The following is a 72,089-nucleotide window of genomic DNA, read 5'->3' as shown; positions in this document are numbered from 1 at the left end:
CCCTCTGACGTCCTCTCCATCTAAGGGAGGCATTTGGGATTTTGGAACCCTAACGGAGGTTGTTTGGTTGATGGGTGAAAGGATGAAGGGAAAAGGTGGGTCATCATCGTCGTTGTCGTCATCGTCATCTCCTATGATGGTTAAGTGTAAATGTGAGGTACCCATTATTATGTTCATGTCGCGTAGTGTGAACCATCCGGGGAGAAGGTTTTAGAGATGCCCACACTGGAATGTAAGGAAAATGTCAATTTTGTGTTTTGTTTTGAATTTTACCCTATTTAATTGGTATTGTATTGTAGGAATCCAGTTCTTGCATATTTTTTCGATGGGTTGATGATACTGAAGCTGACAATAATGTTTTCGCAGAAGAGAGTGAGTTGATCCGGTATGTTCACAGAAATGAAGAGTTGAAGCTGAACTTGCTTCATTAATGGAGGAAGCTAAAACAAATGCAGAAGAAATAGCACATTTGAGAAAAAAAATTGTTGCACATGAAGAAGAATGTTGTGCATCCTTAGCGGAAGTTGTGCACTTGAAGAGTAAAATTTGAAGGAAAAAGAAAAATGTTGTTGTTGAAAGGGATATGGTGAAGCTATTAGGTTTTGCAGTTATAGTTCTTTGGGTGTTCATTTCTTTACTAAGTATTTTAATTGCAATTAATGTTGGCGGTCATAGAAGAAACTGAGTTGTAGCTGAATTTGTTCATTTCTTTCGGTAGTTGTATTGTTAAACTTGGTAGGCTGTAAAATTTGGTAGTTTATGATGTGTTAATGTCATCTTTTGTATTGGCTTAACAAGACAAACAAGGTTAGGTTTTAGGTAGTTTATTGGAACCAAAAAGAATTATAGGTAGTAATATGAAATGAATTTGAGCTAGTTATACGAAAATGGTTTGTTTTGTAGATGCTTTGGTTGGAATATATAAAAAAATTTAAGTATCAAAATGAAAATGTTTAATTTTACAGGTACTACAATATTAAAAAAATTAATTTGGGTAGTGAAATGAATATTTGTTAATTTGCAGTAAAATGAAGATTTTATTCATGGAGTTAATATGACAATATAAATATAACAAAAGAGATATCAATATATTCATAAGTGAGAATTGTTTGATATAAGCAACATGGTCCCAAAAGGCCTAAAGTAATAGTTAATGTGCCCATTGTTTAGAACAAATACACAAAATATGCAATAAACTATGCACATGATTCCCACATCCCACTACAAAAAGTAAAAAACGAAGCAAGCAACATTCCCACAACCCACAACAAAAAGTATTAGACATAGTCTTATTTTTGTCAATTTCTATCTTTAACTGATGTGGCTGGCTTGATCTGAGTGTCAGCAAGTCCATTTCCCAGCTCAATGTTCCTGTCAGCAGTTGTTAGTTGGCAACCTTTAAGTTTTTTGCTTGTTGGTGCCTTGCGTTTAGGAACAAGTTTCTATACTTTTTCATTTAAAGCAGTGTTGTGCCCACAGTGCCCCTATAAAAATTAAATTTGTGAAATTAATGCAGTCAATAAATAATTGATGTAGTTAGTACAAAAATAAAACAGTGAGTATCGTTGTGTGCCTATTTGTAGGTTTGGCCTGCTGATGTTGTTGAGGTCCAACAACTTTTCTTACAGACTGTTGTACACCTTTTTCCTACAAAAATAAATTACCAAATTAATCTATATGAACTGTCATGTGGTATGTTATGCATTTGTGAAAAGTTTACCTTACTAATTTGCATGATGTTCTTTTTTTATTTTGAGTCTGAACTTCAGTAGGTGCACTCAGAACAAGATTCAATTGCTCAGGATGACCTCCAACAGGTGCACCCAGAACAACATTCGACTGCTCAGACTAAACTCCAGCAAGTGTACCCTCAACAATATTGACTTCTTGAGTCTGACCTCCAACAGGTGGACCGTCACCCTCACCTGCACCTTGATTTGCACCCTGAGCTACACCTTGAGTTACACCCTCACCCTCACTCGCACCTTGATTTGCATCCTGAGCTACACCTTGAGTTGCACCCTCAACCTCACTTGCACCTTGATTTGCGCCCTGAGCAACACCTTGAGTTGCACCCTGAGCTCTACTAGGTTCCGGATTTTGTTCTTCAGGTACTACTAGAGGTAGCAATGGACACCTCCTCGAATTATGACCCGTTGCCCGACATCTGGTGCATTTATATGGAACTAGGTCTGAAATTCTGATACTGGGGACAGATGTCGTACAGGATGTCACGACATCACGCTTCAGAACATGCAGATTGTCTTTGACTGTATGAACAGATTAAGCAAGTAAATAACACAAGAGAATTGTTAACCCAGTTCGGTGCAACCTCACCTACATCTGGGGGCTACCAAGCCAGGGAGGAAATCCACTAAAATAGTGTTAGTTCAAGGTCTAACAGCCACTGTTTACAACCTTCTCACCTAACCACTACCCGTGCAATCTCTACCTAAGAGCCACTCTTAGATATGAGAACCCCGCTCACTCCCTCTCAATCACACTCCCGTGTTTACAAATAAATCAAAGACACACCAGAGATCAACTCTGAACAAAAGGGATCAACCCTACACACTAGAGATCAACTCTACACACTAGAGATCAACTCTACACACTAGAGATCAACTCTACACACACAGGTCCAACACTTGATGTTAGGATAACATCAAGGTGGCTCACAAAACACTCAAGTCCCAAAACTCACAAAGTAACTCTTCAATCCCAGACTTGGTACAGAACTCGTGCAGCCTCCATGATTATATAGCAATGTGCGTTTCTGGGTTGCAACTCCTTGTGCTGGATGAGATCTATCATTCTTCCTGAAAATCTGCACTTAAAGATCTAAAAGATACAGTTTGATCTTTTAGTTTTTATCTTTAATCTTTAATCCCTGAACGAACTCTTCTACTTTGAAATTCGAACTTTAATTATCTTTTAATTCGTTCCTAAAGATAGATCATCTAATCTCTTGCTAACTGCACAATAATCTGTTAAAGATATAACAGATTTATGTGTCCAGTATTTTCGGGCAAGATGTCAGGACATCGTATCCGACATCGTGGATCCTGCAGCTTCAATGCTTCATTTGACATTTTATCTTGACTTATGCATTGTGCAGCAACTCCAGTATTTTCGGGCAGGATGTCAGGACATTGTATCCGACATCGTGGATCCTGCAACTTCAATTCTTCATTTGACATTTTATCTTGCCTTGTGCATTGTGCAGCCCGATCTTATTCCTTGACATAACGTTGGACATCATGTGCAGCAACTCCAGCTTTCCTTCATTGTCTAAGTGCTTATGTTTTAACAAAATCTTAGCCAATCTTTTAAAACTCCGTAGAGCTAAGCACTAACAATCTCCCCCTTTGGCAAATTTTGTCTAAAACATACTTAGACACTTCCTGAGCAGGTACGAGCAGTTATGCAAGTGGGATCAGCAACTTTCATTATCAGAGTAATCAAGCACAGCGGAATTGGTAAGTTGCAAATCGTTTCCAGGATGTCAAGACATCTCTCGTGACATCAGCTTTCTGCTTCTGCTCCCCCTGTCTCCATGCTTACTGCAGCATCTTCTATCAGCTACTAGTCTTTCCAGGATGTCAAGACATCTCTTGTGACATCAGCTTTCTGCTCCCCCTGTCTTCATGCTCTTACTGCAGCATCTTCTATCAGCTTCTAGTAGCTTACATCAGTCATCCTCAGCAGCAGTCTCCCCCTCAAAAACCATATACATACAACTCCCCCTCAAAATCATGAATCATGCATACATCGTTTCCTACTGCCATACATCGTATCAATCATGCATAATACGACTATTGCATACATAGTATCCTACTGCTCAAAATCATGCATAATAGCAAGCATAATACTATTACTCCCCCTTTTTAGACAGAATTTGACAAAAGTAGAATGCATGAACTTAAGGTGCAAATATTACAGACCAATAGTAATCAAATGTTCAAAGGGACATGCCCTTATAGCTAGTAAAAAGCAAAAAATATAAAGGTCTGATGATCATGGGGTGGCTTCAGAATCATCATCATCGGATTCTGTATCCTCTGCTGCATCTTCGTCATCGGCTTCTTCTTCTTCTTCCTCAGCTTCTTCTTCTTCTTGCTCAGCTGCTTCTTCTTCCTCGGCTGCTTCACCATCATCAATGCCACTTTCTGAGAGCCTTTTGATCATCCGTTCTAGCTCCATCTTCTTCTCTGTGGTGGCTTTGATGGTTGCTTCCAGCACCTTGCATGTGTCCTTGAGTTCAGCTATCAAGGCATCCTTGGACACAGCACCTGAAGCAGCAGCTTTCCCTGATGTCGAGACAATGTCTGGGACATGTGTCCCCTCAAACAGTTTGTAGTGCAGGGATAGAGGAGATTCTCTCTTCATCACAGAGTCAGTGTAGTTTAAAATATTGGGGTGTTGACTCAACATAATGCCACACAATACAGTAGGGAAGGCAATGGGTAATTTGACAGCAAATGATTCTGAATGCTTAACAGTTTGATCAAAAATATAGTTTCCAAAATTAAATTTGGACTTGGTTCCCACAGCATACAGAAATTTACCCAAACCTGTGGCAACAGTGGAAGTATGATTGGTGGGTACCCAGTTTGCAGCGCCAATCCTATGCAGAATTGCATACTTCACACTCAGCTTCCCTGCAGAAAGCTTCCCTTTCTTTGGCCAATGCTGGACTCGTTTGGCAGTGATTTCCTTGGCAATCTGATGCTCAGAAACATCAATATCCACCATTCCTTCAGTAGGTCTGCCCAGGTACTTGTTGATCACAGCAGGGGAGAATCTAATACACTTTCCTCTGACAAACACTCTTTGATAATCATCACTTTTTCTGTTTGTTATGTCAGAGGGAATGTTGACAATGAATTCCCTGACTAGACTTTCATAGCAATCTCCCAACTTGGTGACAGTCTTCAGCAGTCCAGCAGCCTTGATGAGGTCCATGATCTCCTTGCAATCCAAGGCAGCTCTTCCCAGTTCTCTTTCCAAGGCAAGTCTCCGTTGATACACAAATTTCCACCTTTCAGCATTGCCAATGGAGTGGAATGAGATGTTGTCCAATGGTGCATCAGGGACATTTTCAGGCACCTTTTTCCCAGATTTCTTGGCCCTCTTTGATGTCGAGACATCTAGTTCGACATCATCATCAGAATCAGATGAGGAAATTTCTTTCCTCTTCTTGGAAAGGATTGCAACTTTGCTCCGTCTGGATGTGGTAGGAGTGATTGGAGTGCTTTTCTTCTGTGCCATAGTCTTGATTCGTCCAGACCTCTTGATGGGGGTTTTTCCCTTTCTGCTTTGTAATCTTTCCGCAATGCCAGGTGCCAATTTGTTGGCAATGGGTTCCTCATCAGATTCTACCTCTTCTAGGTCAATGAGGTCACCTGGAGCAGGTTCTGGTGCCTGTGGTGCAGGGGTCTCCTCTGTGGCTTGATCATCTTCCTCTGTTGATCTCTCTTTGCTGGGGGAAGAGAGTACTTCAGCATTTGGGCCGGAAGATGTTGGAACATCTTTCTCAACATCAGGCACAGAAACATTCGGGGTGGAAGATGTTGGGACATCTTCATCAGCTTCAGGAACAGAGGCGTCTTTCAAAATGCTACTCACAATACTGCGGATTTTCTTGTCCATCTCCGTGTCTACTTCCCTAGGACTTGTTGCAAGGCTAGGGTTTTCAGCAATCTTCACTCCCTGTTGTCTTCTGGGAACCAGTTTTTCAGGAACAGGGGCTTGACCAGGAATCATCTGTATGGGTTGGATATGGAATTCAGGTTGTTCCTGGATTGATGGTGCTTTGGTGGATGATGGTACAGAGGGTGAACCAGGAGCTGAAGTTTCTTTTGGTGAGGTAGCCATGGAAAAGCAGAGCGTTTGGAATGATTTCGTAAATTTCTGAGAGCTGTTGGGGAATGCAGAAAACGAGATTAACACGAAAATATAAGTTTGAATGAGGAATGTAGAGGGACGTGTGAAGCAACGGTCGAATTTGCTTTGGTTCAGTAGTGAACGTGCTATTAATGTTAAGTGATTCGTTTGGGCACGTTCAGATATCAGTAGTTGCTACAATTCCTCTAGCAGACAAATGCCCAGCTTGCCCCTCAGTTTTTCAAACTGTTTTGCATCCAATGCCTTTGTGAAAATATCTGCTATTTGTTCCTCAGTGTCAACATGCTCCAGTGTGATAACTTTATCATCAACAAGCTCTCTAATATAGTGATGTCTGATGTCAATGTGCTTGGTTCTGCTGTGTTGCACAGGATTTTTAGTAATATTAATAGCACTCAAGTTGTCACAGTATAATGTCATGACATCTTGTTCGACATTGTACTCTTTGAGCATCTGCTTCATCCAAACTAGTTGTGAACAGCTGCTTCCTGCTGCAATATACTCTGCTTCTGCGGTAGATAGGGACACACAGTTCTGCTTCTTGCTGAACCAAGAAATAAGATTGTTGCCCAGATAGAAGCATCCACCAGAAGTGCTTTTTCTGTCATCTGCACTTCCAGCCCAATCAGCATCACAATACCCAACCAGCATTGAATCTGAACAATGACAGTACATAATCCCATAGTCACTGGTGCCATTTACATATTTCAGAATTCTCTTTACTTGAGTCAAGTGACTTATCTTAGGATTGGCTTGATATCTTGCACAAACACCTACTGCATAGGTGATGTCGGGTCTGCTAGCTGTTAAATATAGTAAGCTCCCAATCATGCTTCTGTACAGACTTTGATCAACACTGGTGCCAGCTTCATCTTTTGACAGCTTCAAGTGAGTAGGTGCAGGTGTTCTTTTATGGCTGGCATTCTCCATCCCAAACTTCTTGACAATGTTCTTTGCATACTTGCTTTGTGAGAGGAATATGGAGTCTTCCATCTGCTTCACTTGAAGTCCCAGAAAATAAGTCAGCTCTCCAACAAGACTCATCTCAAATTCAGATTGCATCTGTTGAACAAAATGTCGAAGCATCTCATTCGACATCCCTCCAAACACAATGTCATCAACATATATCTGTGCAATCATCAAGTTTTCAGCATCTTGTTTGACAAAGAGAGTCTTGTCAATTCCTCCCTTCCTATACCCTTGCTGAGTAAGGAACTCTGTTAGCCTTTCATACCAAGCTCTTGGAGCTTGCTTCAATCCATAGAGAGCCTTCTTGAGCCTGTATACATGATCTGGATGAGTAGGATCTACAAATCCCTTTGGCTGCTCCACATAGGCTTCTTCATTCAGGTATCCATTCAGAAACGCGCTCTTCACATCCATCTGGTACAGCTTGAATTTGAGGATGCAAGCTACACCAAGTAACAATCTGATGGATTCAAGTCTAGCAACAAGAGCGAAAGTTTCATCCAAGTCTACACCTTCAATCTGAGTGTAGCCTTGAGCAACAAGTCTGGCCTTGTTTCTGGTTATAACACCTTCTTCATTGGTTTTGTTCTTGAAGATCCACTTGGTGCCAATCACATTAGTTCCCTCGGGTCTCGGAACTAGCTCCCAAACTTCATTCCTTTTGAATTGCTCCAATTCTTCTTGCATAGCATTGATCCAGAACTCATCAGTCAGTGCCTCTTTCACATTCTTGGGCTCAATTTTGGAGACAAAGCATGAATTGGAGACAATCTCAATTTCCCTTGATCTTGTAGTGACTCCTCTGTTTGGATCTCCTATAATCAGCTCCTTGGGGTGCATCTTCTGGATTCTAATGGAGGGTCTCTTGTCAGGTTGGGTGATGCTTGGTTCATCTGTAGCAGAATCAGAGTTTTCTGCATTCTCTGCACTGTTAGCTGTATCTGCTACATTGTCTCCCGATGTTCTGACATCTTCTTCGACATCCTTCTTTCTTGCTGGAGTTAGATCATCAACAACCACATTGATGGATTCCATCACAGTTCTGGTTCTGGAATTGAATACTCTATATGCTCTGCTGTTTGTAGAGTATCCCAGGAATATTCCTGCATCACTCTTGGGATCCATCTTTCTCCTTTGCTCTCTATCTGCCAAAATGTAACATGGACTTCCAAAGATGTGGAAGTGCTTGACAGTTGGCTTCCTTCCTTTCCAGATTTCATACAGTGTGGTTGGAGTCCCTCTTCTCAGTGTGACTCTGTTGTGGATGTAGCATGCTGTGTTCATGGCTTCAGCCCAGAGATTATAGGGAAGTTCTTTGGCATGAAGCATGACCCTAGCAGCCTCTTGCAAAGTCCTGTTTTTCCTCTCAACTATGCCATTCTGTTGTGGTGTAATGGCTGCAGAGAACTCATGAGTGATGCCTTCAGATGTGCAGAATTCAGTGAACCTGCTGTTTTCAAACTCTCTGCCATGGTCACTCCTGATTCTCTTGATGACACAGTCTTTTTCTCTTTGAAGTCTTAGACTCAACTCCTTGAATACTTCAAAGGTGTCTGATTTTTCTCTGATAAAGTTGACCCAGGTAAATCTGGAGAAATCATCCACAACAACATAGGCATACCTTTTTCCTCCAAGGCTTTCAACTTGCATAGGCCCCATCAAGTCCATGTGAAGTAGTTCCAGCACCCTGGAAGTGGTCTGATGTTGAAGCTTCTGGTGGGACATCTTGACTTGCTTTCCAATCTGACATTCACCACAGATTCTGCCTTCTTCTATTTTCAGATTGGGAATGCCTCTAACAGCACCTTTGTCAATGATTTTCTTCATGCCTCTTAAGTGCAGATGTCCAAATCTTTGATGTCATATTCTGACTTCATCTTCTTTGGAGGATAGACATGTGGAGGAGTAACTGGTTTCTTGAGGTGTCCATAGGTAGCAGTTGTCCTTTGATCTGCTGCCCTTCATTAGAACTTCACTCTTCTCATTTGTCACCAAGCATTCTGACTTTGTGAAGTTTACATTGAATCCTTCATCACACAGCTGACTGATGCTGATCAAGTTTGCAGTCAGTCCCTTCACCAGCAGTACTTTGTCCAGACTAGGAAGTCCATCATGGACTAGCTTTCCCATTCCAGTGATCTTTCCTTTAGAGCCATCTCCAAATGTCACATAGCTAGTGGAGCAAGGTTCAATGTTCACCAGGAATTCTTTGACTCCTGTCATGTGTCTGGAACAGCCGCTGTCTAGGTACCAATCTTCCTTAGCTGATGCTCTAAGTGAAGTATGAACAACAAGACTAACAGTCTTGTGTTTTGGAACCCACATCATCTTCCTTCTGCTGCTGCTACTTTGAGTTCCATGATGTGAATGATCATGTAAATGATAGCAAAAGGGCTTTATGTGACCATACTTGCCACAGTAGTGACACCTCCAATTCTTTCTTTTGCTCCTTTTCTGCTGCGTTCCATGATGTCGAGACCGATGTTGTGACATCGTGGCTCCAGTGCTGTTTTTGGCAGGAACAAATTCTGTCATGATTGTTCTGCCAGCAGACTTAGGATTAAATCCAAGTCCTCTCTGGTTTCCAACATTCTTTCCAAGCTGTAGCACCTCATCAAGCGTATCTGAGCCTTTATTCAACATCTTTATTGATTTTGTCATGTTTTCCAGTTTAGAGTTCAGAAAACCAACTTCTCCTTTAAGCTCAGAGATCTCCTCTTCATGTGCCTCCTTTTCAGCCTCCAGATTTGCAATGACCTTCTTCAGTTGTGCTTCCTGCTGAAGAATCTTCTCACTTTTGATGCATAGTTCTCTATAGGATATAGCAAGCTCATCAAAAGTGATTTCACTATCTGTATCACTTGAATCTTCAGCAGAGTCAAATCTCCCAGTGAGTGCATTCACATCTCTGTCAGAATCACTTTCTTGTTCACTCTCTGTATCATCAGACCGACTTACAGAAAGTCCTTTCCTCTGCTTCTTGAGATGAGTGGGACATTCAGCTTTGATGTGTCCAAAGCCTTCACACCCACGGCATTGAATTCCTTTGCTGTGACTGGGCTTTTCATCTGACCTTTTCTGGTATTCACTACCTTTCCTGATGTCGAAAGGGATGTTTCGGACATGTGGTTTCTGCCTCCTGTCCATTCTGTTCATCACTTTGTTGAACTGTTTTCCAAGGAGCACAACTGCGTTAGTCAGACCTTCATCAGTATCCAGGTCATACTCATCTTCTTCTCCTTCATCATTGGACACGAAAGCCAGATTCTTGCTCTTCTTTTCAGCCCTATCCGAGAGTCCTAGCTCAAAGGTTTGAAGAGAACCAATGAGTTCATCTACTCTCATGTTGCAAATGTCTTGGGCCTCCTCTATTGCAGTGACTTTCATGTCAAATCTCTTAGGCAAGGATCTGAGGATCTTTCTCACCAGCTTTTCATCTGTCATCCTCTCTCCCAAGGCAGTGCAAGCATTGGCAATTTCAAGAATGTTCATGTGGAAGTCATGAATACACTCTTCCTCCTTCATCTTCAGATTTTCGAATTTTGTGGCCAATAGTTGCAATCTGGACATCTTCACTTTGGAGGTTCCTTCATGAGTGGTTTTCAGGATCTCCCATGCATCTTTGGCCACTGTGCATGTGTTGATCAGTCTGAAGATATTCTTGTCAACTCCATTGAATAGAGCATTCAAAGCTTTGGAGTTTCCAAGTGCCAATTCGTCTTCTTCTTTAGTCCAGTCTTCTTCTGGCTTCAATTCATTAGAGGGCTTTCCTTCTGTGTCCAGCATCTTGGGATGTTCCCAGCCTTTGATGACAGCTTTCCAGGTTCTGCTATCCAGTGATTTGAGAAAGGCCACCATTCTTGCTTTCCAGTATTCATAGTTGGTTCCATCAAGAATTGGTGGTCTGTTCACTGGTCCTCCTTCTTTCTCCATGTTCATCAGAATTTATCTCCCTAGATCTCACTCAGTGATTTCGAGTGCCTGCTCTGATACCAATTGAAATTCTGATACTGGGGACAGATGTCGTACAGGATGTCACGACATCACGCTTCAGAACATGCAGATTGTCTTTGACTGTATGAACAGATTAAGCAAGTAAATAACACAAGAGAATTGTTAACCCAGTTCGGTGCAACCTCACCTACATCTGGGGGCTACCAAGCCAGGGAGGAAATCCACTAAAATAGTGTTAGTTCAAGGTCTAACAGCCACTGTTTACAACCTTCTCACCTAACCACTACCCGTGCAATCTCTACCTAAGAGCCACTCTTAGATATGAGAACCCCGCTCACTCCCTCTCAATCACACTCCCGTGTTTACAAATAAATCAAAGACACACCAGAGATCAACTCTGAACAAAAGGGATCAACCCTACACACTAGAGATCAACTCTACACACTAGAGATCAACTCTACACACTAGAGATCAACTCTACACACACAGGTCCAACACTTGATGTTAGGATAACATCAAGGTGGCTCACAAAACACTCAAGTCCCAAAACTCACAAAGTAACTCTTCAATCCCGGACTTGGTACAGAACTCGTGCAGCCTCCATGATTATATAGCAATGTGCGTTTCTGGGCTGCAACTCCTTGTGCTGGATGAGATCTATCATTCTTTCTGAGAATCTGCACTTAAAGATCTAAAAGATACAGTTTGATCTTTTAGTTTTTATCTTTAATCTTTAATCCCTGAACGAACTCTTCTACTTTGAAATTCGAACTTTAATTATCTTTTAATTCGTTCCTAAAGATAAATCATCTAATCTCTTGCTAACTGCACAATAATCTGTTAAAGATATAACAGATTTATGTGTCCAGTATTTTCGGGCAAGATGTCAGGACATCGTATCCAACATCGTGGATCCTGCAGCTTCAATGCTTCATTTGACATTTTATCTTGACTTATGCATTGTGCAGCAACTCCAGTATTTTCGGGCAGGATGTCAGGACATTGTATCCGACATCGTGGATCCTGCAACTTCAATTCTTCATTTGACATTTTATCTTGCCTTGTGCATTGTGCAGCCCGATCTTATTCCTTGACATAACGTTGGACATCATGTGCAGCAACTCCAGCTTTCCTTCATTGTCTAAGTGCTTATGTTTTAACAAAATCTTAGCCAATCTTTTAAAACTCCGTAGAGCTAAGCACTAACAAGGTCCCTTCTTAGTCTAGTCTTGTTAGGGTCCTCATCAGGCTCTCTCTTTCTCAATTTCTTTGGTCTACTAAGACCCTTTTTGTATTTTGGTGGTCGAATGTCTTCAAACTCTGTAGGTGGCCACATATCCATACCATTGATTGATGTCACCTTATGGCCATAACAAACACCATATGTTACCCTTGAATAATAATTATTCACATAATCCACAACCTTAAAATTTTTGAATTATATGGCAACTGCATGTCTGCAAGGCATCACCTTCCAGTCCAATCTTTTTAAGGGCTTAGGCATCACCTCACATTTGAAAATTTTCAACTTGTCTCTAAAGGTTGCAAATCTATTCATAAGACACATTCTAATCCACTCACACATAGTTATGATAAGCTTATCCCTAGCTACTAGTATTGTACTGTTAAACACTCACTAAGGTTGTTCATCAAAATATCACACTTTGGATAATGTGAAAATGCTTACTTGCACCATGTTTTCCTCTCCAGGTTATACAACCAATGATATGCAGATTCATTGATGTCCTTAATCTATTGCATTTTTTTATTTCCACAAATGTTCATAAGTAGCTTTAGCAGCTCCCATCATCAGATCTTTCAGCATCACCCCACCACCAAATTGTTTCTTAAAATTGTTATAAAGATCTTTCAGCTCCCATCATCAAATCTTTCAGCTCTATCGGGGTTGGAAATTCCAGAAAAACTTGTTGTAATCCCTACAAATAAATTAACTCATAAAAATAATGAAAAAAAAAATTACAAAATAAAAGTACAATCCAAGAGTATAATTTTTTTACCTTCTGTTGATCACTAATGAACACTCATTTTTTGGTTTCAACACTACCAATATCCTCAAACAACAAAATCAGAAACCATCTCCATGTTTCCTTAGTCTTTGTTTCTACAACAACAAAAGCAATAAGCATGTACTGGTCATTGGGATCTCTACCAACAACAATCAACAGTTGTCCTCCAAACTTTGATTTCAAATGGCATCCATCAACACTAATCAAGGGTCTACAGGCTATTTTGAAAGCAGTTTTTGGACCTTCTAAGCACATATAGAAACTACCAAATCTTGGTAGCACTTCAATGGATGGTCTCTTCACTTGAATCAAACTTGAATTGTTCGGGCATCTATCCTTTAGTTCAGTAGCATATGACCAAAGCTAGGAATACTGTTGGACAAAATCACCATCAACAACCTATTTTGCTAGTTGTGTGGCCCTCCATGCCCTGGAGCATGTAATTCCAATTGAGTAGTTAGCCCTTGTGTTACCAATAATGTCCTTTATAGACATGTCAGCATATGTTGCCTTCATCTTTTTGATTAAGACTTTGGCTATCTAGGTAGACTTAGCACTTTTATTATTGAATATCCTACCACAATTGTGTTTAGGTTGTAAGGTATTAAGCCTATATGTGTCAATCTGACCTACCTTTTTAACATATACCAGATAGTCAGTGCAATGCTTACATCTTGCTCTTGTTCGTCTTTTATCATTGAAATCAAACTTGATTTCTCTACCAATTAAAACATTGTATTCTAGTATGACTTCTTTGAACTCTTTCAAAGAAGCAAACTGTTAGTCGCTATTCACGACTAAGTTTTGTATTGAATATTTGCACAAAATTAGCGCTTTACCTCTAATTTATGGTTCTTTTTGTAGGAATTGTACATATTTTCATGTTTAGTGTGATTTTATATAGTAGATACTCCCATTTTGTGAATTAATGTTGAAACCACTTCAGTTTCAGGCCAAAAGAAGAGAAGGTTCAAATAGCTGATGTTTCGATAAGCGAATGACATCCGCTAAGCGAGGCATACAACTCGCTTAGCGGGTTGGGAAACCCTAGAAGAGGATCAGTCAGAGATGTGCCCACCTAGCACGCCGTCAGCTCGCCAAACGAGTCAGTTGTCTCTTCTTGCGCTTAGCGTGCCCAGCTCGCTAAGCCAAAATTCACTTACTCTTGCTTAGCAAGCCAATCTTGCTAAGTGAGCCTTTAGAAGCTGAAACGTCCAAGGAGCCTTTAAAACACTGAAGTTGGCGTAAACAAAGGAGAGTAGAAAAATAGAGCCTGAGGAGAAGTTGAAGTGACATAAATCAAGCTGCTAAGAGAGCTTAGGTTAGAGGAGTGAGATTAGGGTTTTAGAGGTTGAAGGAGACATCCTCAACCCTTCTTTGCCATTTTCTTTCTCTAAACTCTGTTCTTCCTTGTATTGAGAGTCTATTTCTTGTAATGGAAGGCTAAGCCTCTTGGTTGGGAAGTTTTGCTGAACCCTTGATGTAATACTCTTTCACTATCTATTTAATGTTGTTTTTATGTGTTCATTGCTTCTATCTATGCTTATTTTTACATGCTTGTGACTTGATCACCCATTTGTATGTATAGGAATCGAGTGTAGTGATCTAGTTCATATTATGTTATAGACTTAATGCAACTCTTTTAGGCTGAGTTTGTTGAGGGATCAAGGATGAAGTTTAAAGAGAGTTAGGCTCATTCACTAGAGGGGTCTTGGTTTGGGTAATTTCTTAGCATAAGAACACTAGGGTAGCATTAAATAGAGAAAAATACATAACAACATCAAGGAAAATTCAGTAGAACGACCCGACGCTTTTTACTTGACTGTTTTTACTTCTCAAACTTTAGATATTCAGTTTATATTTAACTAGATTTTAGCACAAAAATTCAACCTGATATTTATCTCGCTTTTAGTCATATACAAATGTTTGCATACTGAATGTATTGTTTCTGAGTGAAACAAATTCTCTGTGGATATGATACTGGGTCTTACCATTTTAATTACTACTTGGACAAATTGGTGGACTTGCCAATCGGTCGAACACAAACTCCAATCCCAACCTCCATTTAAATTCCTTACAAAGCAACTTGGGGTTGAATCTTTCATACTTTTTCTTCAAAACGTCTTCATCTGAATCATCATTGCACAATTGTTCACTAACATAACCATCTTCAATATCATCTTTAGGCAAATTGGGTGACACCAAAAAACTGCCATTGACATTCAATAAATTATGTTCAACCCTCTTACCCCTACCAGTAGGCTTGTTTCCTCCACTAGTACCCTTGTTATCCCTATCAACAACCTTTTTACCCCAACCAGCACCCTGCTTACCCCTACCATCAGGCTTTTTACCTCCAACAACAACCTTCTTGCCATCAACATCTTTGTTCACCTACCTGAAATGTGCATCACTCCATACTTCACTTTGTAGGTTTAAGTTTTCATCTAGGTTGAAGTAATCATCAGATACTTCAACTAATTCAACACGTACACGTTGACTATTAGGTATGTCATCATTTTTATGAACATAAACACTAGCACAAGTATCATCACTTTAATCACCTTCCTCCCTCAGATTATACACCTTTTTTAAAGCCATCCTCTTTATTCGTTTATTTTTCATTCTACCAATTTCTAGAACAGGTAAATCAAAACCATCATCCAGTCCAATTGCCCTTTCCTTCTCAGACTCATCTAACTATGCATTCTTCAGTGATTCATCATTGTCGTCTTTAGAAAAATTGTCATCCACAACCACCTCATTATCACCAAAACATTCCACAAACAACACTACCTCACAACTGTTAGCAATCACATAATTAGACAGCTCTAATGCATGACTATCCATGGTCATCTCTTTATAGTCACCATCACCACCATAGCCTCACTGGTTGATCACCAAATCCAAAGTCTTCTTTTAAAATTCCAATTGCTTCAAAGAATGACCACTTGTCAGCATCTATATCAATGGCACTTACAGAATTTCTAGTCCTAACATATTGCATCACAAAATCTCATTGAAAGAAACCACCGTGATGCAATTTCAATTTGAAACTCATGCCTGCAACACATATAGAAATAATGTTTAACTCCAAATAGTTTAAGGGCATAAAGGATGTTTTAACAATGTTTTAGACACATATATATGAATGTTAATTATGCAATTTGTACTCGATTATGCTATTAATCAGACCCTCATTGAAAAGTAATCAATCCTAATCGAACTCGGTTAAACCATAAACCAACCCTACACAAAACCCAAAATCATTAGGTACTCGAACCTTCCAAAAACCCAAAAAAACCAAATGCAAATTTAAAAATTTTTGACTTCACAAAATAGGGACCATTGCAACCTGTCAGGGGAGACAAGGGGACCACTAACAAAGAAAAAGCAAATAAACAATACCATAAAACAACATTACCTGGTACAATTCGAAGATGACTCCTCTCTCGTTTTCGAAGACAACAAGGACCACTAAACAATGCCACAACACATACACGTGAACATACATGAACGAAGATGAAGATGAAGTCACGTTTGTGAAGAAAGCCACTAACAAATGGACCACTACAATGAAGTCACAAAATACATGAACTCACTACTTCGATAACACTCGTAATTAGCCATTGAAGAAAGTGAATACCATTGCCAAGAAGATGAAGTGTCGTTTGCGAGGTATGAACAATTTCCAAAACGATACAAAACTCAGTTTGAATCAAATTTCATTTTTTAAATATTTAAAAATGAAAATTAATGACACAAAAAAAGGCGCTTACGTGGTTATTGATTATGCGTGATGGCATGACACTCCGTTGGCCACATCATCAGTTAACGGATGTAACCTAACGACAAGTGATAAAATGAAACGTAAATTTTTTTCAGATATCTAAGAAAAAAAATTGAATGTTAGGTAGTTTTTTGAAAACGAACTATATTCTAGGTATGAAAAACTTAATTAAGTCTTTTTTAAAAAGTAAAAGAAAATGCTTCAACTAAAAAATGAATGAATTAAAATTGTAGATTTGAAAAAATAGAAGAACAAAAATTACATTTTAGCTATAAATTAAAATTATATTATAAATTTATATCATATGTTATTTAGCAATGTTTATTTAATTTTAAATTACATTAGAAAATAGGTAAAATTAATGGTCAATCATTGTCTCTCACCTAAGTGATCACAAACCTATTTTATAGTTTGTAAAATAAATGTCAATCGATAAGTGTTTAACATCAATTTATAGTTTGTTTCATTTTTGAAAATGATCTCTTTTAAAATAAATTGACATCAATTAATAAATTATATAACATATAAAATAAATATCAAAATGAAATTGATTGAAAACTTCAAAACTTATTAATTGTTATACAAATGGGTAATTATATCTACTTAAGACACATTTTAATCAAATTTATAAAAGTGTCATCACATGAAACTCATAGGAAACTCATAGGGTTGAGTTTCATAGATAGGATTGATGTAGTAATGTTAAAGTAATGATCTATTTAATACTAGAGTTCATATTTAATTCTCTCGAGAAGTAAAATATTTTTTTATACATTATATAATTCAAATTAATTAAGATTAAGTTAGCTTAAAATAATTAATTAACATTAATTTGATCACGAATAAAAAACATATTTTAATATAATAAAAACCTCATGATGTTATTTTATTGTCCCAAGTTTTAGTACAGTAAAAAATATAATCAAATTATTTTGTACACATATTTAATAACAATCATTGTAAAGTATACAATAATTCATAGTCTCTTGAAAAAACAAATAATTCATCATATTACCAAACTAAACTATAAAACAAAACCAAATAGAACTTATATAAGAAAATAAAATAAAAATTAAATTCATATAATAGTTAGTGTAAAAATGTAATTACAAATATTCTAAAATTGTAAAAATTAAAAATTATATTAAAAAATTTAAATAAAAATTAGTTAAAAAAGAACACAAGACATTCCCATCTTACAAACAATTGTAAAACATTATAATCCAATCCTCTACACCAAATAAAATATTCTAAATGAAATATTATGAACATACTACCCATGTCCCTCTACACATCCATTAGTGAATAAGCTCCATGAATTTGAATATTTTCGTGTTTTTGAATTCGTTCCCTATCGTTGATGATCTTGTTCCCTACGTCAAAGCTATAAAGATTTAGAGATCAAAATTAGTCGTAGAACATAGGATCACGAAACAAATCAATAACACACAATAATGTAACATCAACACCCAAACAAAGTATGTATTATCTCTAAATACAGAGAATGCAAAACAATTTCTCCTCTAATGGAAACACCAAATTTGTCCACTTCAAGATAGTTTGAAATCTGAAAATAAACTCAAAATACAAGATTACAATATAAATTAATGAGTTTAAAATGAGAAAGAAATTCAAAACGAGATAGTATAAAAATAATAATAACAGGACGATTATTCTAGACGAAGAAATGAAATAATTTCTCCATTAGCAGATTGCAGATTAAATAGAATAGCAACATCATTTGTTATTCTAACAACCACATTAGTATACTTAAAATCAAAATGACATTGGTACTATTTTTAAAAAAAATACTTCATTAATAATAAAAAATATAACTGCTATGGGTTGGATATTGAAACAAATAATCTGAACACATTCTATTTGCTGAAAAAATAAATTGTTAAAATTTTCAGGATCACTCAGTATAAATAGAAGAGAAAATCAAGAGCATTTTAAAATTTTGTTAAAAATAAAATTCGATTTGAAATTATTTCCTGAAATTACTTCATAAAAACATTAATAGTGAATGCTTTTTTAATGTAATTGAATAATTAATAAATACTAATTAATTGATAAATTGATACACTAAAAAATTAAAAAAAAAATGACCCTGATTTGGGTAGGATAAACTTTCTTTTTTAACATCTTAACACTATTTATTTTATTCGTATAACGATTTGTCTATATACTATATATACTGGATAAAAAAAATTCTGAATAAAAAATATACTGTATATAACTTTGATACTATCACCGTTAATTACTGATTGTCCATATATGTTAGTCCGTTTAATGAAAATTAATTTCATAATGAATTAATTTATAGAAATTATACTTATAAATTAGTTTAAAATTTTATTCTTTTAATTTCTTTCAATTATTTACTTTAGAAAATTTGTTTCAATTCAAATATAATAAAATAAAATTTTATATTTATCGCAAATTAATTGAATTAGTTAATAATATAAATTAATTACACATTTCTAATAAATATTTGAATTAATTATTTTTTATCCTTTAAATTCTTTGTTTCTTTAATTATTATTCTTTTAATTTCTTTCAATTATTTACTTTAGAAAATTTGTTTCAATTCAAATATAATAAAATAAAATTTTATATTTATCGCAAATTGATTGTCATTCTAAATTATCTGTTCATTCTAAATTTTAATCCACAAAAATTCTAATAAATCATTTGGAATTAACAACATGGATAATAACTAAATAAATAATATGAAAATAAATTATTATTTTAATATGTAAATAATTTAAATGGAAATTTGATATTCAGATTAAAAGTAATGGTTCATTTTAAATTTAAAATCACATTAATTAATTTAATCATCTAATTTAAAATAATTTTATATAAACCAAATTCTTGCTCTCGTATGATTATTTGATGCAAGCTAATATGTAAGTAAAAATATCATATTATATATTAATAATTAGGATAGTAGTTTAATTGAAATAATTTATATTTTACAGAAATAATTATTTAAGATAGAAACAATATATTTATGGATTTTATTTCCGTGTAATGATAACCTTTATAAAAAATCCAATAAAAAATTAAGATTCAAAATTTAAATGACCCGAACAATCTGTAACTATTTAAAACATGTTAAATGAGAAAATTCAGTTACAAAAAATATAACTATTATAACAAATATAATTATGGTCTGAAACCAAACATAATATATACGAAGCACTGCTTATTAATACATATTATCTAAACCTCTCTTCATGTGACACATGTATTCCAAAGCTCGAAAGTTTCTCTTAAATATCATGTGATTCTCCAACCTCTCAAAGGCATTCTCAAATTTATAATTATATATAGAGAGAAATTATCTTATTTATATAAATTAAAATTAACTAATATAAATGTTTTAAAATATACTCAAATAAGATCATTTAGTTACATTTTTATTGTTGTTCAATTTTAATAAAATTTAATATACACTATCTTGATAATATATAGATATAATTCAACAATTGAATTAATAAAAATCATATTCTATATTAAGTTATAAAAATGGTGTAATAATTATCAAAATTACACCACTATAATTTGATTATCTCTATATAACAGATTTATCCAAAAATAAATATATTATCAACCGAAACAAAATTGTCTCTTATAAAATATACATCTCATCTACAAAACAAAAAATAATTATTGCCCGGCGAACTTTGTGATTCGAAGAGTAGCAGGGCTAGGAGTATTATTAAATTTTATTTAAAAACACATTTTTCTTAAACTTTCTTTTATTAAAATTTGGTATTAACCATAAAAATTATTAAAAATTAATTTTAATTAAATGAAATATATTTTATAAATAATAACATTAAATAAAATAAAATTAATTAAAATTTATTTATATTTAAGTTCACTATTTATAAATTTTTTTATAATAACCATATAAGATAAGAGTTTAATTTAATGTAAAATTCTACACTATTAACAGATTAATTAATTTGGTCGAATGACCTAGACTAATAATATGAAAAAGTATAAAAAAATAAAAAAAGAGATCATAATAGAATACTCAAAATTAAAAAATTATAGAAACACACGACATAAAATTTACAGAATTATAAAACTACATAATATAAAAAATAAAAAAAAACATTTATAAGTTTGTGTTGGTTCATGTTCTATGTGCCCAAATTTGATACCTAAACTGATATCATCGGATTTATAACTTTAAAATTCAAATTAAACTGATCGTATGAACTAATTCAAAAAAAATTCTTCAATTTAGTTGGGGTCAATTCAACTTGGATTCGTGCCCACCCTACCTTTTACAGTTTTTCTTATTAATTTTCATACTACTTTCTAAGGAAATTAGTATTAAATAAAAATAAATATATTTAATGTCTTAAGAAACATAAAGCACATTTAAAACTTACCATAGAAATGGAGTAGGAGAATTAATAAGAGTTTAAAATTGTTCATAATATATACTAAAATAAAATATTTAATAAATGTAAGCTTTAGTTACTTAAACGCAGTTTTGATAAATATAATAAAATATTATAATTTATCTGAGAAATTTATTGACTTATATTCACGGGTTTGTTAAAAAGGTTGACTTATAATCTGGTGTTTTGAGCTTGAAAATAAGATAACTTTCCTTCCTAAACTATCTATTCTTAAAAGTGAATCTATTTCATGATAATAAAACCTAACACAACCCTCCACCACTCAAGCATTTTTAAAATAAATCTAATTGATAGTAATAAAGCCTAATAAAGTTAGAAACCAAACACTATTTAGAGGTGGATGTTTTTGGTCATATGTTTGAACACCATGTTAATTGATTAAATTGTTTAAAAATATAAATCATGACATAATTTGATGTGAGGTGGCCTTGTGGGGTTGGGTAAACACCTAGATTGGATGATATTTTTTTAGATGAATTGCGGTTTGGTCTTGGATTCTCATTTCTATAGAACTAAATTTTAATTTTTTTATGATTAGAAATTTAAGAGAAACAAAATATAAAAGAGATGATGAAAGTAGGCATGTCAATGAAATCCTTATATGTGGATTGTCTTGATTTTGAAGAAAAATACCTGAGCTGACCAGGTACGGATTTGGAGATTATTCGACTTTTTTAATTGGGGTGGGGGTCGGGGATGAAATGTCACTGTCCGTCCCATACACATTCTCGTATTCGTCCGATGATGAAATTATTAAAATTTTATTAATTATTTGTTATTTTTTTTTATAATTTTTACATAGTTTAAGATTATTTTCTTGATGATTTTTATAAACAAATGTGTTACAAATACAAATAGTTAAAAATAAATATCTAACAATCAATATTTTTTAAATCAGAATTTTAATATAATTTTTTACAATTTTTTTTCTTACAAATCTGAATCGAAGATGGGATGAGAACAGGATACCCGATACCCATCCTTGTCTCACCCCATTGCCATGTCTAGATGAAAGTAAATATTGAGGCATTTCCTACTAGAGACTTGGAAACAAACATATTACTACTTATAAATTGTCTACAAAGGACAACTGCTAATTTAACATGTCTTTAAACTGAAGTGGTTTAGTACTTGTCCAGTTACTGAACAAACCTTATTACATGTAACATTACAACATGAAAATAGACTACTACTACTACAGTCACACTCACACGCATCTGGTGAGTTTTCATCCCAGTGTCATCTGCTGATACTGATGGTGGCGATGCAGCAGCAGCAGGAAGACAGTTAATAGTAATACCTTTCTTCCCTTCGTGACACATGCTAGCAAAGAAGCCGGGAGGGTATTTTCCATAGAGATTAATGAAACTAAACATGATTGTGGCACAATCATTCGTTAAATCGTTTAAAACATTGGCATAAGGGCAAGCAACAACTCTTTCAATGCCGCACAGCGTTGCTTGGAGGGTACTGGGCTCCTTTGCATTTGCATGTGATTATTGTGTAGTTTAAAAACTCGAAATTCACAGGACAACCTACAGGTGCATGGTGAAATAAACATTCTCATCAAACCACTATTTTACTTTTGAGAGTCTACTATAGTTCATTTTGGAGCCATAGTTTTGCCAGAACTAATTCAATACTATGATAATTATGGAACCATTATTCTTCATTAGCCCATTACTGATGTATATGTATGTATGTGAACATAAGTAGATAGCTTGTTTCTTTCTGGATAAAAAAAAAAAACTACCATTCTGATCCTGTAAAGGACACTAAACATCAATTTGGAACTCTGAAAAATTGTGATACCCAAATTAGATTTCCAAAGATTAGATCAGTTAAATCAATTTTGACCATTTAATTTATGTCACTTTTAAACTTTTGTAGTACTAATTTGCTTTCATAAACCTTCAGTGGACCAAATTGATATCAAGTATATATTTGAAAATTGGAATACCAAAATGGTAGTTTAGTCTTTCTTAAAGAAAAAAGATTATTTCGTGGTAAACGAATCTTCTTCGTAGTAATAATAAGCATAGCATAAAACTATGCATGTGGAAAGATTTGATCATATACATTTAGATTGTTTGTATGACTACATGTATCCTGTTCAAGTTGGCTAAAGTTATTATCAACTATAAAACTTTTTTGAAAGTATTTAATACAAGATTTGAACTAGAGACTACTTATTAAAGTGCTTACTAGTTGATGCAGAAGCTTAGTAGGTAGATATAGTTTCATAATATATATATAATATGGAGTTTTTTTTTTCTTTTTTTTTATTTAAAAAAAAAAGCTAATAATCTGGTAGATCCAAAAGCATAGGCAGAGAAAAAGAAATGAAAAGACAAAAATAGCATAACAAAAAATTACAAACTTTTTTTAGCCTGAAGAAGGTTCCGACCAGTATGCTCCGCTTGAGAATTGAAACTACTCTCTGCAACCAAATATTAACAAAGAAACTCTTGATTTTTTTTTCCCGAAATTGTAAAAAAATGATACCACAAACTCCAATTCAGATTAAGAACTTACCAGTAAGAGAAGAAGAAGAGAGAGCAATGAGGAGGAGGAGAAGAAGAAGTGAAGGAGAAAGGAAGAATCGTTGAGTGAAAGACAATGCCATGACTTGATGATAACTGGGAGAAGGTGGATAGAAAGATATTTATAGATGGAGTTTATCCAAGGGGCAAGTGGATCTCATTTTGAGATTTTAGATCACTTTTTTATGAATCCCAAAGCATTATATGTGTATCAAGATTTTGTTTCTTTTTTACTTTAATGATATATTTTAATTTAGAATCTTGAGTCACTTTTGTGAGTCCTACAATAAACTCCACTTAAATATATTTTAATAATTATTTTTAAATTAAATTTAAATAATTAATTATAAACATTTTAATTATTAAATAACTAAATATTTTGATAATTAAATTTTTTATTTATGACTTAAAGTTAAACCGACGAAAAACACATAACATACATACACAACAAAATACAAAACATTGTCATTAAGCAAGAAAAATTATATTTCATCATTGTTGCGACGGAAACGCGCCTAAATATGCTCCACCAAGTCTGTTTGAAGTTGATGATGAACTCTTCTTGTATGCATATAATGTTTTGTTTGTAGGTATGTAGCAAAGTTGGAATGAACACCACAAGATACGCTGATATTTGAAATTTCTTCGTCTACATGATCATAATCAACATCAACATTATCATTATATGTATCTCGTTCGTCTTCAACAATCATGTTATGCAATATAATGCATGTCAATATAATATTCTTCATCGCATCGATGTTCCAGTTATGTGATGGACCACATATAATTGCAAATCGAGATTTTAGCACATCAAATGCTTTCTCCACATCCTTTCTTGTCGATTCTTAACATTTTGCAAATAACTTTCTTTTTTCTCTTTGTGGCATGGGGGTGGTTTTCACAAAAATGACCAAATGAGGATAAATGTCATCTACAAGATAGTATCCCGTGTTATATGGAGTTCCATTAATTGTAAATTACACTAGATGATCGAACTCAATGGTTCCACTAATATGTGATTGGAAGGTAACATTCGATTACCAATAGTAACATTTATTTTAATTTTTTTTTTAAATTTCTTTTCTCTCAACTCACCAGCCAACATTCACCTTCACCTTCTCCTCACTTTTTTTTTTCACTTTTTCACATAGCCTCTATCGTGCACGGTAGGAACCCAGTTTGTCATCGTGCATAGTAGAAGCCCACTTTATCACATACACTTTCTCCAAGCCACACAATCCCCTCTCCTCTTCCGTTCCCTTTCCTTTCCCATTCCCTCACCCTCCACCTCCACACAGAGCACCAGCCTCCACCTCCGCGAGGCACACGACGCCACCACCCTCCCCATCCGCGGCGTGCGATGCCACCACACTCCCCTCAGTAGCGCATCACACTCCCTTCTGAATTTTTCAGTTTGTTTTCCTCTTCATCTTCTTCTCTTTTTTTTGTTCATTTCTGTTGCTTCCCTTCACAATCTATTAGGGAGAGAAACAGTAAAAAAAATTAAAATTAGAATGGTGAGGATCTTTAAAAGGTCTTGTAGAAGATTCCATCCTCCATATTGGAGATCTAGGTCTCTCTCTAGTGAAAGATTTGGACAAGACCAAATCTTAGCTCAAAATCTTCCACTAAAGATGCTCTAATAGTTCGATGATCTTACTTTTTATGGTTAGTTTCAAATTAGAGTTATCTTTCTAATTTGAGTAATGAGTAGTAATGACAAGATTCCAACAAAAAAGGAAAAAAAGGACAAAATTTGTTTGAAATAAAGAAATAGAGAGAGGGAGTCACGATCATTGGTTCAATGTGTTTGATTCAGCATTGTGTGGGGTTGAAAATTCGGTGGCCTTCAATGTGTTTGACTCCTAGGAATTTTCAACGGTGTTAGTGCATGTTTGGATATTTGTTGTAAATAGACATTAGTGACAAAATAAAGTTTATAAAAACATCTTCACCTTTCCTTTAGCGTTCAGTTTGCTATAGACCATTGGATTTGATTTTAGAATTCGTGCACATTGTTAGATCAGAAACCAAACATGCTCTAGTTGTTGAGGAAAAAAAGAGAAAATAAAAATGAACAAGTGATAAAAGAAAGAAGAAAAATAGGTGAGAAATATGATAGAAATAAAAATTGTTTCACGGGAGAGAAATAAAGTAAAATAGAAAGAAAAAAATTGAAATTAAATTTTTTAGTAGGTAAGAAAAGGAAAGAAAAACAATATTAAATAAAATATATTATTATAATAATAATTATTTTTATTTTATTTATCTTAAACCTACTAATATACAGATCAAAGAAGCACATGGAATACGGCTATCAAAGAAACAACCTAAATCAGTTATGGTTGTCTACCAAAAATCCATTTTTAGAGCCATTTTGAAACACAAGCACAAACAAAATCGATTATACCAAGTGTTTGGAAAATAATTAAAAAATGTGAATCAAGATCTTCTCTCTCCACGTCTTGCTTCACATTTACACGTCTCTGAAACACGTTTTTGGTGCAAGACGCAAATCCAAACAAACACTATGTCCTTGAACAAAATTGATTTCCTAATCAGCAAATGCACCAAAACCGTGGGTTACTATTGTCCAAAGCGAATAGTATTGTTTATTTCTACGCAAATCTTCTCATGTTTGCATGGAAATTCTAAGTCGTGGGAACCATCTTGATTTTTAGATATTTAATTTAATAATCTTTGGAGAGAGAGTACTGAGAAGTATAGTTTACTCCAAAACACAATAAATAAAAATGTGCCAAAATCAACAAGCCAAATAAGTTTGGCTGAGTTTGTTTGTGATTAACATAATACTCATAAATTGCCTACCAAAGATGATTGCAAATCTAACATGTCTTTGAACAAAAGTGGTAGCACTTGCTAGCCAGTTCACTGAGTTTTATTTGTGATAATCAGGCCAGTTTTGAGTACTTTTCAAACCTTACACGTACCAACAGGGAAAATAGAGGCAAATTAAGCTAGGGTTTCTTTTTGAAACTAATTTCCAATCAGAGTCTGTTTTGAAACATTTTGTGAAGGAGGTCTATTTTGTGTGAGCGTTTTGCCGGGGAGCATGGCGAAACACATGTTTTGCCAAGAGGAACAAAGAAATAGGTGCATAGGAACAATGTGAAATCAGGTAAATTCGCCAATGAAGATGACGAAACAGCATGTGCAGCAATCACCCACGTGGCAAAATGTGGAGTGTATTTCGCCAATTCAGATGGCGAAATACTTGTAATTAAAAAAAATTTCGCCATCTATAACAGCGAAATGGTTGTCCTTCCACCGCGGCAGCAGAGCCAAGCACTTGCAACAAACCGTCAATCACAAACGGAATACCGCTTCTTCTCTCAGTGTCGTCGAAAGGATCGAGTACGACCCTAACCGCTCCTCCAAAACTGCCCTCGTTCGCTGGATCGAAGGTGTCTATCATCGTCACCGCCACGCCGCCTCCGCCAACGCCGCTTCGCCCAAGCTCCTCCGTCTCGATCCCGCCGCTACCGACGCTAACAGCATTCGCGGCATTTTCGCTCTCAATTGGATGCTGCCGCACGCTCACGCTAGACCATCCTCCAGAGAGCTTTTTTTATCTGTGTTGGCGTCCAAGGGATCGGAATCGGAATCGATTTCTTCGCTCGGAATTCTAAGGTTTGCGGTTGCGGTGGCAAGGGCTCTGTTCTTCGCGCAGCGTGCGAGAGGGGAGGAGACAGTGTGCCATGTTCAGGTGCATTATTTTGCTAAGCTGTTTCGCCAAGCTCACTGGCGACATGCCACGTGGACGGCCAGGCAATCACTAGCTGTTTCGCCAAGCTCACTGGCCACATGCACTAGGTGTTTCGCTGATCGTGCTGATGAAATGCTTACACAAAACAGATCCTCCACACAAAATGTTTCAAAACGGACCCTTATTTAAAATTAGTTTCTAAATGAAATCCAGTGTGGTCAATTTGCCGAAAATAGACTACTGTCACACACCCAGCTGGTGACTTATCATTCCAATGTCTGTTAAAACATTTTCAAAATCCTTTACGCGTAACACAAAGGTTGGGATTTCTTAAACTTTCTGCACTATAAACTTATCTATTTTCTTTCTGTTCTCAAAACTGTCTAAAACTTGATAGAACATCTCGTCCATGCATAATTACACCTTCTTTACACTTATTTACTATGAAAGAAAACAAAAGATGTAAGAGGAAAACTATATTATATATCATATTATTATTATTATTATTAGATATAAAACAAAGTGGACTGTGTACCATCCAGATTCGTCGTGTTTCTATGTATGCTCTACCAAAACTCCGTCGCCTCATGCTTCCTTGGGTCCAATCTAGGAGTGAGGTTGCAATAAGTCTTCTCTTTGATGGAAATATCTTCTGTGGTGCCAAGGACTTCTGTTGCTAAACGTTTAGATGACTCAACAGAATAGCCTTCTTTGCTGCAAGAATAATCCTTGTTAAAAAAGTTTTCAAAAAACTACAGAGCTATGAACTCAAGTTCAACCATTGTACTTGTGCACAGAGGTGATACCACAGACCATGTTGGAAGTGGCAAGTGCTGATGGTGTAAAAATTTATTTTTTTATAATCAATTTACTGTGTAGATTGAACCAAAGTTGTTCTGAAGGTTGCCCCCCTAATCATGAACGTGGATCCACCCCTACTTGTTAGGTTACTTGGATCTTGGAAGTCTCAACATTGGTGACATAATTGAAGTATGATCTCTATCAATACAAATTGCACAAGCATTGCCAACTTAAGTTGGTACACTAATTTATTCATTTATGTAACTGTAATTTATAATGGCATATTTCAATTGCAAAAACAAATGAGTCAAGATTCATTAGGGCCTTGACTAAAATAAGGAACTAAAGAGCACAGAATCACAACCCAAACACATAGGTTGGGTAAGAGGTCAGGGGTTTAGAATAGTTTTCAGGGAGGTTTAAAAATTTGATGTGGACAAGTACCTGATAAAGAAAGAAACAGAACACAGCATGACAAGAACAATAGGAGGGGAAATGCAAAGGATAAAAGGAGAGTCAACTACTACTATAAACTTGAGATTTAATCAAAGTTTTAAGTGAAACTGGTAGCTGTAACTATGAATTCATCAGTAGAATTTGGCAGTAGCATGCTCACTTATCTAAAGATGTAGAAATGTTGTTAAAATAACAAGGGGAAAATCCTACTCTACCAGTTCATCTTCATTCAGGTAACATAATTAATGCAACCAGACATTGAATAGCCCAAAAAATTTTGAATATAGAAATTATACAAGGAACAACTTACTCGGCACTTTGATTTCTTCAAGTTCTCCAGCAATTCAGCAATCTCAAGCTGCTTCATCACTGCAGCATGTAGCACCTACAGTAAAAGTACAAAGTTTAAACACCATCCTATCAATCAGCATAATCAAAAGTTCTACATGACCAAGAACATATAGATTAGTACCCTCTTGGTCTTTTCAAGGTCAAACTCAACAGATTTAATCCTATCCATGGAATCCATAAGCATCTGCTCCTTCTCCTGAGGCATACCATCAGGTTTGTTGTTAAGTTCCTCAAAGACTTTTTCTAGTCTCTGAAGACGTTGTACACATGGAAGAATATAATCTCTTTCAGAAGCTGTTTCAACAGCTGCTGAATGGTTATTAATGTTATGTTCCATGGTAATTGGTGGGTGAACATTGTTCTGTGTTCTCCAAAATTCGAATGTTAAATAGCGGAAGAGTGTTACTAGTTTTTCCATGAAAAATGTCATCACTCTTGCAACATATAAGACATTTATTTTCTCTATTTTTTCCTTAACAATGCTGAACCAACTGTTGACATAAGTACCTAACAAAAAATGAAGTGGTGTGAGTTCAGCAGATAAGGACACTATCGAATTACTTGTCAATGAAATCAGTTAAACCTAGCATGAATGATAGCTACCATGAGTTTCCAACTTCCACATTCAAATATGACAAGGTATATCAGCAACTTCAGTTCCACATGGCATATAAATATTATTTCTTCAACAATTTCATGACAATACCTCCTGAATCTGTTCTACAAGAAATATTCCCTATATTATTAGTTTGCAATGGCTGCTCTCGATTAAGGTGAAAGTGATCACTTTCAATCACTTTCTCAACTGCTAGAGCACTATCATCACAACTGTAGTAGCCATTGAGATCTGGTGCTTTAACCTACATAAGATACAGTGTTAGGTGTGATTAAAATCTCAAGACACAACCACAGGTAATGTGCATGGAAGTAAAGACAAGAATGAGGGATCTCAAATAAATTAGATTCAAAGGTTCCAAATTGACTTCTTCATGAACTGGGGCTAAATGAGGATAAGGACAGCTCCTGTGTCTGTTGGGAGAGGAGTAATCGTTCATATCAGACCCTGATTCAGCTGTTGATGTATCACTGCATCGTTCCTGGGAGATGAGAAAAAAAGAGAGGCTAAAAGTCCATATATATAAAGTAAACACGTGAAGTTCCCAACTTTCCAATGACAAGAAGACCAAGACTTGCCTTCAGTGGGTGCATTTGAAAGGAGTCAAATGTATGTTGACCATTGGGCATTCTGGTGATTTGCCTCACAAATGTTGCCTCCTCATTATGTACCAGCTACAGATCAGAATATCCAACATTAGTTGGCCATATAATAGTTTGACAAGGCAATTCCAAGTTATATATATTTTCAGAAGCTGACACATGTAAATACTAAGAAACAAGATATACAAAGAAACATTACCTTCATGATGTCAGGATCATTCCATGGACCCTTGTTAGACCGAAGACATCCACCTTCTGCAGCACATGTACAAGAACCACCCAGAAAGTCTGGCAACTGACTGTATAGATTCATTTACAAAATCCAAATTAATCAATATATTGAATAGAAATTACAATGCAGTATGATGAAGACATAGATGTATACCTAGAGTCAATGACTTCCAGTAATTTATATAAAGACTTAGAATCAAGAATCTGGAAATTTGGGAAATGAATGTAAAGTCAGTGGCACTGCAGAAATAGATCATATGAAATATTAGCTGAAGCCTGAAGATTATATTCTTCACCTGTATCTTCGCAATGGTTTTGGAATCAAGAAACTTCTGTGTGGCAGGCCAAAGCATCTTCTTAAAGCCAGAACCAGCATTGACAATATACATTTGATGTAATGTCTGCAAATATACACTATCAAGTTTTATATAGAATGGAAGAGGGATGAAAAGATGTTAATTTGGGAAAGGATGGGACAAAAACCTCAGGATAGTAACTGCTATCTATTTTTGTCACAGCAGACAAGAGATTTGCAGCAGTACGTGAGAAATTTTTCATTCCCTGCATCACATATCAAGTGTCAGCTAAAATTTTAGTAGAAAAACTTTTCAACAACTTAAAACAAGGAAGATCCCAAAATAGAGAAACACCCAATCAGGAACAACCCCCTCAGTAAATAGATTGGATTGTAAAATATTAAAGGCAAATATCATATTTGATAAAATGCTTAAAGGATAACTACATTAATAATCTACTATAAAAAAGCAGCACAAACTATCACGCATACAAAGAGAAACAGCAACAGAAATACACCTTATATTATTAGTAAGGTACACAAATAATTTTGTGTAATACAACATACCAAGCCCTGTACATCCAATATTGTTGTTGTTGAAGAAATCTGTCTCTTTGCCGCAATGGAGCATGCTGGAAATTTCTCCTGCAGGGTCCTCTCAAACTCCTGGACGTGGTAATTCAAATATCGATCTATTGTGGTGATGTGCATTAGGCGGCTTGGATGGGCTTTCCCAAGTCTCTCAATGTAAACTGGCCTACCTTCCTTATCAACTCCATGGTACCCTTGAGGATAATACTGCAATACTTCTTCCAGCTCTCCAAATTCAAAATCCTTCAAAAACACCCAACCAAAATAAAACATGTATCCGGTGTCTTCTAGCATTGAAAATATGCTGATGCTGAAATATTCAAAGATTAAAAAAGCAAATAATTCTGTTTTATTCTATCAAGGACCAACTCTCCTAAAATCTTATGCCATTTGGAAAATGAATGGTTTTATATCTAACATGTCCCCTCATAAGAACTATTTGTGCTTGATGCATGGACAGAATTGGGGGTAGCAGATATCAAACTCAGTACCACTTGATCATAGAGACTAATATTATGTCAAAGCCCAACTCTCCTAAAAGCTTAAGCTATTAGGTGGATGTCCATCAATGGTTTTTTTATATTTAACATGCCTCACTTGAAGTGTAGACAATGCAAATTTTGTCTTGCAAAGAAATTAAGCTTATCTGTAGAAGAATTAGGCAGCAATGACAGAACTCTTGACCACTTTGCTTGGTCATAAGAGCCCTAATACCATCTCAAGGTCATTTATTGCGAAAGCTTAATCTGTGAGGTAGAGGCTAATGAATGCTTCTATATCTGACTTGTTCAAATTATATAACAAACAAATTCAATTTAGAATCTACAAAATCAGATAAACCAAGGGATTAGGTATTGTACTTTGATACACTGAAACATTCTGTGGGCTATGATATATATTATTATCTTTACCTCAAGGATGGTATCAGTTCCATATTCCTTTCGCCACGTAAGCATTTCTTCCCACATCTGAATCGTCTTCTCAATGTTAAAGTCCCTGGCTTTAAGAAACCTACCAAGAAGTAGAGAGCAACAGAGCAAGTGTGAGCCAAAAAAAGATCACTTGATATTTGGTTGTGCCATTTTGAATTGATGAAATACCTTAACAATGTATGATAGTCATCATGCCTAGGAGGTAAAGATCCCCTCTCAACAAGTTTCTGGCGCAATTCATGGACGGCAGTCTCCTCCCGTGCATCTCTTACATCTTCAATGGACACTGATGGAACCCGATAATCAATTTTCCTTTTCCCTCTTTTCTTAAGAGAATGAGTGAATCTAGACGACGCATTCATTGCCTTCTTCTTCAAGGTTCCAATTCTCGACTGCCGCCTCTCATCTTCCGAGTTCTCAATATCAGACCTCCTCTCTCTAATCTCATCATTACTACATTGCCCTTCAAATCCTTTCACACCCACATTCCATCAATAACCAATGAAATACAACATCATCAGCCAAGTAATTTACACTCACAAAGTCACACACCAATCACAACATACATAAAAAAACACTACAATATATAGCAAAGAAAAAGCTGAAAATACCTGACATTGACATTTTAGTCTCAACACAAAACCAGTGACAGTTGATCCTAATCGTTGCATCAGCAAATCAAATTCACACCAAACTCCATCATATCATAAATCACTGCTCCACACATACACAACCAAAAGTTAAAATCAAAATTAAAAAAATAAAGGAAAATAAATTACTGCTCCAATCACAAACCAAAAATTGAAATTAAAATTAGAAATTATGGGGAAAAAAATCTCTAGAAAGGAAATGCAATAAAAACACCTAATATTTCAGCGAATTGTAAGGTACATGAAATCTTAAAATTTTAAAACTAAAATTAAAAAGTAAAATGCAGAGTCATTGAATTGATGGAATCAAACAGGTGAATCTAACAAGGTGTGAGAATTGTCGTTTATGAACCTTTTTTTATTGTAGCTGTCAAACACTTGTTCATTCTGTAACCCCAATCAAAACCTACGAAAGCAAAAACCAAAACTCTCTGATTCCAAAACGACACGCCGTTTCGCGGAAGTGGAAAATTTCGGCGATTGCAGTGTGGCTGGCTGGTACGAAGCTTAACAAGTTGAGAACACAAACAAAGAGTTTTTTTTTTCTTTTTTAATTTTAATTTTGGGGTTTGGTTTTTAATGAAGTGAGAGAAGTGAAGTTGGTGATGGAAGGCGTTATACACATGAACATAATGAATAAAAAGAAAGGAGGATCGTATATTAATTAATTAATGTCATGGGTTGGATCCGTGGTTGCATTTATTAATTCTTTCTTCACCCGACACCAAACTTTACCCAAAAATATAAATGCATTCATTTCAAATTCATATTTTCTAATATCTCACAATCACATAACCACACCACAACCACCATTTCCATTTCTAACCATCGTTTTTCCATCTATTAGTAATTTTTTTATATAATCCAAAACGTAAAAACTAAAAAAAGAAACATTAGTGTATGTATATAAAGATAGAGAGAGGACATGCATATGATATGAATACATACATACCTTTTAGGTTTGGTAATGAAGAAGGAGAAGAAGAGAGGAAGAGAACGGTGTGGATCCTTCTTCTGCTCCGTCTCTACTTCTTTCTACTTTTCTTCTCTCTTTTATTTTTCTCTTTTTTACTTTCTCTTCCTTTCCTTTCGTTTCTATTTTTTTCTTCTTCATTTTCCTTTAACGCACACTCTTAATCTAATCAATTACCATCTAATAAATTACATGGGTCACCTAAATTATTATAAATTTTCTTACCGATAGTCTGATTCAATTTCTAATTAGTACTAAAAATCTAATGAAATTACTTCAAATATGTTCTTTGATTTGCTATGCAAATAAATGTTCATTTGAATCGTGCACAGATATATCAACATGACGATAAGAATAAAAAAAATGGCACCAATAATTAAATATTATCAGTTTTTATTTTTAAAATTAACTTAATAACACTACATTAATTTTTTTTAACCGTATCCTGCATTAACCTTAAACTAATGAATAATTCTTTTACAAAAAAAACTAATGAATAATTATAAAAATAGTTTAGAATTTAATTTATGTATATTAGTGTAATTTTTTTAAAGAAGCATCTAATGAAATTTTATTATTTTAATATGCCATTTTTTATTAATATAATGTGATAGGAGTGTAAATTTCTGTTGAATATTTATATAAAATATTACATATAAAATTAACTTATTAGTAATCTATTATAGTTGGTCTAATGGCGGAGAGTTTAACCTTAAGTTCTAATTCCATTACCATCATTATACAAAAAAAAAGAGAGAGAGAAGGTAAACTCATCAGTTTAAGTGATTTGTATTGCTGTAAAAAAAAGTGGTTTGTATTTAATTTATTTAATTAAATAGTTTTTTATTTGACTTATATGTATAAAAAAAATTAGTAAAAAATAATTTCATTCCATTTTTTTACACACATAATTATAAGGAGTATCTTCCATTATTCATTGAAACTCGTCTCTTTCAAGAGTTCTGAAGGCACTTTTAAAAGATCAATTATCTCCTCCTAATTAGATTTTCTCTCTATATATATGAGTTAAGATTCAAATCTCTAATCATTTGGAATTCAAGTCATCACCACTCAAACAAAAACCACGTGTTATTAGTAAATTAAATTCACCGAATTATAAGTATTCTTAACTTAAATAAAACTATTTGAAAAAATTTCGGGAACTTTTTAACAAAAGACTAAAAGTTAATTTAATGTGAGGATACCAATTCAATACGTGTAAATATAGAAAACTGTGAGTGATATTAAAGTTTTAAAAACGCATTTATCTACTTTAATTTTGAAAATATTTTTTTAACTCGATATTCTTACTTAAATTCTCTTTTAACATTTGCTCTGTGATTGATAAAAAATTACTGAAAATTATTAAATTTAGTGGGTCTCATTTGTTATAAATTATTCTATTTCTTAATTCAGAATTAAAACAAATCAAAATTCATAATTTTTAATAAATTTGAATAACCACGTAGCGAATGTCAGAAAGAAATTATCAAAATAGAGTATAATTAATATTCCTCTTTTCAAATGTATTTTGATCTGAGGTGATTTGTAAAAGTAGAACCAAAACTCAATCAATACATTAAATATAGAAAGAAAAAAAAAAGTGAACTTGAATGGCAAATGAGAAGGGAGGTTGGGTGGAAGATGAGAAAAAAATAGTAGTGATAGTGACATGCATCTCAATACTCATCTAGCAACTAGCAATAGCATAGCATGCAGCATTTGCATTTGTCACCGAAAATTCGTATTCGTGTCATGGTAAGGTATCTTTACTCGGTGCCTTTTTTATTCGAGAAATGGCCGTGTGTCCACTTTCGGTTTCTTTCTCTTACGTGTCTTATCCCACACTTCTTTTTTTTATTCTTTTTCACTTTACTTACTATCATGATATCATCATCATCCTTCATATTTATTTTCTCAACATTTTCTTTAATATTTTGAGTACAGATAAATTTGTAGAAAATTAAATAATATTTTATATGACTAAAATTTACTATAAATAAATATTTTAAATATGAAAATTATATTATAAATAAAGTTTATAATAAATAAATATTTTAAATATATAAAATATTTTTTAATTTATGATAAATAATTTACTTTGTAATTATGTTGAGGATGATAATTCGATTCAAGAATAAATGATGAATTATTTCCTAAAAATTAACTTTTCACAAATCTAACTAGTAACAAATAAAATATTTTATCCGTGAGATTTGTAATCTAAGAAATTCTACGTGAATTCTTTTATTAGAACAAATAACAATATAATTTTGAACTTGAGAAATCAGAAATTGAAAAAATATAGTAGTAGTATTAAGGTTAATATGACCAACTTGAAATTTCAGGCAATGCTTTCTACTGTCCATATGAATTCTTCCATTTCTCAGTTAGAAATAAGGAGGAAATTAGGAAATAGGAGCACCCCATGCTACTATAATAAAGACATTTAGTATCGATTAAAAAATTCATTTAATATCGGTTTTAAAATTGATGTTGTATTTAACTATGTTCAAAGTCAAATACTTTCAACATCAATTTTAAAACCGATATGATATGAAAAACATATTTTTACTTTAGTTGTTCCTAAAATCGATGTAGGAAGTATGTCAAAATTTATAAATTTATCAATTACCATATCGTTTGTGGTTTCAACCGATGTAAAAAGATTTTTTTTTAAAAAAAAATATATGGTTAGTTCTCTTTATTTCCTTTCCTCTCCCTACACCAATTGGACCCCTCCTACCTACAAATGCTTTAAATGCAGGCTTAAGTGAGGTCATTTTGTATATACAACATCCTGAACAACCAATTTTAGAGATAACAAATACACAATCAACTAGATAATGAAAAAACTTATCAAGCAAGATTGCAAAAATAACCATAATATATGAGTACTTACCCAACACTACCACAATAATGGATATACGTGGTGATAGTGTAGTAATTTTAACGAATGTATATGATGACGATTATTGAATATCCATTTTCAATAGTGAGTTTAACCTTTGAACAAGGAGTACAACGACAGGTTGACAAAAACCGTCATAATTGTATTGCTAGTACAAAGACGATTTTTATATAAGACCGTCTTTGAATAATCTTACTTATTATTCCCAAAATCACTAATTAGCTTCCTCTCAATCGCGTGTAACCTTCTTCTTTACTTACGTTCATCTTTGTCCAAGTTGTGGATTCCCTCGAAGGTTTGAATTCAATGACTCCCTCAAACCTCGCTTAGTTTTCTATTTCTGTTCGACTTTCTTTGACCCTCCTAGAATTTCTGCTTAAAAGTGTGTTTGCCTTTGTGTTTACAGTTGTGACCCTCGAACCCACTTGCACTCTCTCACTCAAGCTTTGACTGGGCCCTCTCTCTCTTGAAGCTTTGCGAAGCAATGCTGGAGTAGTTCATCTGTCAAGTCTCCGTCAAAGGTGTCTGTGTAGGTAAGAACCCTTATCTTTCAAGTGTTCGTTTTCCTTCGATGTGGGTACAATGGTTGAATCCAGTTTGTTCTCAGTCTAAAGGGTGCTTATTTGTTCTTTTCTACAACCGAGTGAAGAGATCGAGTTAAGCTTAATGGAAATGTGAGGTATCTTCCTTTCGTTAGGGCAACACCTAGTTTGTAGCAAGTCCACATCGGTGAATATAATTAACCCCAAGCAACGATAAAAAACATGTCCCTTCGGGGACATCCAATAAAATTGGAACGATACATAGAAGATTAGCATGGCCCCTGTGCAAGGATGACATGCACAAATCAAGAAATGGTCCAAATTTTTTTCCCCATGTTCCTTCTTTCAATATTTTTAGGCATGGGTTTGGTTAAGATTGATAGCCTCAAATTGAAGGTCTTCTTTGTCTAACAACAATTAAGGATAGACAATAAAATCCTTTTCTGCAGCAAAATGTAGAATGCGAATACATAAAATTTTATTATTGTTATAGCCATACGAGTAAGCATTAAAAGAGGGACATGCCATTTGGGTTGGGTTTTCAGCCCTCAGTTAGAGTTCAAGCTTTAGTTTTATTGAACATTTTTTGTGGGATTTTCTCTGCAGAGGTAGTTGAGGTATCTCTGTAGTAAGTGTTCACTTTGAAAACATATTTATTCATTGATGTAGCTCCTATGTGAAGCTTTTAGGCCTTGGATCTTCTTCATCAATGGAGTCCTTTGCTTCTTGGAGATCAATGGCAACGGAATGGAGAAGGAAGAAAGATGATTGGAGACACCACTTCAAGGAGAAGATGAGTCAAGAAGAAGCTCACCACCATAGGAAGCCATGGATAAGAGCTTGAAGGTAGGAGAAGATGAGTGAAGGGAGAGGGAGAGAAAGAGCACGATATTTTGTGCCTCAAATGAGTTCTGAACTTTGAATTATAATTCTCAAATGATAAAAGTTGAAAAAATGCACACACATGGCCTCTATTTATAGCCTAAGTGTCACACAAAATTGAAGGGAAATTTGAATTTTTATTCAAATTTCACTTGAATTTGAAATTGAATTTGTGGAGCCAAATTTTGGAGTCAAAATTTCACTAATTATGATTAGTGAATTTTAGCTATGGTTCAGCCCACTAATCCAAGATCAAGTCCAAGATTCTCCACTAAGAGTGTTTAGGTGTCATGAGACATGTAAAGCATGAAGGACATGCACAAAGTGTGACTATATGATGTGGCAATGAGGTGTAGCAAGCAAATGCTCACCTCTCCCTCTAAAATTTAATTGGATTGGGCTTCTCCCAATTCAATTAAATTTATTTCCCAACACACACATCAAATATTCACTTAATGCATATGAAATTACAAAACTATCCCTAATACAAAAACTAGTCTAGGTGCCCTAAAATACAAGGGTTGAAAAATCCTACGTTTCTAAGGTACACTACCTACATTATGGAGCCCTAAATACAAGGTCCAAAAATAATGAAACCTTAATCTAATATGTACAAAGATAAGTGGGCTTATATTTAGCCCATGGGCCCAAAATCTATCCTAAGGCTCATGAGAACCCTAGGACCTTCTCTTGCATCTCTGGTCCAATCTTCTTGGAGTCTTCTATCCAATGCCCTTGGGGGGTAGGATTGCATCATTCATTTATGTGTCTCTTCTTTTGTCAGCTAAGCTTTGGTTCATCAAATTTTTCATAGCTAATGTAACCAAAATAATTGAGAATCAGCTATAAGTTCCATTTGTAGGCAATTTTAAGCATTCCGCTACTTTGAATCTATGAATTATAGGTGAATGATCTTGGTTGAGTTATAAGATGTAGGAAAAGGCACATAGGATTGAACACTAAGATAATAACTTCTCTTGTAATACAAAAGGATGGACTTCTAGTTCCTAGTACAAAAGATTTTCTTATTGCAACAAAGAAATACTACTGAACTTGTAAATAGTCCCATTGAAATTCACATTGGTGGTGGCATCCATGTTATCACAATAGGGCTTCTCATAGTGTGCAAGCCATCCTTCCATTCCATACTACCGAATTCAGGAGAGGTTTGTTGAATCTTTGGCTTGAAGGTAATCTTACAAGACAACTTCTGGTGTTTTTCGATAAAATTCAAGGTTTTTGGCTCAACTTTCATAGAAGCACCTTTGAATGGTGAGACCATAACATGGTATTTGGAATCAGGAGGGCCAACATTGGTGATAGTTTTGTGAACAATCACAGGACTAGGAATGAAATGGGTGTTTTTAGGTAAACACTGATGATGTGGCTGGGTAGTTCAAGTCCCCTGGACTTGCAAGAGAGTGTCTACAAGATCTGTTTGAATATTTGGCAAAAACTTTTAGTTATGTTGGAGTCAGATTCTATGTGCACAGAAATTCAAAGTAGTCCTGTGGCATAATGTCATAGACCAAACTAGGGTCAAGAGCTCTAATAGGGTCAATGTGTCTTAGACCATGATCATAAGGACTGAATGGTTTAGCAATTGAGGCATCTCTGAGAGTTTTCTTGGTGTTATCAAGAACATAAGTTGTTGTCATCAAAGCAGGTTTTACAGTAGTAGGACTCCACTCAGGGTGCCTAGACTTGACCAAAGTTGCTATGCCACTCACATGAGGGCATGACATTGAGGTGCCAGAGACTATATTGAACTTCACTTTTCTGTTGTTTATTTTCAAGCTTGATGGACGAATGGCCTCACTCCAAGCAACAAGAATGTTCACCGCAGGAGCCACTAAGTTAGGCTTTAGAATTTCAAGGGTGAGAAAATTAGGCCTTCTTGATGAAAATGCTGCTACTACAGGAGATGGTTTGATTCCCAACCTTGTGCCTTTAAAAGCTAGAGTTGCAGTAGAACTTTTACTTGATAGGAGATAACTTTTGAGCTTTTTTCCTTCTTTCTCTCCTATTTCAACTACTAGAAGGAGGTGAGAATCTGCAACCAATTCTTCTCCATTGGCTTCCGTGTTTGTGAGAATCATTCCCACCCCTCCTAAACTTCTCACCACATCACCCTTTTGCACTCTAGGACTAAGGCTTCTATCACAAATTACTATCTTTCCTGACAGCACTTTAGGATCCAAGGTCCCTTCCAAGCATATAGATCTTGGATCAACCCTACTAGAATTGCTCACCATGTACACCCAAGGGTATTGTTTCTCAATTGATAGCACATTTTTCCATTTATAGAGTGAAACTCCAATCATTTTTTTGCCATTCCCAAGCCTAACATCCACTAGAAAATCCCTATCCATTGTGTTTCCTCCAACTATGGTGATCCATGGTGACACATTGGTGAGGCTGGCAGGGTCAGGTCCTGCATTTCCAGCAGAACATGAAACAAAAACACACCTCTCCATTGCTTCAAATGCAATCATTGATAAACTATCTCTGTAATAAGAGGAGACTCCACCACCCAAAGAGGTGTAAAGAACATTCACTCCATCAGCCACAACTTTATCAATAGCTGACACAATATCTGAGTTGAAGTAGCCACCAACCCAACACACTTTGTAGGCTGCAATCCTTTCACCCGGTGCCATTCCTCTGGTTATGCCATTAGCATAACCTAGAAGGTTAGCCCCATGCATAGGAGAGCCTCCAACCGTAGCTACTGCATGAGTGCCATGCCTATCTTGATCTCTTGGTGACTTATACTCTTTTTGCTCATTAATTCTACCAACTACTGCTTCATATCCATGGTAGAACACTCTTACCCCCACAACCTTTTTATTGCAGTGACTTTTTGTGAAGCTTGTTCCAATCTCACATGCACCTTCCCAATAAGCAGGTACTGGTCTCATGCCTACATCTTTGAAGCTTTCACTCTCTGGCCAAATCCCAGTGTCTAACACTCCTACTATAACATCATGGCTAGCTAGCTTCTCTGACCACATGTTAGTGCTTTTTGCTGGTTCAAGACCAAGGAATATTGGACTTCTTGTGGTGTGTAGCTCATACTTTGTATCAAGGAATATGGCCACAATACCTTTTTCAACCTTTAGCTTCGTAGCTTCTCCTTCTAGCTGCAAACCTTGAAATATTATAACATCTAGATATTTGCCTGTTAGTTTCCACACCATTTCTTTTCTTTTCTTTTTTCTCTTGATTTAATTCTACTCAATGGTTTGATAATGTTAAATTCTTTCTTTTATTTTATGCTTTATAGGTTAGATTTTCTAGGTCAATTCATGCCTTTAGTAGGAATCGATTGGTCACAGACAGGAGTTGCTCATTTATTCTTAGATATCAAGGTTTGTCCAGCTTGCGCGTGTGTTTAGGTGTTTTGAGATTACTACAACATGAAAATAGAATGTTCTGTAGTTAAATCTTGAATACATTGATTACACATGTGAATACATTGTTCTGTAGTTAAATCTTATATATAAGAATCGTCTTAGAATGTATGCTTTCTATGACGTTTCTTATAAAACAATCATCTTAGAAAACATCTATTCTAAGAAGATTCTTATAAGAACTGTCTTTTTTATATAAGAACCGTCTTAAAATGATCAATTTTTTTAAGACAGTTTTTATTGGAACCGTCGTTAATAATGTCAACTTTCAACGATGTTGGCTATAAAGATAGTTCTTAACTGTCGTTGAAAGTCATTTTTAACCGTCGTTAAATGACTTTTTTGCGGTAATGTAATAACCAAATATCCAATTTAGAGTCATAAGGTATATCAACAAGGAGCTCACGACACATGTAGCTAGGAATTCCCACAACCTAAATTAGAAGACATTATGGATGATTATTTTCAAAAAGTTACAATCATGAAGGTAAACTCAGTTCTTAGATTAAATATTTCTTACAGAGGAAGTTAGATCATCTAAAGTCAACATTTTGGCAAGTCCAAAATCACTTGATTCATCATTGATCACTCGTAAGCTAAATTTTAACCATCTATGCAACTATGCTTTATTTAAAGAAACAATAGAATGACTTACCAAGGCGCATGTCATGATTTTTTTGTCAAGAAAATATTTGAACACTGATAGAATCATGTAATTCTCATTAATATATTTTGTTTGAAGGAAATTAGATGAAAATAGGAATGTTGTCACTAAGCACAAATAAGATTTTGTAGCTAACCTTGACATAACTATGAAGAATATGGTTCACCTGCAAGTAATCAAGTGCCATAAGCATTTGAACAAGCCATTTACATAGTTTCTACAAACAGATAACTATTTTAGATTTTAAATATCCAAAATAAATGTTATCTTCTTTATTCAAAGATGAATATCCATGTCTGAAAGGGGAAAAGAGATAAAAAAATTTAAAATTTCTGCAAGGAAAAAAAATTAGGCATAACCTCCTTAGGAAACATAACACCACTAGCTTTCTTTATAGCTTTCGCCCAATGTTTCATCAATGATATATTTAAAACAATATTAACAACACAATTTATTAAAATAACCAAGTGAAAGAATATAGAACCATAGAGAGTAAACTAGTACAAAGCTGAGAAAAGAAACTTACATGTCTCCAGCCTCACAATAACCTATAACAATGCACACATAGCAACCCTAAGAAGGAAGTTAGGTTAATATGTCATCCATCAACAATCAACAATAAAGAAAAACTGTAATAATAAAAAGAAATAACCAAAGTAATTATCCAAAATAGAGAATAAACTTAAATCTTAACTAATAACAAAGTTATATTACTTAGTCTTTAGTCAAAATTATTGTGCATGTTATTCATTGAAGATACAAACTAGCCCATCATTGGTGACACCAATTTATTATCATTAAGGAAAATGAAGCCAAATGAAATAATATATTAGTATTAGCATCGCTTAAGATCAAGTCAAAGAGTCAAAACTTCTTGAAATATTTTATAGTGCAAATGTAGAGAGACTTAAAAGCAATTATCCAATAGAAGCTTATCTTGACTTCTTGAAATTAACTGAGGAGATGAAGAGAAGTAGAATTCAAGAGTCACATACCTTTTCTACCCATGAATCTTTATACTCCACAATAAATGGATTTCTTAATTTGGAGAGGATCTCCATCTAAATAGATCAAAAGAAGAAGAAAAATGAATAGTATCCTGAATCACACACCAAAATATTTCATATCGAATGTTTTGAGAAACGGAGGATTACAACCTAATTCATAGAGGTTTGAAACTTCTTTCAGCCAATTAGAAAATGAAATTCCTCTAGAATAGACACACGCAAAAAAAGTGCAGCCTAAAGGCAGGAACCGTGTAGCAAAACACAAGCACATGAAGCGAGATTGAAGAAAACAACACAAGATGTTCAGTTAGTCTTTTTTTTTAAATGCAATTAAGTGCAAACCTCCATGTGTTAGAAAAATAAAATAAAAAAAATAATAAATGAGAAGAAAATGCAAAGTCTTAAACTAAATAACAAAACAACAGTAGCATAATAACTTCAGAATATGACAAAACATGAATTAACAATGCAATATAACATACAATAAGCACAAAGAAAAATAATTTTTAAGGGAAAATTTTTAAATAGTTTGAGTTGAAACGCGCAAATGCTATCCTTAGAGAGAAAACACCCCCACTGTATAGGTAGGAAAATCTGATTGCACTCTTCTCCCAAGATACCACAACCCGCTAGTTCTGATCGCGTGCAACGAAAGGATCCCCAAAATTATGAACACTAATGTTCTTGCTCTCAAAAAAATTTAGAGAAAAAAGAAAACTATTTTTTTGCTTGTGTCACTTGGCTAAAGAAAGAGTGATATATATAGATACAACCCAAGTATAATATCTTAAAAAAAACTGCAACACCTTTTTTGAATATTAACAGACCAATTATAAAACAATCTTGTTACGTGCAATGTGCAACGTTGAAAAACCGTAGCACCTTGAATGTTAACAAACCATCAGTTATAAAACAAACAAAGATACTCCCAACGTGCAAATGCAACGTGCAGGATAAAAAAAACTTAACAAACTAAATATAGTTAGAAATAATCTCTAAGCTTAAAAAATCTTGTTACGTTAAAAATCAAAACAAAATAAAATAAATATTTTATTTTATAAAAACAAAACTTGGGTTTCGGGTTTGAGGCTTATACCTAGTGTTTATAAACTTCCACCTGAGAAAGATGTAGAGACTTAATTGTCTTGAACTACACCTTCTTTAATCGGACTTTAGTACACAACCCCTACAATATTAGTGTTCATTTAGGTTCCAATCAGTGGTTGTGCATTACACGGTCTTGCGCATGTATCTTGTTTCATGAGTGTTATGTAGAGATTAGCCCATATCTCACAGTGGTGGTCCCACCGCCACACTCACTAGGTGAATCCTCAAAGAGTGGTTTGTGACCGCCACCCCTACAATAATTGTCATTGGATCCATTAATATTTTAGACAAAAATAAATACATATATGTAAATGCCTCAACCTTAATATTGCCAAAATTTACAATACAACTCGTCATAGTAATGAGAAACAGAACAATTCCGCAAAATTTTATTTTGGTATACTTCAGTCAACAAACAATTTTGTTGTTACCCATTGAACTCCATTCATGGGATCACCAATCACACAGAGACGGGTGTCCATTGTTGTAACTAAATAATGAGCTTTAGTCTTATTTCCCTCGACAACTCAAGTACTTGTTAACGCACCAACCCTTTTGTAAGCGGATTCGCAATATTATTTTTTGACCTGGCAAAGTAAAGAGAAATAACACCATAAAAAATCAAATTTCGGATTGACTCATGTCTCACTTTTAAGTGTCTTATTTTTTCATTAAAATTTTTGCTAGTAACTTTAGATATAACAACTTGACTATCACAATGCATTGAAATTGGAAGTATAGGCTTACTTAAAAATGGAAAATCACATAATTTTTTTAAAAGAAACTCAGACTGACTAGTTGATGCAATCCTCCCTAGGAAGGGACCAGTCACTAGAGCCATGAGCAAGAGGCTCCAAGAGGATTGGGCTAGAGCTGCTGAAGAAGGCCCTAGGATTCTTACGAACCTTAGGGTAGATTTCTGAGCCCATGAGCCAAGGTTGGGTCCAATTATCTTTGTACCTATTAGATTAGGATGTCATTATATTTGGTCCTTGTATTTAGGGCTCCATAATGTAGGTTGGGTACCCTAGAAATATAGAATTTTTCAGCCCTTGTATTTTAGGGCACCTAGACTAGTTTTTGTATTAAGGGTAGTTTTATAATTTCACATGCACTAAGTGAATATTTGATGTGTGTGTTGGAAAATAAATTTAATTGAATTTGTAGAAGCCCAATCCAATTAAATTTTAGAGGTGGAGGTGAGCATTTGCTTACTACACCTCATTGTCACATCATATAGTCACACTCTGTGCATGTCCCTCATGCTTTACATGCCTCATGACACCTAAGCACACTTAGTGGAGAATCTTGGAATTGATCTTGGATTAGTGGGCTGAACCATAACTGAAATTCACTAATCATAATTAGTGAAATTTTGGCTCCAAAATTTGGCTCCACAAATTCAATTTCAAATTCAAGTGAAATTTGAATTGAGAAATTCAAATTTCCCTCCAATTTTGTGTGACACTTAGGCTATAAATAGAGGTCATGTGTGTGGATTTTTTCAACTTTGATCATTTGAAAATTAAACTTCAGATTTCATATCTCTTTTAGAGCACAAAATTTTATGCTCTTCTCTTCCTCTCCCTTTATTCATCTCCTTCTTTCTCCAAGCTCTTATTCATGACCTCCTATGGTGGTGAGCTTCTTCTAGACTCATCTTTTCCTTGAAGTGGCATCTCCTCTCTCTCTTCCTTCTCCATTCCGCTGCCATTCATCTTCCAAGAAGCAAAGGAATCCATTGATGAAGAAGATCCTAGGCCTACAAGCTCCAATGGAGCTTACATCATGTGGTATCAAGAGCATCTTCATCTAGGTGATGTTCTTTTGCTTCCTCTATCTTTCTTTTCGGTGAATTCTCTTTAATTCCTTGTTCTTCATCTTATTCTCCAAGTATATCCTCCATTGTCTTGTGGTTTGGTGTTGTTTAGAGTATATTAAAAAAAAATAAACCGATTAAATCTTAGATTTACACTTGTTCTTGCATTTCTATGGTTCAAATTTTGTAGATCTACTCTTGAATCATATTTTTGTGTTGATTTTAGGTTCTATCATTTTTCATTCATAATATTCTTGTGCTGAACCTTAGATCTAAATTTTCTTCCAAAATATTGATTAGAAAAAAAACACAAAAATCTAAGTGTAAATCACTTAATCCATGTTGTCTTAGAGTCATGTTTAGTAATAGTAATTGTCACATTATGTTATAAGTTTGTGTTGAATTTTTATTTTGTTGATTGAATTCTAGATACATTTGGTCTTGTATTCTTGTCATTCTTAGCCTATCTTTTGAATTTTGAGTCTAATTCATGCATGTTATTTAGTTCATAACATGTTTTAAATCAATTCCTAGAAATAGTCTTGTTGTTGAACCTTTTTTTTTTTTGTTTTCTAAGTTTCCTACATGATGCCTATGATGAAGTTGAGTTGTGGCTGGATTTGTGAATTAGAATAAGTCTTAAGCTCTCTTGAATTGTGTTATTCAAGATAATTTAGCATAAGCAAACACAAATTGTAACTATCCAAGCCTTAAGCAACATAAATATTACTCTTGATTTCTAGGTTGAAATCGCTGGTGCTGGCAGCTTGAACATACAAACTTGTATAAATTACTGGGAATTGGTCACTACATGTTTTAAGCTGAAATTTTTACTGAATTTTCTAAACATCTGAACCAAAATTATGAAAAAGAACCAAGTGATTTGGGTTAAAGGAAAAAATAAGAAAAATCACACAAGTTGGCTGAAAAATCAGTGTCCAGGAAAAAAAAAGTGAAAGGGAAGTGTGCTTATTGTTTTGGCTCAAAATTTGTTCTATAATTGGTGTCTATTTTATATTATTCCTAGTTCTGAAATTTAAATTGAAATTTATTGTGAAAACAAGTGCCAAAACTAGAGGTTTCTTGAGTCTTTTTACTATAGAGTCATTCTAGGTTTCTCTTTGAGTCCTAGCTTGCTTTTGTGTGCTTTTCATTGCTTTAATTGTTGAATAATCCTTGAAAATTTGTCTTGTTAAAACTCTATTGGTTTAGCTTTCATTTCATTTTTTTTGTCTTTGGTTATTGCTTGTCTCTTTGTTTCCTTGCTTGTGAGTTGCCATATAGGGAATTGGAAAGGAGTATTGGTGTCATACCTTGAAGAATTTGAGTCAAGAAGCAAGGGGCCAACCACCTTAAGAGCTATTGGACTAAGAAGCACTCCAAATTGAGTGAAACACCAAAGAGAGAATAGCCACCACAATTGAGGACTTTTTTTTTTTTGTAATTTTGTAATTGGCAATTTTCTTTACTTTCAAATTTGTAACAAAAAGGCCTTTCATTGGAAGTAAGTTGGGAGCCTCCAATAGGTCACCCTACTTCCATTTGCGTGTAATAATTTTAGGCAATTTTCCCTTAGGATAGTGAGTGTTTTGTTGGGAACCTTAAATGAGGTCATCCAAACACTCTTAGGATCCGCCTAGTTTGCATTTCTTGGACTTTAATTTCTTGCTTACTTTCATAGCTTATTTCCTTTACCCTCCATTGTCAAACTGCCTAGATAGCTTGCCTTTTACCAATTAGTTTTTACCTTATCTTTCACACCTCTTTTAGTGTTTATTTTGGCTAGTTTCAACCATAGTTTCTTTTACCTTTTGTTTTCAAACCCCCAACAAGAAAGAACCATAACTTAGGAACAAACATGAGTCTTCATTCTTCATCTAGTGTTAATGATGAGGGTTCTACTCCTAAGGACCCCTTGTATAAGATATTAGATGAGTTGAGATCCCTTAAGTTACGGAAAGAAAAACAAGAGAGAAAAGAAAAAGATAAAAAAAGAGTGGAAGAAATAAGTCAAGATGAAAGAGAGAAAATAAGAAAGGAAGAAAGAAGAAAAATAATGAAAGAAATGAAAAGAGAAAAACATGCCTCCTATAGTAGTCATGACTCTTTCAAGAGTTTAAGTGAAGAACTTAGCGACTATTATAGAGGGCGCCATAGTTCACATACTAAACATCACTCCCAAAGAAGAGAAAAGGATAGAAGGCCTCAAGAGGTTAACATTAGCCTCCCATATTTCCATGGAAAAGATAATGTTTAGGCTTACTTAGATTGGGAAATGAAGTTGAACAACTCTTTGCTTGCCATCATATTAGCGAAGAGAGAAAAGTTCCATTGGCTACCCTTAGCTTTCAAGGGTATGCCCTCTATTGGTGGACTTCCCTTGTTAGGGAATGAAGGATTCGTGGGGATCCTCCAGTAGAGTATTGGAATGATCTTAAGAGTGCCCTTAGGAAGAGGCACATTCCCTTCTACTATGAAAGGGAGCTTATGGACAAGCTCCAAAGGCTTAGACAAGGGAGTATGATTGTTGAAGAATATAGACAACAAATGGAACTACTCTTTTTAAGAGCTGGACTTAGGGAGGAGGAAAGAACAAGCATAGCTAGGTTCCTTAGTTGGCTTAATATAGAAGTGAGGGACAAGGTTGAACTCCTTCCATATAGGGACCTAGATGAGCTAGTCCAACTTTGTATAAGAGTGGAGCAACAACTTAAAAGAAAGCCTTCTTCAAAATCTTATGGCTCTCACTCTTATCCAAGGAAGGACCAAGCCCATGGAATTTTGGGGGATGCACCTTCAAAACCTAAGGAAGATAAGGGTAAGACCATAGAGAAATACACCCCTAAGACTAGTTCCCAAGAAAGGACTAGCAACATTAAATGTTTCAAATGTCTTAGGAGAGGTCACATTGTCTCTCAATGCCCCACAAAGAAAACCACGATCATGAGGGGTCAAGACATTTATAGTAGTCAAGAGGAGACTACTTCTTGCCCTTCCTCTAGTGGAAGTGAAGATGATGTAAGGGGTGAAGAGTCTAGTGAGGAAGTCTACCCCCATGAAGAAGGTGACCTCTTAATGGTTAGAAGGCTTCTTGGAGGTCAAACTTGTGATCTATCTCAATCCCAAAGAGAGAACATCTATCATACAAGATGCAAAATTTTAGATAAAACTTGTTCTCTCATTGTGGATGGTGGATCTTGTTGCAATTGTTGTAGCACAAGATTAGTTTCCAAGTTAAAACTCACTATCATTCCCCACCCAAAACCTTATAAACTTCAATGGCTCAATGAGCAAGGGGAAATGATAGTTAACCAACAAGTGAAAGTACCTTTCTCCATTGGGACATATAAGGATGAAGTTAATTATGATATAGTTCCCATGGAGGCAGGACATATTCTTTTAGGAAGGTCGTGGCAATTTGATAGGAAGATCATTTACAATGGCCTAACTAATGAGATTACCCTCACCCATCTTGGCACTAAATTTGTGTTGCATCCTCAAACACCTTCATAGGTTGTCAAAGATCAACTAACTATGAAAGATAAGAGGGATGAGGAAGAAAAACTAGAAAAACAAAAGAAAAAGAAACATAGTAAGGCCTTGTCTTCAAAGGCCAAGGGGAAGGAAAAAGAGGGAAAGGATTCCTCTATGAAGATTGTTAAGAAGAAAAATCATTTTGCAACAAAAGGTGATATTAAAAGAGCACTCCTTCTTAAGCAATCTTTCTACCTTCTCCTATCAAGGGAAACATTCCTTAGCACTGCCACAATTCCTACATTTGAGAACTTACCTCCAAAGGTCCAAGAACTCTTACATGAATTTGGTGATATATTTCCCAAAAAGATACCCCCTGGGCTACCTCCTTTAAGGGGAATAGAACACCAAATAGATTTAGTCCCAGGAGCAAGCCTTCCTAATAGGTCAGCCTATATGACTAACCCTTAGGAGACTAAGGAGATAAAGTATCAGGTTAAAGAATTGTTGAAGAAGGGTTGGGTTCAAGAGAGCCTAAGCCCATGTGTTGTGCCAGTGTTGTTGGTGCCCAAAAAGGATGGTACGTGGAGAATGTGTGCAGATTGCAGGGCCTTCAACAACATCACTATAAAGTATAGGCACCTCATTCTTAGACTTGATGATTTGCTTGATGAGTTGTATGGTGTCAATATCTTTTCAAAAATTGATCTTAAAAGTGGTTATCACCAAATCAGGATGAAAAAGGGTGATGAGTGGAAAACCGCTTTCAAGACCAAGTTTGGTTTGTATGAATGGCTAGTGATGCCTTTTGGGCTCACTAATGCACCAAGCACCTTTATGAGGCTTATGCATAATGTCTTAAGGGATTTCATAGGTAGATTTGTAGTTGTTTATTTTGATGATATTTTAGTATACAGTAGGAGCCTAGATGATCACTTAGGACATCTCAAGCAAGTTCTTTCAGTACTTAGGAAAAACACCCTCTATGCAAATATAGAGAAGTGTACCTTTTGTGTAGATAATATAGTTTTCTTAGGGTTTGTAGTTGGTAGAAATGGGGTCCAAGTGGACCTTGAGAAAATCAAGGCCATCTAAGAATGGCCCACCCCAAAAAGTGTGGGAGATATTAGGAGCTTCCATGGGTTAGCAAGCTTCTATAGAAGGTTCATTCCTAATTTCTCTACAATTGCATCACCTCTCAATGAGTGGTGAAGAAGAATGTGGCATTTACCTGGGGTAAAAAACAAGAGCAAGCCTTTGCTTTGCTCAAAGAAAAGCTTACTAAGACACTTGTTCTAACTCTTCCTAACTTTTCTAAAACTTTTGAGCTAGAATGTGATGCATCTAGAGTGGGAGTTGGAGCTGTATTGTTACAAGGTGGGCACCCTATTGCTTATTTTAGTGAAAAACTTCATAGTGCCACCCTCAACTACCCCACCTATGATAAAGAGCTTTATGCCTTAATAAGAGCCCTCCAAACTTGGGAACATTACCTTGTTTCCAAGGAATTTATCATTCATAGTGATCATCAATCACTTAAGTACATTAGAGGGCAAAGCAAGTTAAACAAAAGGCATGCAAAATGGGTAGAGTACCTAGAGCAATTTCCATATGCTATCAAATACAAAAAGGGAAAAACAAATGTGGTAGCTGATGCCCTCTCTAGGAGACACACATTGTTTTGCTCCCTAAGAGCTCAAATTTTAGGATTTGATAATACTAGGGACTTGTATGCTTTAGATGAACATTTCTCTCCCATTTACGAGAGTTATGGGAAAAAGGCCCAAGATGGATTCTATTTGGCTGAGGGGTATTTGTTCAAAGAGGGAAAGTTATGCATACCCCGGATCCATTAGGAAATTACTTGTGAAAGAGAGCCATGAGGGTGAGCTCATGGGAAACTTTGGGATAGATAAGACCCTTGTCTTACTCAAAGAAAATTTTTATTGGCCCCATATAAAGAAAGATGTCCATAAGCATTGCGCTAGGTGTGTGGCTTGTTTACAAGCCAAGTCTAGGGTGATGCCTCATGGGTTATACACACCCATACCTATCCCATCTGCACCTTGGGTAGACATTAGTATGGACTTTGTCCATGGGCTTCCTAGAACCCAAAGAGGTGTAGACTCTATCTCTGTGGTGGTGGATAGGTTTAGTAAGATGGAACACTTTATACCCTGCCACAAGGTGGATGATGCTTCCCACATCTCAAAACTCTTTTTCAGGGAAGTTGAGACTCCATGGTTTGCCTAGGACCATTGTGTCAGATAGAGATGCTAAGTTCCTTAGCCACTTCTGGAAAACCTTATGGGCTAAGCTAGGAACTAAACTTATTTTCTCTACCACTTGTCATCCACAAACTGATGGGCAAATAGAGGTAGTGAATAGGTCTGTATCCACCCTTTTAAGGGCTCTTCTGAAAGGCAACCATAAGTCTTGGGATGAGTATCTTCCTCATGTAGAATTTGCCTACAATAGGGGGGTTCATAGAACCACCAAGCAATCCTCTTTTGAGGTTGTCTATGGGTTCAATCCCCTAACATTGTAAAGAAGTTGCATGAGAGAGTTAAGAACCAAATAGAAAACCAAACAAAGGTGTATTCAACTAAAGACAATAGAGGAAGAAAATAGCTAATTCTTAATGAGGGTAATTGGGTTTGGCTCTATCTTAGAAAGGATAGATTCCTTACTAAAAGGAAATCCAAGCTTAGCCCTAGAGGGGATGGACCTTTCCAGGTTTTGGAGAGGATCAATAACAATGCCTATAGGTTGGACCTCCCAGAAGAGTATGGAGTCAACACCACTTTTAACATTTCTGATTTAATTCCTTTTGCAGGTAGAGCTGATATTGAGGAGGAGGAATTAACAGATTTGAGGTCAAATCCTCTTCAAGGGGGAGGGGATGATGCAATCCTCCCTAGGAAGGGACCAGTCACTAGAGCCATGAGCAAGAGACTCCAAGAGGATTGGGCTAGAGCTGCTGAAGAAGGCCCTAGGGTTCTTATGAACCTTAGGGTAGATTTCTGAGCCCATGGGCCAAGGTTGGGTCCAATTATCTTTGTACTTATTAGATTAGGATGTCATTATATTTGATCCTTGTATTTAGGGCTCCATAATGTAGGTAGGGTACCCTAGAAATATAGGATTTTTCAGCCCTTGTATTTTAGGGCGCTTAGACTAGTTTTTGTATTAGGAGTAGTTTTGTAATTTCACATGCACTAAGTGAATATTTGATGTGTGTGTTGGGAAATAAATTTAATTGAATTGGTAGAAGCCCAATCCAATTAAATTTTAGAGGTGGAGGTGAGCATTTGCTTACTACACCCCATTGCCACATCATATAGTCACACTTTGTGCATGACCTTCATGCTTTACATGTCTCATGACACCTAAGCACAGTTAGTGGAGAATCTTGGAATTGATCTTGGATCAGTGGGCTGAACCATAACTAAAATTCACTAATCATAATTAGTGAAATTTTGGCTCCAAAATTTGGCTCCACAAATTCAATTTCAAATTCAAGTGAAATTTGAATTGAGAAATTCAAATTTCCCTCCAATTTTGTGTGACACTTAGGCTATAAATAGAGGTCATGTGTGTGGATTTTTTCAACTTTGATCATTTGAAAATTAAACTTCAGATTTTAGAGCTCTTTTAGAGCACAAAATTTTGTGCTCTTCTCTTCCTCTCCCTTCATTCATCTCCTTCTTCCTCCAAGCTCTTATCAATGGCCTCTTATGGTGGTGAGCTTCTTCTAGACTCATCTTCTCCTTGAAGTGGCGTCTCCTCTCTCTCTTCCTTCTCCATTCCGCTGCCATTCATCTTCCAAGAAGCAAAGGAATCCATTGATGAAAAAGATCCTAGGCTTGCAAGCTCCAATGGAGCTTACATCACTAGTAATAGTATCTAAATCAATAATTTATGCTTCTAGGGTAGAATGTGAAATAATAGTTTGTTTAGAAGATTTCCATGATACTACACCACCAACTAAAGTAAAGACATAACCACTTGTCAATTTTGTTTCATCAGAATCAAAAATCCAATTTGCATCACTAAATCCCTCAATAATAGCAAGAAAAGATGTATAATGAATGTTATAATTAATGGTTCCTTTTAAGTATCTAAAAACCCTTTATGATGCAATTCAATGAGAATGATCATGATTATTAGTTTACCTTCCTAATCTACCAACTACATATGCAATGTCAGGCTTAGAGAAGTTTGTCAAATGCAACAAAGAACCAATAATTTGAGAATATTTATGAGAAGAAATTTCTTTACTCAAATTTTTTCTTTAACCTAATGGATAAGTCATAAGGCGTAGAAACAGGTTTCACATCAAAATAATTAAACTTCTTCAATATGTTTTCAACAAAATGTGATTGGGTTAAAATCATGCTATCATCTTTCTTTATAAGCTTAATACCCAAAATCACATCTACAGGACCAAGGTCTTTCATATCAAAATTACTAGACAAGAAAGACTTCACATAATTTATGAAATGCATATTACTACCAAATATCAATATGTCATCCACATAGAAAAAAAATGGCATATCCACTATCATCAAATTGTTTCACATACACACATTTATCACTATTATTGATTTGAAAACCATATGAAAGAACAACTTGATCAAAATTTTGATGTCATTGCTTTGGAGCTTGTTTCAAACCATATAAAAATTTAACAAATTTGCAAAATTTCTTTTCGTTACCTGGTTCTGCAAAACCTTCAGTTTGACTCATATAAATTTCTTCTTTTAAATCACCATTTTAAAAAATAGTTTTTACATCTATTTGATGAATTTCCAAATTAAAAACACAAGCAGGTGCAATTAAAACTCTAATAGTAGTAAATTTAGAAACAGGAGAATATGTATCAAAGAAATCTACACCTTCTACTTGTTTACAACCAATCACAACAAGTCTTACCTTAAATTTTTCTATAGATCCATCAGTTCTTAGTTTCTTCCGGAAAATCCACTTACAACCTATACTTTTACAACCAAGGGGAGATCAGTTAGAAATAAAGTTTTATTAGTTTTAAGAGAACTCACTTCATCATTAATAGCTTCTTTTCCAAAAAGGTGCATCAATAGACCTCACGACCTCGCCATAAGTTTTAGGATCATCTTCAAGTAGAAAAGAACAAAATTCAGAAGCAAAATCATTAGCTTTTTTAGATCTTTTACTCTTTCTAAGTTCAAAAACAACATCCTTATTAACATTATTACAAGATGGTAAATTAGAACAAAAAGTATCACAAACAAGTTTAGACAATTTATTTTTCAAAGGAAAAACATTTTCAAAGAAAGTGGCCTCTCTAGATTCCCTAATAGTATTAGAAATTTCTGACACTTCAAAATTAACAACCAAGAATCTATAAGTAGTATTATGCAAAGAATATCCAACAAAAACACAATCCATAGTTTTTGGTCCAATTTTTCTTTTCTTATTAATGGGGATGTTAACCTTTGCAAGATACCCCCACACTTTAAGATATTTCATATGTGGTTCTCTTTTTCTCCATAACTCATAAGGGTTTTTTCAAAAAATTTATAAGGTACACTTTTAAGAATATGACATGAAAAATATAAAGCTTCACCCCACATATTTTTTGGCAAGCCAAAACTTACAAGTATAGCATTCACCATATCAAGCAAGGTACAATTCTTTCTTTCCGCAATACCATTAGATTGAGGAGCATACGAAGGTGTCCCTTCATGAATAATATCATGCATTTCACAAAAATTACTCATATTTAAAGATGTGTATTCTCCACCTCTATAAGAACGTAGAATTTTTATTTTTCTTTCTAATTGATTTTATACTTCTGTTTTATATACTTTGAACTTATCAAACAACTCACTTTTGTGATTGACTAAATACACATATCAATATTTGGAGAAATCATCAATGAAATTAATAAAGTATCTCTTACCACCACGTGTTAATACATCATTACTATCACATACAACTATGAACCAATTCAAGTAAGTTAGTTTCTATTTCAATACATGTAGTAAAACCCTTTCTAGGTTTCTTTGCTTGTATAAATGTTTCACATTTTTGGTTTAAATCAATAGAAGCTTTGAAAATAAGATTAAGAGACATCATTTTTTTTTATAGAATTCAAATTCACATGTCCAAGCCTAGCATGCCACATTTCAGAACATTCAACATTTGCAACAAAAGAAGAAATGTTAGATGTTTTATTAATAGAAAGAGGCATAAGACTTAACTTAAACAAACCATCACAAATGTAGCCAAAAAACACCATGTCTAGTAATAACAACTCTATTGGACTCAAAACCAACCTTGTACCCTTGTTGGACTAACAAAGAAGTACTTATTAAATTTTTCCTGATATCAGAAATGTGATAGACTCCATCTAAAATAAGAGAATTCCCTGAAGATAGCTCTAGCTTCACTTGACCTTCTCCAAACACATGTGTTATACTCCCAAAACATATTTTAAATAATAGTATAATGTTGTAAAGAGACAAGTAAAATATCTATTGTTTGAGTTATGATTATTTTATTATTTTGTGTACTGTATTTTCACGTGTGTTTTTTAGCAAGGAGCTATATATATAGAGGACTGATTGGTACAACCAAGGTGTGTTTTCACAACAAAATACTTGCAGCAAGCAGGTGCTACATATAGGAATACTTGTAGCAGGCAAGGAGCTACATATATAGAGGACTGATTGGTTACCAATGTATAACAACGAAATACTTGTAGCAATAACATTAGAAAACAGAAAATAAAATTGAATAACAAACATTCTAATGTTAAAAACTTGTAACTAATAAAAGATAATTTTCTAAGATATAGGAATAGAAGTAGTGGGATACTTTTAGTTTTTCATGGAAACTAATACTAAAAACATCTTATCTTTAAAAAACATAATTGATAAAGAAAATATATTTTAATTTTAAATTTTAAATTAAAAAAAATATTTAGTATAAAATCTTGAAGATGTAGAAATTAGTATAAAATCTTGAAGGCCTTAATAAATTATGAGCTATAAAATCAGTTTGCCTCTTTACAAAACTCATCCTTTAAAGTTTGGAATCAGAGAAAGAACATCTTTATATTTATTCAAAATGACATGAAAATCTGATGAAACTTTGATGCCGCTGTAGAAACAATCGGAAGAAACTTTGCAATCAGTTTCAATAATTACATTTGAAAAACCAAGGCCTTTTATCCATACAATAGCCGAATGAAGGGCCCAAACTTCTGCCTCAGATGGAGAAGGGATTCCACTAGCAGTACAGGTCTCATCTTTGATAAAATTACCATGGTTATCTCTCAAGCACATACCTAAGCCAAAGGATTTAATATCTTCAAAAATGAAGTAGATATTTTGTATTTAGGGTTCCACTTTCTCCGTTTTGGATATATTTTGTTATTTCCAACTAGCATTAAGCTTTTGACATGTGGTTTGATTAATAACGTATTCTAGTACTAGTATATGTACTCTCGATTCAGATTCTAGCATGTAACACTATGTAGTACAATATCGTATTTCTATTTTATTAATGCATGGGCAAAAATACCAATTGGGGTTCCTTTTACAAATTATTTACCTAAAAGGATCTGTTCTGAAATTATTTACTTCGGGGATCTATTTTTTTACTACAATGCGCTTCTTCGCTGGGCGCGTTCCCTGTAATAGCGACACGTGGCATGACGTGACTAGGTGGCAGGGGAGGTGGGACAGGGTTAGGAAGTGATGGCCTGCCAGGCGCGACCAGCTGTGCTGGTCTACCACGTTTCCCTGTAAAACCCTTCCTCCTCCTTCGTTCCATTTGCACTACGAAATCGTTGAAGTGGTTTACGCTCAATTGAGTCTCACTCCTTGCTGTTGTATGTATCATTGTTGAAGTGCTTTATACCGGTTAGAAATTTTGCTCAAAACTAATAAATGTTTTTATCTTCAATATATTATAGCATTATTTAATATTTATTCTGTTGATGATAATAATGATTATATTTTGTAGGTGCATAGACAAATTGACACGGACGATAAAATGAAATAGTAATTTTGTTTATATTTTTTGTGTGATAAATAGTAATTTTTTGTAACTTAATAATTTAATATTTGGTTATAATTATGTTGTGTTTATATATGTTATATTTGTTTGTTGATGACAATAATTATTTATTGTAGTAGTTTTTATGTCCACCACATATTTAATTATTTTGTGTTGTATTTTAATATTATTATTATTATTAGTTAAGCTCATAATTATTTATGTTGTTGGTATATTTTTTTAATAGGCCAAATTTACATAGACGTTAAAAATAAATGCCGATTGTTTTGCATCATGAGTGTGAGAAGTAGTAATTTGTTCTCACATTAATTTAATTTATTTTGAGTAATTTGTTGATGTTAATTTATTTTAGGTTAATAATTTATTTTATGTTAATATATTTTTTATATTATTGTTTGTTGACGACATTAATTATTTATTGTAGGCAGCTGGACATGCTTGGCAGACCTGCACATCTGGTCGCGCCTGGCAGGCCAGTACTTCCTAACCCTGTCCCACCTCCCCTGTCACCTAGTCACGTCATGCCACGTGTCGCTATTATGGGGAACGCGTCCAACGGAGAAGCGCATTGTAGTAAAAAAAAAATAGACTCACGAAGTAAATAATTTCATAACAGACCCATTTAGATAAATAATTTGTAAAAGAAACCCCAATTGGTATTTTTGCCTTAATGCATGAGAAAATATGTTTATCAATTATATGTAGTTATTTAATTATGTTATGCAATTATTATGTATATTTATTTTATTTTTGGCATCACAATTTTTTTCCACATATTCTAATAATTTAATTGAATAACTACTTTCTTAGATTTCAATTCTATTTGTGTTTGACATTAGTTATATGAATGTTTCATTATGAGACGTTAGAACTAAACTATCTAATTATTACTTAGCTAACATAAAAAAAAAATAAAACTATTTTTAAGCTTTGTGTTTGGTTAGTAGGTAAAAAATATTTAAAGTACGAGAAATGAAAAAAATGAAACAGAGATGAATGTGAGGTTATTCGGTAGAAATGAAAGATCTGAATTAAAATAAGTTAGTTGGTAAGAAAATTAAAAATTAAAAATATTATATTTGTAAAATTTCAATTTTACCCAGAATTATTTCCAGCTACATAAACTTTTTTTTTTTAATTTAACAATATGTTGTGTGTTTTGTTTTTAAACGAAAGAGCATAATTAATTGGTTTTTCACATAATTGATTATGCTCTTCTTTACACAATCAATAACATATCTGATTATGCTAGCGACATATTCAATTTTGATTAATAAAAAAGTGGTCCTACGTTTTTGTTAAGCCAAAAAAATATTTGTATCTTAACACGAATCAAGATTTCTAATAATTTTGATTCAAAATAAATAAATAAATACAAAAGTTAAAAGTTGTGTCTTATATAATATCAAACGGTGACTCATGCATCTACGTCTATAGTTTTAGATGATAGGAGAGGTATGTCATGATTTGATACAACATTAAAAGATAGCATTTAAAACTTCATTTAATACTTTGTATTTAAGATTCATTTTGCAGAGACATTCTCCTAAGATTTGTCGAATCCTATTAAGAATAAATGAAGCTCAAGATCTTAAAGTTGTCAAACATCATCAAAAGACGCACTTTGCTATAACAGACCTACTTTGACGCAAAGGAAATGGTGTCTGCTGAATTATTCTACATGAAAGTGAATAAGAGTGGTTTTCTGGCATAAAGAAGTACGTGCATTTAATGCAATGCCCCAACGACCATAAACATCATATGCAAGCTCAAGTGAAGAAAACTATTTGTTTAGAGACAACAAATACTTGAAGATGAATGCCTATAAATAACAAAAGTTTTAAAGACATGGGTTACGAACCTGTGCGCTAACATTTAAATTTGTTTTGTGAAAATCTCTCTATATATTCTTGTATAGTTCGAAAAAGCTTTCAAAACACTTTGATAGAAAAGACTAAGTGCTTGCTTAGATTTCATATTCGTCTGTAATACAATTAAGATTTAGTCAGTGAGCAAACAAACCACAAATCTTTTTATTTGTTTAAAATTCAACAGTGGCTTGATAAGACAAAGAATATTGATTGTGTCAAGCTTGGTGTAGGGTTTGAGTTGTAGAGCTAGAAGTGGCCATGACTAATGCTTATAACTTGATGAAGTTAGTAGAACTTGGTGGTTAGCCAAGAACTGGACGTAGTCAGGTGAGATGAAGTAGTATAAATCTCTATCTTATGTGTTTTTCAAACACTTTGATAGAAAAGACTAAGTGCTTGCTTAGATTTCATATATGTCTATAAGATGATTGAGATTTAGTCAGTGAGCAAGAAAACCACAAATCTTTTTATTTAAGAGCCAAACGTGGCTTGGTAGGATAAAGAATGTTGGATTGTGTCAAGCTTTGTGTAGAGCTTGAGTTGTAGAGATAGAAGTGGCAATGACTATTGCTTATAACTTGTTGAAGTTAGTGGAACTTGGTGATTAGTCAAGAATTGGACGTAGTCGGCTAGAGATGAAGTAGTATAAATCTCTTTCTTATATATTTTCATTTCTCGTTTGCTTTAAATTGACCTAAGGTTTGAATTTGATTTTGTTTTGAAAAATCTGCTTCCACCGTCTAGACTTGCTTTTGCAAAAATTTGTTATCTATCTTACAAAGTTTTATTTCAGACGATAACTTTGTTTTCACGAAAAAGGATTTAAAAATGTCTAAAATAAAATTCAACTCCCTTTCTTGTGATATTTGCCTTTACAAATTGGTATCAGAGCTCAACCTCTCAGGGTTGAGCGCCTGATCATGTCTAGAGGAAAAGATATTGATGGTGGATAACAACAACAATGGTAAATTCATTGCTGAGAGAGCATCCCTCGAAAGGCCACTAGACTTCATAGGAGAGGACTACCCTTAATGGAAAGACATAATGGAGATGTACATCAAGTCCACTTAGAAAAAACTCTAGCTTATCATCATAAATGGTGATATTCCCCTCACCATACCAGAAGCATAATGATCAGATGCTAATCTAACCATTACGAAGTTAAATACAAACACTACTAGAAAAATTGGATTTTAAGTCGGTTCTTATGCCCATGCCACGACGGTTTTCAACCGTCGTTAATGCCAACGTTGTAAAATGTATAATCTATTTTACGACGGTTATGGGAATCGTCGTTGTAAGTTTTGAATACTACGACGGTTATAAATAACCGTCTTAGTATGTGCTAAATATTATAACGTTTCTTCTATAATCGTCTTAAAGTATACAGATAATTTTGGGATATTAAGATGGTTACGAAAACCGTCTTAGTAGGTGCGCATCGTCTACGACGTCTATTGGAAAACCGTCTTAATTGTAACAATCATAATTTACATTTTAAGACGGTTATTATGACCGTCTTTGTATGTTATGCCAATTTACGATGGTTTTTATGATCGTCTTAGATGGCATGTCAAGACTGCATACTAAGACGTTTATGGGAAACGTCTTTGTATGTTATGCCAATTTACGACGGTTATGGGAACCGTCTTTGTAGGTTTACATTATGTTGTCATTTTACGATGTTTTCGGGAACCGTCTTTGTATGTCTAATTTTTTTTATTTTCTTTGTTTTATTGATGCATTTTTTTTACATTGATCTCTGGTACCTATAAATTAAATCAGACCATGCAAATTAAATAATAGCATCAAATGAAATCTGAACAATAGCATCAAATGACATGCATCCTACATATATAAGTCCATGCAAATTGAATACCCTTTTTTGAATTAATGATCCTCTAATGTATCCAACATACAAAGTTGCAACCATAATTGTTCTAATTCTTTGATGAAACCACAGGAAAAATGTACTTGTACATAATACAAATCAAATTTAGCAACTGCTTTTCCTAAAAGATAAAAAGTAAGTTGTTCATTTCTGTCGAACTGTTGTGATGGCCTCCACGTCTAATGATGAGCCATCAGAAAACCACTACAAAATTAACATTAGATAAAATTATTAGTAACTTAACAAATATTAACCAAAGTTACAATTGTAACTCCATGCATTATGTTTACCTTGTGCCAGTCATCCTTCAAACCGGCAGTCACGATGCACCACATCCAGTGCATGACATAATATCCGCACTCAAACCCTCCAGTTTGCACATTACTCTACATATAACATTTTTAATGGTTACTTAACATTCAACACTTAAATATGTACAAACGGTTCATTACAAACAAGTACTGATTACCATGGGTTCAACCCACCGAGGTGCACCTTGATTAGACATGCCTTCAAAAGAACTGGTTATTGTCTTCATTGCACTAGTTAAAAAAAAAAGCATATATATGACAACCATTTTTGTTGTATATGTAACAACAATTACCAACTAAAGGATGCCATGATTTGTATATTTGAATAGAACCTGTTAATTGCGCCTTTGATGTTAATATCAGGCTTCTTCCTCAGAGAACAAAACCAAACGACCGTGTTTTCCCTTGGGTGGAGAACAAATAGTTGCCAATGTGCCCTGAATTGGACAATTATAATAACAGAATTGTATAACAACAAAAAAAAAAACTTAAATTCGAAGAACAATTGAACTTACTGATGCAAGTAAGCTCCTAAATACAACTGCCTTTGTGATTCCTTGACCCATGTTTCAATGTATTGTTGGCATTGTTGACGTCTTTCCTTAGCATTTTGTATAGATTGAGGCTCTAGCAAACCATATAGTGATTGATCAGCTTTGCTTCTACCGCACTCATTCATAAATCTATTTGGAAGACAAGTCATGATTATTTTAAATGTTTTAGATTTAAAAATAATGGTTATCAGGTAATCAAACATAAAGGTTGCAGGAAAATGACTTACATGGTCCACAATTGTAGTATCGCTATGTTTAAACACTTGTCACCTGATATTATTTCCGCTAGATCTGCATGTGTGATGAAAAATTTTGCCCCAATATCAGGAAGTCCCAATTGGTTCGCCTCCCACGGCACTTCCACTGGATTCTGGTACACATAAAACAATATCTTCATCAACTCTCCCAATGGATCGGATTCACCTGCAAGCTTTGCATCACTACTATGTTCAATTGGCTTCCGCACATTAAGGTCAGAATCCTAAGTGGTACAAGAAAATAAGTATTAAATTTAATCAACAACTTAACAAATATTACAAGTGTGTATTCAAATGACAATTTGGTAGGGGGATTATTATATTACTTACATAAGATAAAGGTTTCACTAGATGTATGGGCCATCCAATGAATGAGTTCATGGCGTCCCTGACATACTGAATCTCTGAAGTGGGTAACGGGACAATGGCTTCAGCATCGTATACAGTTTCAACACACACCCTTACTACATCATCTCCATAAGCAACAGTGTGTATCGTGCCACCTACTCCAAAGACCTTTCCCCCTGCCACCAGCTATGTACTGTCACCACAAACAATGTGGAAGCCCATACTACATGTATCAAATGTAGACCGCTCGTTACCAACAACATTATTGGCAACTTCAACACAACTCTCTTTCGTGCTAACACGTGCAACAAATACGTCAGGGTTAGACGGTCTTGGGGGAGCTGACTGTTGCGTATGAATTTGGGATAATTCACTCTTGATCGCATCCAACTCCATTTTCATCTTGTCCATACGGTCTTTGTTCTCGTCTTCTACCTCTTTCTTCACCTCTTGCTTTATAGTTTGTATGATTTCAACCAATCTTTCGGCGGTGATCACAGGCGATGAACTGTGGGACCCACAGGAAGCATGTCCAAAGTAGCTGGTTATGGTCACACCATGTCCATCGACACGAACACGTTCAGGATGCTCTGGACGACCAATGGCAGTGTTTAGGATGTCTTGACGACCATGTGGGACAAAAGCTCCCTGTTTAGCTTGTTCTTGTAATTCATCCTATGACATTGACAACAAATTAACTCGTTGTTATGGTTACAAATTACAATTTATAATTGTGGCATATATTCAACTTACAATTTTGTCTGCGATTTCTTGAGCTGCTGCAGATGTCATTTGTCCAAATTTGTTTGTCCAAGCCTTTTTCCACTTCTCATGTCTCGCAATAGGGGATGGAGGGTCGACGACCATATCTGCATTTTGACTATTGTCACCTTCATTTAGTCATGACTTTGTTTTCTCGGCCATTAATTTTTTTTCAAGCACATCATAGCCTCCACGAGAGAGTACGTGGGGAGATTCATTGAATTTTTGAATTTCCTGTGCTTTTTTGCATATTCCCTGTCAGCATTTTCAAATACAACTCAAAAATGTTTGACATTAACAACTAAATTACGTAACTAAAATGTTCTATAAAAAGATTAAAATTTAAACCTTCCAAGTAGGGGTCTGTCGAGTCTTTGCAAATTCTTCCCATGTATTTCGATCAATACCATACTTAGCAGATGGATCCTTGTTTTGTTCATCGTCATTCTCAGCATATACATATCTGGTCGTCAGGGAGGACTTAAATTGCCTCCATTTGGTCCCAACGGTGGACATAACCTTCTTCTTCGCAGTTAAACCTTCAGGGATGTCACATTTGGCCTAAAATAATAAATAGACAAAGTTAAATTTGTTACTGCATAGACCACATTTCCACCGCAATTAAATAATATATATACCAGTCACTAGAAGGTTGCAAGCTGCTTATAAAAAGTTGACAAAACAGTCTGGTGTACCTATACCAACCTATATTAAAGAATTAAGGGAAGTGCAAACAATTTTCTCTTCTGCTTTTAAGCTAATGCAAACAATTTTAGACTTTGGCACACCACACTTTTTTGTTCTTAATGTTTTTCATAATCCCTATTTTCTTTTCATCTCTTCCAGACTGCAGTTGCAAGTGAGAGGAAATTACTGCTGTACATTACTAAAAACTACATATATGGAAGCATTTTTCCCTAATACAATGCACAGTCATAGTATGAGATGACCTTAATACAATGCACAGTTGTCCAATTTCTACATCTCCTTCTCTAAACACTATTCACCCTAAACAGTAAACTAGAACTGTTTTTCTTTTCATATATGCGAGATTAAGATATTTTTTCTTTTAAAATTTGAGAACCAGAATTGGATTCACCCTAAATTTTAAAGACTATAAACATAATTAAGCCTTTCAATAAAATAATAATCACATGCATTTTGTTTTGGATATATAGAAAGTAAGTAATAACTTAAGTGAGGATTGCAAGTGATGCTTTTGGAAAAACTAACTATTAATTCATGTCCCTATTCTAAAATAACTAGTGATAGATAAAATAAATAAATTATCCTATTGTCTCAATTACATGGAGCATACCATATGCGCTGTGGCGTGTTTGCAGAATGCAGAGTAGAGAAATAATTACGATGCAGTGGGCATGGGTACTGACTGGCCCAATAATAGCCCACATAGACTCAAAAGTAAGAGAATGGCAGACCCACTCAACCATACTCAATGTCTGTGTAAATCCTTAAGGTTGTTTGTTACCATATTTATATTTTATTAATATACACTTTATTATATTTTAAACTGTTAATTTTTAATTAACAATCATAATTTTATATTTTATCTTTTTAATCACGCTCCTTATTTTAGCAATTTTGAATCCTTGTAGTTGTTACCTTTTGACCCCTAATCATAATCTCCCTATCTCTTTGGTTATTACTAATCATTAGTTATTCATTACTCCCTCCGGTCTTATATATTGATCACTTTCAATCGAATCATCAAGACTAAGGATTCTACATTTCTTGAATGAATGATTAGTATGGAACCCCTTCATTTTCGTACTAATTTATATGCTACTTTATATGCTACTTTGATGAAAGCAACAACCAAATAAACATCCAATATTTGCAACAGCATGTGTATATTAGGTGGTACACGGAAGCAAGACTAGAGGGTTTGGGTTGAGCAACGAAAGTCTCCTATTTTCTTACTATATAGCAGCAGCTAGCCAACATATTTGAGCCTAAGAAGTCTCTAGAGCGATTTGCATGGGCTAAAACTGCTGCATTGCTTCAAACACTCAGGTCCCACATAAAGGATGAAGAAACTAACAGTGTTTTTCTAGATTTGTTCAACAACAGCATTAACGGACGAGACCACTCAAACAAGTAACTAATTAAACATGCCATTCATAGCTTTGTCCTATCACACATGTTTTGTACTTGCATGCCTAATTAATTACGAGTTCCTTATGGTTGCTAAAAAATTCATGCTAGCTTTGTTAGAAGATAATAGTCTGAAATAGAATTTTTATAATATAAAGTTTTAGATTTAATATTATTCAAGATAATATATATGTGAAAATGGGTGGGTGGGGGGGAATTGTTGGCTTTGGTGTTGAGCAAGTAATTTGTTGCTAATGTTTAGTTTTTTTTTTAATGTTGAAAACCGTGACTAGAAGAAAAATGACACAGGCTGATATTATTGTCTTGTTCTGCAGTTTGGCTGCACTCTGCTGCTGTTGCATGCTTGATGCTTGCTTTTAAGTTCTGAAAGAGACGTGGAAGGTGGTGACTGAATCAGAGACATTCTGTGAAGCGACATTCTCATCAATATTGTGTTTTGTTAATTCAATAGTAGAACTAAATATTAACATTTGTTTAGGTTTAAATTCTTGCAGTGTCTATGAGTCTATGAATTATGTATTTAAACTAGTTAGTTCATGGGTTGGTTTCTAACTTTGAATTTAAGGGACTGGATTTATGCTTCTCTGTGCTTGATCCCGAATCATGCAGCGATTACTAATTACTGAAGTTAAATTTTTATAAATTGTGATAAAGCTCTTATTCAAGAGTTTTCTGTTACGGGCATGTTTGATTTGGTTTGCAGTATATGATTAGAAAAAAAAATATGGTAAGATAAGAAAGCAGAATAAGAACATACGATAAGAGTAGAATCCTATCTTTTGGTGTGCAATATTAGATGACAAATGAGATAGTAATATTAAGATCATATGTTCAATTAATGACAAATTAATGGTCTGATGTGTCCTTTTCCAGGATGTATTGCTGTACAACTTTTTTGGCTCTTCACCTTTGAAAAATTGATGGAGAGTGATATATGAGTATATGAAGGAACAAGAAATGTTGGAACCTACAGAACTTAAGTCGTATCCAAATTTCAGTGATTCCAAACACAATCTCTTGTGCTCTGAACTTAAGCAGTTATATGTGGCTATAACTCGTACAAGACAAAGATTATGGATATGTGAGAATACAGAGGAGTACTCTAGACCTATGTTTGATTATTGGAGAAAGAAAGGTCTTGTGCAATTTAAAGAACTGGATGATTCACTTGCTCAAGCAATGAAAGTTGCAAGTAGTCTTGAAGAATGGAGGTCGCGTGGCAAAAAGGTTGTTTTTATAATCATCCATTATATTCGTTGTGCTTCTATAGTAATGAATTAAAATAAGATGTCATACTTTATTTTCATTTGATTGAATCATTTTTTATTGGTGTCTTATGAGGTTTATTATAGTTTTCTTTGAAATCTACCCAAATGTTATCAGATCACTTTGGTTGTTCGTTTGCAGCTATACTATCAAAATAACTATGAGATGGCAACAATGTGTTTTGAAAGAGCAGGAGACTCTTACTGGGAGAGAAAGTCTAAGGTTTCTGGTCTTAGGGCAAATGCAAACTGTTTGCGTGATTTGAATCCTGAGGATTCAAATGCAATGCTTAGGGAAGCTGCTGAAATTTTTGAAGGCATAGGAATGGTAGAATCTGCTGCCCAGTGTTTTTCTGATTTAGGGGATTATAAAAGAGCTGGTATGAACTTGAGCTTTGGCATGTATGGTTATACTTGTATGTCATTTTCTTATAAAGTACTTTACTAGTTTTAGAGTATTTGTTAGGAATTAAGAAATCATTTTATTTTGAAACACTAACATTGAATCTTTCTTACATGTTCATGTTTTGCATTCTTTGGCTGGGTTTACTCAGGTTGCAGATCAGAACCTGCTTAAAAACATTAATTAAAAAAGACCAATCGCTTGATAAACAAACATAAAAGTTGGAACTGATACGATCTCTGAGATGTGGTTCTATGATTAATGTTATATACATATACATATTAAGTATATACAAGTCTTCAATTTTATATGTAGGGGGATTGAGAAGCTTTGTTTAGTTCTTTTTTTTCCTTTCTATTTTGTTTTATTGTTTATGATGATTTTGTATCATATTTTCTTCATCTTAATAATTTTATTTTATGAGGATTCCGTTTCACTTTTGTGTCTCATGTTTGATAAAAATTATTGTATTACATACTATAATAACCCAATTTACTTTGAGTCTTAAGTAGTCTTTCACTGTCCAAACTTATCATTGATACAGATTTTTTAATTTTTGTTGTACAGAGCTTACCTATTTATGTTCATTGATGGTTAGTTTTTTTCCCCTCATTTTCACATAAATGAAATTCAATAAATACTTGTTGCTTGTTCTTACCCTTCCCCCCGCCCCCCCACCCATTTTCACATAAATAAAATTGAATAAATACTTGACTCATGGTGATGACCTCTTAATGAATCTTGACCAGTTCCAAGCCATATCAATGAAGTTGGGTGCCTTGAATTGCATAGACTCAATTACATCACTTTTCTATAATCATATTAATTAAGAGAAGAGTTCAAAATATCTAGTTACATGTTACTTCTAAATACTGCTGAATAAGTTACTCTAATAATAAATATCTAGTTACCAGTTTAGCGTACTTACCAAAATGTCATCCCATACAAGAACTTTTAGAGTTTCTGGGACATCCTTCCAAGTAGTATGAACGATAGGGATTATCTCCTGTGCCACTACCCCCAGGTAACTATGAAATTTTTCTTTATGAGGGCCAGATCCTCTACTAGTAGAAGGGTTGACGTGGACAGTTGGTCGTGGTTGATCTAAGCTTTTGGCATTCAACCTTAGCATCCTGGTAGTTTGTCTAGTCTTCTTTTTTGTGGTTTCCGTAGGAGAATCTGGTGGTGGAGGGGACCTCGGGGGTGTTGCCATGCCTGCATAGAAATACGGAAATAAATTAAGGCAACTAAATTACCACAACATAAACGTATCAAATAGTAATGAAATACAAATAATAAGAAATTTAAAATGACAATGGATAAGGTAAACAAAATGGTGTTGTATACCGCATTCAAGTAGATGTATTTTCCCATAAACCTTCGTCACGATCGATACGATTTGCATATACATCATCCTCCTCATTTTCATCATTTACGGGAGGCATTTCTGTGGAGAAGGTCAGCATGTCGTTAACATCAAGGGTTGAAGCATCAATATCGGGAGAGATACCAATTGTTTTCCCCTGAAGAACAACTGACCATCTTGAGTCGTTGGGATCTTCAACATAGAACACCTATCTTGCTTGTGCTGCCAGGATGAATGGCTCGTCCTTATAACCAATCCTTTGAAGGTCAACCAAAGTAAACCCCATTTTGTCTTGTCGGACACCTGCATTTTAGGCACTCTAAGTTCACCATAATCAAGCTCCCAAATTTCCTTGATTAGTCCATAATAAGGCATGGACGCTCGAATAGGATGGTTATCCACTGCACTACTAAAGTGGTCCGAATGAGCATCAATGGTGACTCCACTGTTTTGTACAACACTGTGATCATCCTGCGATTTTGTGTAAAATGAATAATTGTTGATATCATACCCCTTCCAAGTGAGGACATTCAGATTAGGCCCAACAGCTAACATTGTTAATGTCTTAGAAGCAGTGTTAATTCCAAAAATTGTTTTTCCAAACCAATTAATGAAACTCCTATTGTGCTCCTGCAACACGCACATCATATTCATGTTTGGGTGACAAGCTGCAACATATTCCTTGTGAGCATCTAAGTATGGTATAACTTCAGCAGTGTTGTTTAGTACATATAAATGCGCTTGTGAGACCTGTTCCCGATCCATGGTTACAACATTGAATCCTCGTGTACCCCTTCCTTGCCGGGTGGAGTCGTGACGGCTTTCAGGAAGACCAACAGGTGAATCATTTTCAATGTACTCAGAACAAAACTCAATGGCTTCTTCAGCCACATACCTTTCAACAATGCTTGCTTCTGGGCGATATTGATTTTTCGTATAACCTTTCAATACCTTCATGTACCGCTCAACAGGATACATCCAACGCAGATAAACGGGCCCGCACAACCGTATTTCTCGAACTAGATGAACAACCAAGTGAACCATTATGTCAAAAAATGCAGGTGGAAAATACATCTCCAATTGACAAATGATAATGAAAGCCTCATTTTCCAAATCATCCAACTGTTTCGGGTCGATTACTTTGCTGCAGATGACATTGAAGAAAAAACACAATCTAGTTATTGCAACCCTTACTTTGTCAGGCAATATACCCCGGATGGCTATAGGCAATAATTGTTGCATTAAAATGTGGCAATCATGAGACTTCAAGCCAACCAATTTCATATCACTCACAGATACAAGGCTCTTTATATTTGAAGAGTATCCTTGTGGGACTTTGACATTTTTCAGACAATGACAAAAGTTTTTTTTCTCTGTCTTTGACATTGTATGAGATGCGGGCGACAAATAAGTTCGAACACCTTTTGAAACTGGGTGCAACTGTTGTCGTATGCCCATCTCTACTAAATCTTGATGACATTTCAAACCATCTTTTGTCTTGCCTTTAATGTTTAGCAGTGTCCCAACTAGACTATCACATACATTTTTCTCAACATGCATAACATCTAAACAATGTCTCACATCTAAATGACACCAGTAAGGCAGATAAAAAAATATAGACTTTTTCTTCCAAAGCTGGTTGTGGGACCCATCCTTTTTTTGTGTCTTCCCATATATAGGGACGATGTTCTTCACCCGATCAAAAACTTCATGACCTGACAAAGGAATCGGTGCACTGTCAAACTCAGATGTGCCATTAAATGCCTTCTTCATTCGCCTGTATGGGTGAAAAGCTTTTAAAAATCTTCGATGTCTTGTATACACTGTCTTATTTCCATGCTTTAATTGGATGTAACTTGTGTCTTTCTCACATATAGGACATGCGTGGTGGCCTTTGACGTTATATCCACTCAAATTCCCATATGCCGGAAAGTCATTAATGGTGCAAAAAATCATTACACGCAACCTGAATGTCTCCTGAGCATTCCTATCATACACATCAACCCCTTCTACCCACAATTTCCTGAGGTCTTCAATCAACGGAGCAAGATACACATCAATGTCATTTCCTGACTGTCTGGGACCAGCTATCATCATACACATCATTATGTACTTCCGTTTGATGCACAACCAAGGAGGAAGGTTGTAAATCATCAGCAAAACAGGCCAGGAACTGTCGTTGCAGCTCAAGTTCCCAAAAGGATTCATTCCATCAGAGGCGAGACCAACCCTTAGGTTTCTGGGATCTTGTCCAAATTTTGGATACAACTCATCAATTGACTTCCATTGAGGAGAATCAGCAGGATGATGGAGCAATCCATCTTTAATCCTCCCATCAGCATGCCATGTTAGGTGTTTTGCGTCTTGTGCATTAGCAAACAATCGCTTAAACCTTGGTATTACTGGAAGATACCAACACACTTTTGATGGAAAATCTTTGTATGTGCTTCCATCAACACTGCTTTCATCAGACTTCACTTTGTAACGTGACGCTCCACATGTAGGGCAGCTGCGCATTTCAGCAAATTGATGTCTATACAAAATACAATCATTAGGGCAAGCATGCATTTTGTGGTATTCCATACCCACAGGGCATAATATCTTCTTTGCCTCGTAATGGTTCTTGGGTAATGTGTTATCTACAGGAAGCATATTCTTCAATAACAAAAGTAATTCGTTGAAACTTTTGTCACTCCACCCAAATCTTGCTTTCAAATTCACCAAACCTAAGACCGTTGATAACCGTGTGTACTTTGTGCATCCCATATACAATGGAGTCGTAGAATCAGTATCTAAGCTTTCATAGTAAGGTGAATGTGCTTGCCTAAAACCCTCTTGTCCAAGATCACGTAGCATGTCTTCTATACGATCACCAACTTCTTCGTCAACTGGAGCAGTCGGAGGGCTTGATGACATTTGTGGTAATTCACCATGCCAAATCCATTTCGTATAATTTGGACTGATACCATCACATATAAGATGTGTTCTAATGTCATCCAAAGATTGTCGTCGTCCATTCAAACAATTAACACATGGACATAAGTATAGTCCACCAATGGGTGCTGCATTATGTTTGGCAAATTGCAAGAAATCTTCAACTCCATTGTCATACTCGTCACTTATGTGTGGTCTTGTCCAACTTTGATCCATTCTGGTGTTCTGCCATAGCCCGCACA

General features: G+C 34.9%; 3 protein-coding genes, 1 non-coding gene and 2 pseudogenes across 5 annotated transcripts in view; 2 read left to right on the top strand and 4 right to left on the bottom strand.

The window, feature by feature from the left end:
* Window positions 1-22,136: 22,136 nt before the first annotated feature.
* LOC100791452 (GPI-anchored protein LLG1-like) lies at window positions 22,137-25,774 on the bottom strand (annotated as a pseudogene).
* Window positions 25,775-26,795: 1,021 nt separating this feature from the next.
* LOC100819478 (60S ribosomal protein L2, mitochondrial-like) lies at window positions 26,796-27,554 on the top strand. The gene is made up of 2 exons (XM_006578283.4): window positions 26,796-26,844; window positions 26,908-27,554. Exons 1-2 carry the CDS (start codon window positions 26,796-26,798, stop codon window positions 27,552-27,554), a joined length of 696 nt encoding a protein of 231 aa, XP_006578346.4.
* A 137-nt stretch (window positions 27,555-27,691) lies between these two features.
* On the bottom strand, window positions 27,692-33,992 carry LOC100818938 (phosphatidylinositol/phosphatidylcholine transfer protein SFH13). 2 transcript variants are annotated; one of them, XM_014774616.3, is made up of 15 exons: window positions 33,843-33,992; window positions 32,852-32,954; window positions 32,409-32,712; window positions 32,220-32,319; window positions 31,285-31,551; window positions 30,906-30,983; window positions 30,719-30,823; window positions 30,577-30,626; window positions 30,391-30,490; window positions 30,168-30,263; window positions 29,957-30,070; window positions 29,680-29,833; window positions 29,095-29,480; window positions 28,933-29,007; window positions 27,692-28,079 (listed from the first exon to the last, which is right to left on the bottom strand). In XM_014774616.3, exons 2-15 carry the CDS (start codon window positions 32,862-32,864, stop codon window positions 28,059-28,061), a joined length of 1,863 nt encoding a protein of 620 aa, XP_014630102.1. In that variant the 5' UTR covers window positions 32,865-32,954; window positions 33,843-33,992; the 3' UTR covers window positions 27,692-28,058. The 2 variants fall into 2 exon arrangements, with proteins under 2 accessions (XP_014630102.1, XP_014630101.1); XM_014774615.3 differs by lacking the exon at window positions 33,843-33,992 and adding an exon at window positions 33,243-33,620.
* A 3,548-nt stretch (window positions 33,993-37,540) lies between these two features.
* LOC113001548 (U6 spliceosomal RNA) lies at window positions 37,541-37,643 on the top strand. Its single transcript, XR_003266942.1, has one exon. It is a non-coding gene; the product is annotated as a U6 spliceosomal RNA (small nuclear RNA).
* A 1,630-nt stretch (window positions 37,644-39,273) lies between these two features.
* On the bottom strand, window positions 39,274-41,490 carry LOC100818407 (subtilisin-like protease SBT1.3; annotated as a pseudogene).
* A 20,062-nt stretch (window positions 41,491-61,552) lies between these two features.
* LOC102661263 (uncharacterized) overlaps window positions 61,553-72,089 on the bottom strand; it is a 15,818-nt gene continuing 5,281 nt past the window's right edge. The window contains exons 3-12 of the mRNA XM_014775078.3: window positions 68,476-68,762; window positions 64,092-64,304; window positions 63,735-63,998; window positions 62,964-63,656; window positions 62,604-62,857; window positions 62,338-62,505; window positions 62,155-62,259; window positions 61,981-62,053; window positions 61,802-61,897; window positions 61,553-61,715 (exon numbers count right to left, since the gene is read on the bottom strand). Of these exons, the coding sequence (XP_014630564.2) occupies window positions 61,656-61,715; window positions 61,802-61,897; window positions 61,981-62,053; window positions 62,155-62,259; window positions 62,338-62,505; window positions 62,604-62,857; window positions 62,964-63,014 (807 nt within the window). The 5' untranslated portion in view covers window positions 63,015-63,656; window positions 63,735-63,998; window positions 64,092-64,304; window positions 68,476-68,762 and the 3' untranslated portion in view covers window positions 61,553-61,655. The remainder of the gene's footprint in view (window positions 61,716-61,801; window positions 61,898-61,980; window positions 62,054-62,154; window positions 62,260-62,337; window positions 62,506-62,603; window positions 62,858-62,963; window positions 63,657-63,734; window positions 63,999-64,091; window positions 64,305-68,475; window positions 68,763-72,089) is intronic.

This window comes from Glycine max, chromosome 4, assembly GCF_000004515.6.
Source record: "Glycine max cultivar Williams 82 chromosome 4, Glycine_max_v4.0, whole genome shotgun sequence".
NCBI classification, from domain to species: Eukaryota; Viridiplantae; Streptophyta; class Magnoliopsida; order Fabales; family Fabaceae; genus Glycine; species Glycine max.
Note: the sequence above shows the minus strand (reverse complement) of the source record. Positions and strands in the feature narration are given on the sequence as shown.

Excerpts from the sequence above, each read along its gene's own strand:
- LOC100818938 (XM_014774616.3), bottom strand. Across the intron at positions 30,824-30,905 it reads ATAGCAGTTACTATCCTGAG|ACATTACATCAAATGTATAT; the intron begins GTTTTTGTCCCA and ends GTATATTTGCAG. Across the intron at positions 28,080-28,932 it reads TGAAGAAATCAAAGTGCCGA|CAAAGAAGGCTATTCTGTTG; the intron begins GTAAGTTGTTCC and ends TTATTCTTGCAG.
- LOC100819478 (XM_006578283.4), top strand. The coding sequence starts at position 26,796 with ATGACGAAACAGCATGTGCAGCAATCACCCACGTGGCAAAATGTGGAG. Across the intron at positions 26,845-26,907 it reads CACGTGGCAAAATGTGGAGT|CGAAATGGTTGTCCTTCCAC; the intron begins GTATTTCGCCAA and ends CATCTATAACAG.